The following is a 70,193-nucleotide window of genomic DNA, read 5'->3' as shown; positions in this document are numbered from 1 at the left end:
TGCTGCGGCTCGTACCGCACCATGACGCGCGCAGCGACGATGGCTTCCGCCGGGGTTCGCACAGGGGGCAACCGGTTTCCCGAACGGCTGCTTCCCGCCCTGGCCCCGGACGCCGGATGCGCAGGGTGCGAACCTCCAGGGGTTGCCCGCGATGCGGTGTGCTCCTGGTGCCGCTGCCGCGGAGCATCCTCGGCCCGCGACTCAACTCGCTGGCCGGCGCAGGCGGCACCATGCCCGCTCGCGCGACTGGCCTCGGCACTGGGGGCAGCCGGTCCCCTCGGCCGATTGTCCACAGACGTCCGAGGAGGCGGGGGAGGCAGCTGTGGTTGCTGCACTCTCGAGGGTTCAGGATTCTCCTGAGCCCTCGACTCGGGCCGCACGTCGTGCGACCGCGTGTGTGCCGCTAGGGCTTCACGCGAGTCTATCCGTGGATCCCCAGCCCGCTTGGGGGGCATGGCGACGAGTTCCATTGACGAAGAAAGCAAGGCCGATGTCGATGCTAACGCTGCTGCCGGCGGTTACCGAGGAGCTCTACTCCCTCGCCCCCTACCTGGCGCGCCCGATGTCGTCGCACGGTGCTCCAACACCGGGGGTGTGCGGCCATGGCCCCCTTTAAGGTTCGGTAGGGGCGTCGGGGTAGAGCCCCGGCGGCCGATGGGGCCCTACTGGGCCGGTGCGACAGAGTGCTGGGGGTGCGCGCTAACCAAAGAACCGACACACGCACGTTTTTTACCCAGGTTCGGGCCACCCGGAGATGTAAAACCCTACGTCCTGCTTGTCTGAGCTGGTATTAGCTTAGAATCTGGTGTTTACAAGTTGCCGGGCAAGTTCCCGGGCTTTCTCTCACTGAATAGGTACTCCTCACTACTCTTCGCTAGTGCAAGAAGCTAACTACGAGCTGGTCGAACTTAGCCCCACTGTCTACTGGAGCCAACTGATCCTCTGCCGAACCACCTTCTCCTCCTCCGAACTCAGCTCACGTGGACCCTTTGACCGTTGGCATGGGTCCTCCTTTTATACTCAAGGGGATGCCACAGGCGCCACGGTGCATGAGCTACAAGTGTCGGGCGGGGAGGCATACAACTCCTCCCGGTGAGCTGGTGGCGTGCATGGATGCCACCTCCGCCGCTAGGGGTCTAAAACCCCTAGAGTAGAATCGGATAGCCACTGTTCCTTTGATCGGACGGGTAACAACCTGTTGGTCGGCTCATTTACTGAGCCGTGCGCCTTACTCCTTGCCCTGGTGGGACCGTGCATCCCACGCCCGCCACGCGTCCTCGTGGCGCTGTAGATCTGGCTACTGGGCCCCGCGCCTAAGGTAGGGGCATGTGCCCGGGAACCCCCTGTCCCAACAAGTCGCTCCCCGGAAGCGCCCGGGCCCAGCGCACCCGGGAACCTCCCCCCGAGAAGCGGCTTCCCGGGAGGTGCCCAGGCGGGAATATTCCCCGAAGCCTCGCTAGCCCTTCCGGGCTGGTAGCTTGCCGGGCTGCTCGTAGCCACCGCCCGGGATGGAACGTTCCCAGGAACTCGGGGACAGGGCCCACGCGTCGCGCAGCGGTGGTATCCCGGGTGCCACTGGTGCGACAACATGCAAGCCAGCGCATCGAGGAGGAGCTACCCTAGCTCTCTACTCGCCATTTGTCACCCATGCACCGTGGCACCTGTGGCATCTCCTTCGGTATAAAAGGAGGACCCCCGCCAACGGTCAAAGGGTTCGGTCCATTCAGATTCACGCTAGCACAGGCCGAATACAGCAAGTAGCACTTAGAGAGAGAGCAGCCGGGGACTCCCTCCCCCCCCCCCCCCCCGCCCCCCCGTCAACCTGTAAACCCAAGTTCATTGGCTAATAAACAACTCAGAAGCAGGACGTAGGGTTTTACACCTTAGGGTGGCCCGAACCTGGGTAAACAATCCCGCGTTCATTGCGCTCTTACGCTTTACATTGGCCTCGCCGGCGACCACCGGGGCGATCCCCGTCGCCCACTACCGAACCTCAAAGGGGGTGCCCAAGCATCCCCGGTGTCTGAGCCCCGTGCTACGACAGCCGCGATCTGCGCCTGCAGCCGGGTCACCTCTTCCCGATGCTGCTCGGCCAGCCGAGTCTTCTCATCTGTTTAACAGGCATATGTTACAGACACTGACATCTAATATGAATGGAACCCAGGATAAGAACGACGTGTTACCTTGGACCTCAGCGACGCGCTTCAGTAGCTCCGCTACTTGGGCGTTGTCCCCGGCTGTTAACACTCAGCCACACTCCCCTAGATTTGTTGATGCCTGCCAGACTTTATCTTTCCTTTTCGTTATCAGTATTGCGAGTTAGTCATTGACCATACAATCTATGTGTATGGCAATGTAGGTCGATTGCTTTTTCCTCGTACCCTTTTCTTATGGGCAGTACCCCATCATGAACAAGTGTGTTTTTGCTATAATTTCCAAAACCTTTTATGATTGATTGAGTGTATGATTGAGATATGCTTGAGTTATATCTTGTTTGGGGGTTTAGTTATCCTTAGCTCTATTCTGTTTGTTTCCTCATCTATGCTACCCTAAACAGATGCATCCGAGACGCCAGAACCCCACCAACAACGCCGAGGCTAACAATGCCGACGCAGAAGGGAATGCTGCAACCATGCAGCAACTGTTGGCAGCACAGACCCAGTTCTTCCAGCTGATTACATAGCAAATGGCCAACAACAACAAGAATCAGCAGAACAACAACAACCAGCAGCACCACCCACCTCAAGTGGATATGCTGACCAGATTTCTGTGTTTGCGCCCGCCTACCTTTTCCAGCTCCACTGAGCCCATTATGGCAAACGATTGGTTTCGTTCAGTCAACAAGAATACTGGACTGCGGAAGAGAAAGTGCGGTTTGCAGCTCATTTGCTAGAAGGACCCGCAGCGTCATGGTGGGAGAATTTTCAGATCACTACCCCCATTGAGGATGTCACCTGGGACATGTTCCAGGAAGCCTTCCACACCGCCCACATCTCTGCGGGAGTGCTCAGCCTGAACAAGAAGGAATTTCACAGGCTGCGTCAGGGAAGCCGCTCTGTGTCAGAGTATATAGAAGTTTTCAACCAGCTGTCCCGCTACGCGCCAGACGATGTGAACACCGATGCCAAGCGCAGGGAGAAGTTCTTGGACGGTTTGAACGACGAGCTGTCGGTTCAACTCGCTGCTGCTTACACCCCCACTTACCAGTCCTTGATTGACAAGGCCATCATATTGGAAAGTAAGCTCACTCCAATGGAGAGCCACAAGAAGAGACTTCACCAAGGAGGCTCTATAACTGGCCCGCACCAGAAGCAGCGCACCTCCTATGATGGAAGTGGCAGTTCCTCCTTGAGCAGGAACGGGAACCAGAATAGCCACCGCAGTGGAGGTAATGGTCACAACCACCGCCAGGGAAACCAAGGACACCACCACCAGGGTGGCAATGTGAACCGGCACCAGCATCAGCATCAGTTCGCTCGCCCAAGGCCCATCAATGGCAATGGCAATGGCAAGAATAACGGCAATGGTCAGAATCACAATGCCAACAAGGACATGAGCAAGGTAGAGTGCTACAAGTGTCACAAGATGGGACACTATGCCACCAACTGCCCGGACAACCAGGATGGCACTGGGAACAAGCCCAATCCATTCTAGAAGGGCCACATGAATCACGTGGACGTGGAAGAGATCACCGAGGAACCAGGTATCATACTTGGCACCTTCCACATTAATGCCTTTGAAGTACTAGTTCTATTCGACACTGGTGCATCACATTCATTCATTTCAAGAGTATTGGCAGAAAGAGGCAAATTACCCTCTCAGACCATGGGTAGACCTATGAAAGTAAACTCACCGGGTGGGACAATACTAGCAACCCGACACTGCCTTATAGTTATAGATTCCCGAGGACTGGACCTAATCCTGGGAATGGACTGGTTGATCTTATATGAAGGTTTAGTAGACTGTGCCCAGAGGACTGTCACACTCACCACCCCTGACAAAAGACGCATCGGTACAAGTCAACCCATGAGCTTAAGAGACCTAAGGTTAATGCTCTTAAGGGGGTTAGCATGGATGAAGTACCGATAGTGAAGGAATACCCTGACGTATTTCCAGAGGAATTACCAGGCATGCCACCGGACCGTGACGTTGAGTTTCTCATCGAATTAATGCCAGGAAGTGGACCCATAGCCAAGAGACCATATAAGATGGCTGTGGATGAGTTAAAGGAATTGAAGAAGCAGCAAGCTAAACAGTTAGCGAAAGGTTTCATCCGCCCTAGTTCATCACCCTGGGGAGCACCTGTCCTGTTTGTGGAAAAGAAGGACAAGAGCCAACGGATGTGCATTGACTATCGTTCACTAAATGAGGTGACGAAAAAGAATAAGTATCCTTTGCCCATAATCAATGATCTTTTCGATCAATTGAAGGGAGCTCAAGTGTTCTCAAAGATCGATCTGCGATCAGGGTATTTCCAGCTGAAGATCCAAGAGATGGATATACCCAAGACGACATTCACCACTAGGTATGGACGGTATGAATACACCGTGATGCCTTTTGGATTGACCAATGCACCTGCATACTTCATGAACATGATGAACAAGGTGTTCATGGAATTCTTGGACAAGTTTGTCATAGTATTCATCGATGACATATTGATCTATTCCAAGAGTAAGGAAGAGCACGAGCAGCATCTGCGCATGATTTTGGAGAAGTTGAGAGCGCACCAGCTATACGCCAAATTCAGCAAGTGTGAATTTTGGTTATCAGAAGTCAGCTTTCTAGGACACATAGTGTCAGGAGCCGGAGTAGCTGTTGACCCAGCTAAGGTTGCATCAGTTACAGAATGGGAGGCACCGAAGAACGTCGGAGAAGTCCGCAGTTTCCTTGGACTTGCTGGTTACTATCGGAGGTTCATTGAAAACTTCTCCAAAATAGCAAAACCCATGAACGAGCTTTTAAAGAAAGAGAAGAAGTTTACCTGGAATGAGAACTGTGAAGAAAGTTTCCAGGAATTGAAGAAAAGACTAGTGTCTGCACCCATCCTTGTTTTCCCTGACCTGCAAGAGGATTTTCAAGTATACTGTGACGCCTCACGTCAAGGATTGGGAGGAGTGTTGATGCAAGGAGGAAGAGTTGTAGCTTACGCTTCGCGGCAACTAAAGAGCCACGAAGGCAACTATCCCACTCATGATTTGGAATTAGCATCAGTAGTGCACGCCCTGAAGACTTGGAGACATTACCTGATGGGCAAACACTATGAGTTGTTTACCGATCACAAGAGCCTGAAGTACATTTCACTCAGAAGGAGTTGAACCTGAGGCAGAGAAGATGGTTAGAATTGATAAAGGATTATTACCTCAGTCTGCAATACCATCCAGGCAAGGCTAATGCAGTAGTCAATGCATTGAGTCGCAAGGGCTATATTAATGGACTAACAGCTGGAGAATTACCGCCAGAATTGTGCGAACAGTTCAAAGACCTCAGACTGGAGATAGTACCGGAAAGATATCTAGCTACCATGGAAGTGCATCCCACATTGCTGGATAAGATTAGAGAAGCACAGAAGGGTGACTCGGAAATTAAGGAAATAAAAGAAAATATGGTTATTGGAAAGGCCAAAGATTTTCGAGAAGACGACTAGGGAACCATATGGTTCGGAAAACGCATTTGCGTACCGCAGGATCCAGAACTCAGAAAGTTGATTTTGCAAGAAGCCCATGACTCACCGTACTCAATCCACCCTGGAAACACAAAGATGTACATGGACCTCAAGGAAACATTTTGGTGGTCCGGATTAAAGCGAGACATCTCAGAGTTCATTGCCTTGTGCGATTTGTGCAGCAGAGTAAAAGCCGAACACCAGAAACCAGTAGGATTGCTAATACCGCTGCCAATACCGAACTGGAAATGGGATAAAGTTGGCATGATCTTTATCACCGGGTTACCAAGGACCAGATCTGGATATGATTCCATTTGGGTAGTGGTTGACCGTTTAACCAAGGTTGCCCACTTTATACCGTTAAGACCACTTACACCAGTGCACAGTTAGCAAAACGCTACATTTCCAGAATAGTGTGTTTACACGCAGTACCCAAGGAAATAGTTTCAGATAGAGGTAGCCAATTTACCTCAAGATTTTGGGGACAACTACATGAGTCTCTAGGAACGAGACTAGAGTTCAGCACAGCTTTTCATCCGCAGACGGATGGACAGACCGAGCGAGTAAAGCAGATCCTCGAAGATATGTTGAGAGCATGCGCTCTAGATTATGGATCCAGTTGGGATGACAATCTGCCGTATGCAGAATTCTCACACAACCATTTGAAGCTTTGTATGGAAGGAAGTGCAGAACACCATTGTTATGGGATGGTGTAGGAGACCGTAGCCTATTCGGCCCGGATATGATAAAGGATGCCGAGGAAAAGGTTAGACTCATCCGAGACCGGTTGAAAGTAGCTCGGTCAAGGCAGAAGAGCTATGCAGACTCCAAACGTAGGGAGGTTACCTACGAGATTGAAGGTAGAGCGTATCTCAGAGTTTCACCGATACGCAGGTTTAAGAGATTTGGAATCAAAGGAAAGTTAGCACCTCGTTTCATTGGACCTTTCAAGATCTTGTCACGCCAAGGAGAGGTAGCCTACAAGTTGGATTTACCGGAAGCATTGTCCAATGTCCACAACGTCTTCCACGTATCACAGCTGAAGAAGTGTCACCCCGAGATGGCCGACACACCCCTGAGAGATACAATTCCACTTGAAGAAGTCCAGCTACAAAGTGACCTCACCTATGAGGAGAAACCTATCAGAATCTTGGATACAGCTGATAGACAAACCCGATCCAAGACTATCATGTTCTGCAAAGTTCAGTGGGATCAACACACTGAGGAGGAAGCCACTTGGGAACGCGAAGATGATCTTCGAGAAGACCACCCACACCTCTTTGCTAACCACACCGAATCTCGAGGACGAGATTCATCTTAAGGGGGTTAGGTCTGTAACATCCCAAAAATTTCAAACTTTTACATGTGCATTGCATCCATGAGAATCATGCCACAATTGCATATTTGAATTCAAATTTGAATCTCAAAAGGCTTTAAAAGATTTTATTTCAATTTAAACCTTAGGGTTTACACCCATTTGAGCTTTGGATCTTCAAACCAATAAGGTTTATTTATAAAAGGGGTTTATTGCATAAATAAGCTATCCCATAATTTTTGGATAATTGTTTAGAGTTGAAAAACCATTTTATTTGATTAGTTATATAGCCCTAAAGGCATTTATAGGCGCCCAAATTCCTCACCGGAGACGCCACTGCCGCCGCCATTTTTCCCCCTCGCCGACAACGCCTCGGTGAACCATCCTCGTCGCCGCTTGCCCCTCTCTTCTTCTCTCTCTCTCTCGCGCGCACCGTGACGCGCTCCTTTTTCTTTTTCGTGCACCGCAGCGCCTTGCCCGACGCCGACCGGAGCTCCGCCGCCGTCCGCCGCTCGCCGTCGCGTCTACGCCGTCCTAGGCGTCGTCTCCGACCGCCCCGAGCCGCGCCGACCGCGCACTTCCCCGAGCCGCCCCATCGCCGGAACTGCCCGCACCGCCGTCGCCCGTGCCGCGCCGCCACCGGAGCCGCCCGCCGGAACCCTAAACCCCGCCGGTGAGCTCCATCTTCGATCCCGACCGTCCATCCCTAATCAACGGCTCAGATTAGATCGGATTATTTCACTTAAACGAAACGGTATCAACCAATCAGGAGATGACACGTGGCACGGTAAAATAAAAATAAAAATTTAATTTTAATTCCCCGGTTTAATTAAATGGCACTTTTGCAGAAAAGCCCCTGCAACTTTAAAAGCTCATAACTTTTAAACCCTTTGGCCAAATTTGACAAACTTGACCTTTTTGGAAAGCTCTCAACCTCTAGAATCTTTTGGCACTGTCCAATCTCAAAATTGAATATTTGAATCACAGTCAATTTACAGAATAGTGTCTAATGCCATCAAATTCATAACTAATTTTGTAGAGGTCCTTTTTAAATGAAACCAGTTTTCAAAATATTGGTTTTAATGTCCTCTGTCCATTGGGACAGAGAAATAAATATTTTGAAATAAATTATTCGGCTGATGCCAATAAAACTATAATTTAGGGTTTTATTTAATTGTTTTGCCTTTTGTTTAAAACCCTAATGCATTATTTTTTTAATTATCAATGCTTAGGACCAGTTGATCACCCAAATAAAATAAATCAAATCATGTCACATGTTTTGCATTGCATCATGGCATATATCTTACTTTCGAATTGTATTGTGTGTTTATGTATGCAATATTTGTATTTGATTAGTTTTCTCGGAGAGCGAACCGTGTGATTGCGAAGAGTGCTTGAATACCAACTACTATCAAGGCAAGTTCACTTTGACCATCATCCCATTATTTTATTGTGCACTAGATTTTATTAGTTGCATTGTTAGGATTATTATTGTACCTATCCTAGCTATGATCTCTCGTAGTAGTATAGGATACCCCTGTCATGACCTTACCACCAATTGCCATCGTAGTAGTAAAATGCTATGCTATGATAATATACGAGGGTGGTATTATTACAATGTGATACTATTGAATTACATTATGATTTTTCCTAGTGTATGGCAAAACAAGTAATTCAATGAATCGTCCTGGGTGGGTGGCTTTGAGTTTTCGGATGTCGTGACGTTAGGTCCATTTCTATGGGCCCGCTGAGTCGTCTCTCCGTGTGATTCGGGAGCGTCCATGGTCGTCTCCCCGTGCGATTCAGGGAGCGCCTGCGTCACAATGTGGGATGCCACCCGGGATAACCAGAGACTAGACTAGTTTCCTGTTTAGTAGCTTCCAGTACAACCACATGGTATTATGGGCTCTGCCAGGATGGATGTAAGAAATATGAACCTGGATCCGAGGTGACATCGGTATGTAGTAGTGTAGGTTGGAACGCATCCCTCAGGTGGTTTGGGGGAACGCGTCCCTATGTTCTTACAACAATAGCTTCCAAGCCAGCATTGGAATGTCACCGTTTGAAGCTATGTATGGAAGGAAGTGCAGAACACCATTGTTATGGGATGGTGTAGGAGACCGTAGCCTATTCGGCCCGGACATGATAAAGGATGCCGAACAAAAGGTTAGACTCATCCGAGACCGGCTGAAGGTAGCCCAGTCAAGACAAAAGAGCTACGCCGATACCAAACGTAGGGAGGTGACTTACGAGGCTGAGGATAGAGCGTATCTCAGAGTTTCATTGGGCCTTTCAAGATCTTGTCACGCCAATGAGAAGTGGCTTACAAGTTGGATTTACCGGAAACACTGTCCAATGTCCACAATGTCTTCCATGTATCCCAACTGAAGTAGTGTCACCCTGAGATGGCCGACACACCACTAAGGGATACGATCCCCCTTGAGGAAGTGCAATTGCAGAGTGATCTCACCTATGAGGAGAAACCGATCAGGATCTTGGATACAGCTGAGAGACAAACCCGATCCAAGACCATCAAGTTTTGCAAAGTCTAATGGGACCATCACACAGAAGAAGAAGCCACTTGGGAGCGCGAAGATGATCTTAAAGAAGACCACCCACACCTTTTTGCTAACCACCCCGAATCTCGAGGACAAGATTCATCTTAAGGGGGTTAGGTCTGTAACATCCCAAAAATTTCAAACTTTGACATGTGCATTGCATCCATAAGCATCATGCCACAATTGCATGTTTGAATTCAAATTTGAATCTCAAAAGGCTTTAAAAGACTTTGTTTACACCCATTTGGGCTTTGGAACTTTCAAACCAATAGGGTTTATGCATGAAAGGGGTTTCATGCATATATAAGCTATCCCATAATTTTTGGATAATTATTTGGAGTTGAAAACGTATTTTATTTAAATAGATATATAGCCCTAAAGGCATTTATAGGGCAAATGTATTTTTATGAATTTTATTTTGAGGGGAAACTACTCCCAAAAGTTGTATCATGGTAGAACAGGATTATTCAAATTTTCTGAAATTTATTTGGACCAATTTGGAGTTCAAAATCAAAAGTTATCAAAGAAATGAGAAAAGCAGAAAAAGAAAACGCTATAAGGAAAAAAAAAAGGGGGAAACCGGACCCGCCCGACCGTTTTGGGCCGAACCGGCCCAGTCCCGCCCGAGCCGCCCGAACCGAGCCGGCCCAGGCTGCGCGCGCGCCGCCTGAGCCACCAACAGGTGGGCCCCACCTGTCGGGGTCGTCTTCCCCGCGGGGGAAACCCCTACCGGTCACGCGCGCGATCCGCGCCGCCGCCATCACCGGGATCCGCCGTCCCCGTGCTCCCCGCGACAGCCCGAGCGCGTCACCATAAAAGGCGAGCTCCCCTCTCCTTTTCCCCCCTACTCCCCTGCTTGATTTCGCGACCACGCTGCCGGATTTTGCCCCGAAACCCTAGCTCGCGCCGCCGCCTTTCCGAGGTCACCACCGGCGAACCACGAGGTATGAGGCGACCCCGCACACTTCCTCCTTCTCCCCTCCCTTTGCGCTTCCTTTTGACACGGCTGGTCCTTCGCCTTTTGCACTGTAGCCTCCGGACGCCGCCCGCTCGTCGTCGCCGGAGTCTGGTGACCGCGCCGCCGTCTTCGCGCGTCCTAGGCAAGCCCTCCAACCTCCCGAAGCCGCGCCGACCCCGTCACCGAGCGCGCCGCGTCGACCCAGCCCCTCCCCGAGCCGCCCGCGTCGCCAGAGACCCCGCGCCGCCGCCCCGCGCCGTCGCCGCCACCTTCGTCTCCGACCCCGGCCGAAACCCTAGCGCCGGTGAGCTCCTTGATCAATTCCGTCCGTCCATCCATCTCCAACGGTGTAGATTAGATCGGATTAATCCACTTAAACCGAACCGGTACGCACCAATGAGAACGCGCCACGTGGCACCTATATTATAAAATGAAAATCTAATTTTTAATCCCCCGGAATAATTAAATGGTTTTTTTTTCAAAAAAGCGCATGTCTTTTCAAATGATCATAACTTTAAATCTATTTGGCCAAATTTAGTGATCCACACCTTTTTGGAATCCTTAGGAAGTGTAGAATCTTTTGGCACTGTCCAATTTTAAATTTGAATATTTGAATCACATTCAAATTACAGATTAGGGTTTTATGCCATTTAAATCATAACTAATTATCTAGAAGTACTTTTTGAATGGAACCAGTGCCCAAAATTTTTTTTTATTGTCCTCTGTCCAATGGGACAGATAAATAAATATTTTGAATTAAATTGCTTTGCAGATGCAAATAAAACCTCATTTTAGGGTTTAAACCCTAGCTTTTGTTTTTGCTTGAAAACCCTAATTGCATGTGCTTAATTATCAATGCCTTGGATCAGTAGATCACCCAAATAAAATAAACCAAACTCACGTCACATGTTTTGCATTGCATCATGACATACATATTCTTTTGCTTGTATGGTGTGTTTATGTATGTATATGTTTGCTTGATTGTATTAGTTTTCTCGGAGAGCGAACTGTGTGATTGCGAAGAGTGTTTGAATACCAACTACTATCAAGGCAAGTTCACTTTGACCATCATCCCATTATTTTATTATGCACTAGATTTTATTAGTTGCATTATCAGGATTATTACTGTGTCTATGCTAGCTATGATCTGTCCTAGTAGTATAGGATGCCTTTGCCATGTCCTTACCACCAATTGCCATCGTAGTAGTAAAATGTTATGCTATGATAATATACGAGGGTGGTATTATTCCAATGTGATACTATTGAATTACAATATGATTTTCCTAGTGTATGGCAAAACAAGTAATCCAATGAACCGTCCTGGGTGGGCTGCTTTGAGTTTTCGGATGTCGTGACGTTAGGTCCATTTCTATGGGGCCCGCTGAGTCATCTCTCCGTGTGATTCAGGAGCGTCCATGATCGTCTCCCCGTGCAATTCGGGGAGCGCCTTCGTCACAATGTGGGATGCCACCCGGGATAACCAGAGACTGGACTAGTTTCCTGTTTAGTAGTTTCCAGTACAACCACATGGTATTATGGGCTCTACCAGGATGGATGTAAGAAATATGAACCTGGATCCGAGGTGACATCGGTATGTAGCAGTGTAGGTTGGAACACGTCCCGCAGGTGGTTTGGGGGAATATGTTCTGAAAATTCCTGTAATCGATGCCGTTGCTACTCCACCTGGAGGACAGCAAGGGATTAACACGTCGATTTCTTGTGGGTAAAGTGTACCACCTCTCGAGAGTATCAAACTAAGTACTTAGCCGTGTCCCCGGTTACGGACAATTATGAGCAACTGGATATTGGGGCTGTAAGGAAAGTCTCACTCATTCCAATTTCCTAATAAAACGAATGGATTGAACTGGGTAGGAGCATTGATGTTTCTACTCAATGTGCCTAGGTTAATAGGAGCATGGGTGTTTCTACCCCGTGTCCAGTAGAATTCAAAACTATTTGTCTAAAAATGATAGGATTTGAATAATGATGCTTTTATGCAAAATAGCCAAACCCCACTTAGCCAAACTATGCATGTACTTGGTAGGTCCTTTATAACTCTAGTGAGCTTGCCAATACATTCAAATGTATTGACCACGTAGTGGCTGCAATTAACAATGCAGGTGGATCCGACGATGAGTGAGGTTCATCGTTTTGTTGTGGGTCATGTGCTTACATTCCAACATGCTCTCACCTTGGAGTAGTGTGGCCCTTATGTTCTACCCTTTTCTGCTGCAGTTTTGAAACATTGTTTTATGATGATCAAACAGTATTTGTTTTATGCTAGCCCAAGAGGTCATGCGAGGTTGTAAGTACTATTCAAATTCTGGATGATGCGATGTAATAAAGTACTTTTGACCTTTGTTTCTGTATACTTCATCATGAAACTGTGTCTGCTAGTGAGTCGATCCACGGACTAGCACAGTAAGCACAGAGATCGAACCCTAGTAAGGGGGAGGATCGCTTCACTCAGGTGGTTTTGTAACCTCCCAAAATTTCAAATTCTTACATATGCATTGCATCCATAAGCATCATGCCACAATTACATATTTGAATTCAATTTTGAATCTCAAAAGGCTTCTAAAAGACTTTATTTCAATTTAAACCTTAGGGTTTACACCCATTTGAGCTTTGAATCTTCAAACCAATAGGTTTTATGTATAAAAGGGGTTATTGCATATATAAGCTATCCCATAATTTTTGGAGAATTATTTGGAGTTGAAAAATATTTTATTTAAATAGATATATAGCCCTAAAGGCATTTATAGGGCAAATGTATTTTTATATATTTTATTTTGAGGGTAAACTACTCCCAAAAGTTGTATCATGATAGAACATGATTTTATAAATTTTCTGGAATTTATTTGGGCCAATTTGGAGTTCAAAATCAAAAGATATCAAAGAAATAAGAAAAAGGGTAAAAGAAAAGAAAAAAAAAGAAAACCGGACCGGCCCGGCCAAATGGGCCGAACCGGCCCAGAACCGACCGCACGCGAGCCGGCCCAACCAACCCGGTCCACGCGCACGCCCGCACCGAGCCGCTGACAGGCGGGGCCCGCCTGTCAGGGTCGTCTTCCTCGTTTGGAAGGCGCCAGCGTCCACCGCGCCGCCTGCCGTTTTCGCCGCCGCGCGGTCACCGCCGCAATCTCCTCGTCCCGTCCTTCCTTTTGCAGCGCCGAGCGTGTCCATTTAAACCCCGCGACCTCCTCTCTTCTTTCCCCTTGCTTCCCCAGTCAATCGCGCAACCACGCCGCCGGAATTTCTCGCCGTCGCCCGCCGCCGTTTTTCTCTCGCCGACGAAGTTCCAATGAGCCATCCCCAAAGCCGCCTCCCTCTCTCTTCTTCTCTCTCCCTCGTGGTCAAGGGTACGTGCCCTGTACTTTTTTCCGTGCACCGTAGCGCCGCCCCTGTCGACGCCCGAAGCTCGCCGGAGCCCGTGCTCGCACCGCCGTCGCCATTGCCATCCTAGGCGAGCACGCCGCCGTCCCCGAGCACCGCCGACCCCGTCACCGAGCTCGCCGTGCCGCGCCGCTCCGTCCCCGCACCTCCCCGTGACACCAGCCTCGCCGGAGATGCCGCCCGCCCGTGCCGCGCCGCCGCCGGGGAAGCTCGCCGGAACCCTAGGTTCTCGGAGGTGAGATTCCGACCGTTCGATCTTGATCAAAGGTGTAGATTAGATCAGATTAATTCTTTTTAAACGAACCGGTATCGTCCAATTAGATGCTGACACGTGGAACCTATTTTATAAAATGAAAATCTAATTTTAAATCCCCAGAATAATTAAATGGCACTTTTGCAGAAAAGCCCCTGTAACTTCAAATGATCATATCTTTTAATCTGTTTGGCCAAATTTATTGTTCCACACCTTTTTGAAATCCTTAGGAATTTTAAAATCTTTTGGCACTGTCCAATTTCAAATTTGAATATTTAAATCACATTCAAATTACAGAATAGGGTTTAGTGCCTATTAAATCATAACTAATTATTTAGAAATCCTTTTTAATTAAAACTAGTGCCCAAAAATTTGTTTTATTGTTCTCTGTCCAATGGGATAGAGAAATATATCTTTTTTGAATTAATTTGTTTGGGTTATGCCAATAAAACCTCATTTTAGGATTTAAACCCCAACCTTTGCAATTTGTTTAAAACCCTAATTACATGTGCTTAATTATCAATGTTTGGAATCAGTTGATCATCCAAATAAAATAAACCCAATCATGTCACATGCTTGCATCGCATCATAGCATACTTTCTTTTGCCATGATGTGAATTGTGTGTTTATGTATGCATTGTTTGTATTTGAATAGTTTTCTCGGAGAGCGAAGTTTGTGATTGTGACGAGTGTTTGAACTCCAACTGTTACCAAGGCAAGTTCACTTTGATCATATCCTATTATTGTTTTTTTTAAATAATTATGCATTAGAATTGTTTGTAGAAATGCATTGATAGGACTATTACTCGTACTTATGCTAGCTATGACTTGACCTATTAGTGATAGATTACCTTTGCCATTACCCTTCCACCAATTGCCACCGTAAGTAGTTGATTGCTACGCTATGTTAGTATACGTGGGAGGGAACCTCAATTACCTTGAAACAGTTATTATGAAGTATTTTGGAAACTTGGCAAAACAACTTTAATGAACCGTCCTGGGTGGGCTTCTTTGAGTTTTCGGATATCGTGACATTAGGTCCATTTCTATGGGGCCTGCTGAGTCGTCTCTCCGTGTGATTCGGGAGCGTCCATGGTCGTCTCCCCGTGCGATTCGGGGAGCGCCTACGTCACAATGTGGAATGCCACCCGGGGTAACCAGAGACTAGACTAGTTTCCTGTTTAGTAGCTTCCAGTACAACCACATGGTAATATGGGCTCTGCCAGGATGGATGTAAGACATATGATCCTGGATCCGAGGGATTGTGCAGATGTAACCATGTAGGTGGGAACGTAGGTCCCTCAGGTGGTCTGGGTGATTATGGTCTGAAAATTCCTGTACTCCATGCCGTTGCTACTCTATCCTGAGGACAGCAAGGGATTAACACGTCGATTTCTGTGGGGAGAGTGTACAACCTCTCGAGAGTGTCAAACTAAGTACTTAGCCGTGTCCCCGGTTACGGACAATTATGAGCAACTAGATATGGGGGTTGTAAGGAAGCTCTCACTCATTCCAATTTCTTAAATAAAATGAATGGTTTGAACAGGGTAGGGACACTTGATGTATCCACTCAATGTGCTCTAGGTTAATAGGAGCATGGGTGTTTCTATCCCGTGTCCATTAGTTAACAACAATGTAACATTCAATTGTAGCAGGATAAACTATGTTCTGCTACCACGCCATAAAGCCTGAACCCCACTATACCTCAATTGCTTATACTTGGTAGGATCTGTTATAACTTCCAGGTGAACTTGCCAATACATTCAATGTATTGACCACGTAGTGGCTGCAATCAATGATGCAGGTGAATCTGACGAAGAGTGAGGTTCGTCGATGTTCTTTGGGTCATGTACTTACATTCCAACATGCTCTCTCCTCTGGGAGTAGATGAGGCCCATTTGCTCTACCTTTCCGCTGTAGTTTTATGATACAATGTTATCATGGTTTTGAACAATATTTGTTTTATGCTGGCCTAAGGGGTCATGCAAGTTGTAAGTACAGTTAAATTCTAGATGATACGATGTAATAAAGTACTTTTGACCTTTGTAACTTGGTATTACATCTTGAAACTGTGTGTGCTAGTGAGTCGATCCAGAGACTAGCACAAATAAGCACAGAGATCGAACCCTGTAAGGGGGAGGATCGCTTCAGGTTTGGGGGGAATATGTTCTGAAAATTCCTGTAATCGATGCCGTTGCTACTCTACCCTGAGGACAGCAAGGGATTAACACGTCGATTTCTTGTGGGTAAAGTGTACCACCTCTCGAGAGTGTCAAACTAAGTACTTAGCCGTGTCCCCGGTTACGGACAGTTATTAGCAACTAGATATTGGGGCTGTAAGGAAGGTCTCACTCATTCCAATTTCCTAATAAAATGAATGGATTGAACTGGATAGGAGCATTAATGTTTCTACTCAATGTGCCTAGGTTAATAGGAGCATGGCTATTTCTACCCCGTGTCCAATAGATCTCAAAACTATTTGTTTAAAAATGATAGGATTGAATAATGATACTTTTAAGCAAATAGCCAAACCGCACATAGCCAAATTGTGCATGTACTTGGTAGGTCCTTTATAACTCTGGTGAACTTGTCAATAGATTCAAATGTATTGACCACGTAGTGGCTGCAATTAACAATGCAGGTGGATCCGACGATGAGTAAGGTTCATCGTTATGTTGTGGGTCATGTGCTTACATTCCAACATGGTCTCACCTTGTAGTAGTTGAGGCCCTTATGTTCTACCCTTTTCCGCTGCAATTTTGAAAACAATGTTTTATGATGTTGAAACAGTATTTGTTTTATGCTGGCCCAAGAGGTCATGCGGGGTTGTAAGTACTATTAAATTCTGGATGATGAGATGTAATAAAGTACTTTGACCTTTGTTTCTGCACATTTCATCATGAAACTGTGTGTGCTAGTGAGTCGATCTAGGGACTAGCACAGTAAGTAAAGAGATCGAACCCTGTAAGGGGGAGGATCGCTTCACTAAGAAGTTATTCGTACCTCGGTAGCTCGGCCGGTCTCGAACAAAGCCACCCTGACTTGGTACATCCGGGTCGAAATCGACTCCGGAGTCGCTGCCGGTGGTGGTCCCACCAAGGGGCTCTGCCACGCCGACTGCAAGCTGCTGGAGGTCACCTCGTAGTGATCGGCGTTGTTCCAGTCCATGATGGACTGGCCCAACGAACCTTAGCTGTGCCCGCTAGTCCTCCGAGGGGGAACCTCCTGCAGCAGCGGGGCCTTTGGCCTTCTTGGCCTGTGCGGCAGCAGGTTGGGCGTCCTTCGGCCGTGACGAAGACGGAGGCAGCGTCGGAGTCTGCTGCGGCCCTTGGGGTTCTTGAGGACCCGCCGCCGGCTGTTGCGGCGTCTCTGAGGCTGGCGGCTCTGTCGGCGTCTCCACTGTGGCCGAGGTAGGGGCAGCCTCGGTTGCCGAGATCCCGGCCGCAGGAGTCTCGGTCTGGGGGGTCTCGGTCTAGCCGACGACCGTGGCGTCGGCGCTTGGGCCGACATCCCGGGCGGGGGATGTCAGATCCACGGCGGTCTTAGTTTCACCCGTGGCCGGGTTTGAAACCTCAACACGGGAAGAGGGAGCCGCCGGGATCTCGGACGCGATACACGTCCGAGATTGCATGGCCGTTAAAGCCTCCCTGCAGAAATAAAAAACTTAGTCGTTTGCATAATTATAAAGAAGGAAACCGACACCAGAGGTTGAGGTGATAAGGGTCTTACCCGACGATCAGGGGATTGGGCTTAGGACCACGCACCGCAGTCTTCTTCCGCTTCACGTTCTGCGCAAGATCCTTGTCGGTAGCGTGTTTCTTCATGACCGCGCGTCTCTCCCGGGTCAGCACGGCAGCGGCGGCTGCGTCCGATGCCTCAGCGGCAGGCTCGCCCGAATAGGTTGCTTCTCGGATAAAGCAAATATGAATACTTTGCTAACAGATATTGAAAGGATTACAAAAGAATATCAGAGACCCTTACATTCGGTATGGCGAGGGTCGGCATGGGGGATCGGCATAAAATCCTCCGAGTCAGGGTCCTCGGTATCAGCGGACCTGCGCGGGGCCGCGAAGCGCTTGTCCGGAGAACCCACATCTTCCCTTCGCTGAAGAGAGAACCTCTACACAAAGAAGTCGGTTTGAGTCGAGATAAGCGTACATCAGACAAATGCCGGCATAACTGTATGTCAGATATGAACAGGAGATAGTAAGAACTAAAACTGACCGGAGGAGCGCGACGATCCCGGGCGTATGCCGGCATACCCCTGGTCCATCACTCTGACATGTTCGTCTTGGCGATCGCCTTGACCCAGCGCCGAACCTCGGCGTGAGAAAGCTTGATGGTCGACACCCTATCCGGGTCAAACTGGCCGCCATCGAAACACATCTTGTGAATCCGGCGCTGGAGCGGGCACAGGCGCCGGTATATGAAGGTGGCCCGCAGGTCATCGGCCGTCATCCCATGGTCCTTGAGCTCCATGATGGCGGCGTGGATCTCGGCGACCTCCGGGAGGGGATCCTTTGGGTCGTAAGACCAGTTTCTCTTTTCCTTCGGGGGGCCGAGTTCGAATCCCGGCAGGTTGATCTTGTCAGCCTCCGAGGTGTTTTTGATATAGAAAAAGGTCTTGAGCCATTTTTTACATGACTCAAGACCCTGAATCCTGGGGAAAGCCGAGTTGCGGCGAGGAACGATGGTGGCGGCGCCGCATTGAGTCACCGGCTTTGCGGCGCCGGGATTGTCCTTGTCCAGGAGAACCTGTGGCCGGAACATGAAGTACCAGGACCACAGGTCGATGGAGGGCCAAAGGCCGAGGTAGCCTTCGCAACAGGTGACGAATGCCGAAAGAGTGAGGATGGCATTCGCCGGAAGGTGGTGCGGCTGGAGGCCAAAGAAATCTAAGAAAGTCCTAAAGAAATCACTAGCAGGAAGAGCAAAGCCGCGTTCAAAATGCGAGAGGAAGACAACACGCTCACCAGCTTCTGGAGTTGGCACGATTTCTCCGTCGAGAACCCGGCACTCGACCTCCTCCGGGATCCGCTGGGAGCGGCGGAGCCACCGGATGTCCACCGGAGTCACGTCAGAGCCCTCCAGGCGGCGCGCTCGGAGCTGGTCCTCTCCTCCGCCTGAGCAGTAGGGTCGATGGCGGGGTTGCGGGAAGAAGACGCCATTGTTGGAGAACAGATCTAGGGTTTGAGATTTGGTGAAGATGGTGCTTGCGCGAGGCCCGAGCAAGCAGGTGAGTGCGGCGGAAGCTCAGAGGGGTGCAAGCGAACCGGCGGCGGCGAGCTTGGAGGCGAGAAACCGCGGCGGCAGGCGAGCTTGATGCTAGCAGTGGCGGCGGAGTGCGCGAGGAGCAGGAAGACACAAGAGAACGAAGGGAGCGAGGAGTGCGAGGAGTGCGAAGGGTTTTCTGTCCACGCCCTTCTCCTCTTCTTATACCCGCGGCGCAGTAATGGGGTGCGGGTTTCCCGTGCCCACCACCTTAGTGGCTAGAGAAAATTGACACAGTACCACTAAGAGAAACCTGAGACTCCAAAATACCACTCAAAAAACCAAGCTTTCCAAAATACCACTAGAAGTCAGTTTTTCACTCAAAAATACCACTATGACTAACAGCTCCTAACAGACCCTAACAGCTCAAACATGAACATATATACCCTTACATACCTCCTCAAATAGACAGCATTTCAGCTATATTTCAGCAGCAAATTTGATAGCATTTCAACAGCAAATTGGACAGCATTACAACATCAGCAAATACAGCATCAAACGGCAGGCATTTCAGCAGCAAATACATCATCAAACAGCAGCAAACAGCAGCTGCACACAGCAGCAAACAGCACCAATTAACAGCAGCAAAACAGCACAACATTTCAGCAACAAACAGCACCATTTCAGCACCACATAACAGCAACAAAACAGCACCATTTCAGTAGCAATAAGGGTTTAAATATCAGCTAAACACATTGTCACATCACATGGTACTTTAACCAAAAGGATAACACTAATTTAACTCAACAACCAAACATCATTCACTGCTTAAGACGGATGGCAGCTGAAGTTTTGCTCCTTGTAGATGCACTAGGAGGTGAAGAAGCCATTGCTATGGCAGCTGCTCTTTGTCTTGTTATTGGGCTTAAACTTGGTGTGGAAGGAATAGTAGTGGTGGTCGCTGCATTGTTCTTCGATTTTAGCCTGCATGTCAATGCGCAAGGTAAAGAGAATGCAATAACGCACCAAGACAAGTATTCAAGTGGCCAACTAAAATGTGTACAAATTACATTAACATTTCGGTGGAGGAGTTGCATCTCGATCAGCATCGCTGGATATCTCCTTCTCTTTGCATGTCTTTTGCAAATGGCCAAGACCGCCACATCTTTTGCATTTATGTCTCCTACCTCCACCCTCACTGCTATTGAATATCCTCCTAGTTCTTGGACGTCCAGCACTCCCTGTCAGCTTGGGAGGAATCAATTGAAACCCAGGATTCATCTTAGGCCATTGAGATTTGCCCCTAATTGGCATTAGGATTGACCCATATGCAGCTTTGAGGTTCGCCACTGAGAAGCAATCATTAACATATTGATCTACTGCACTTCTCTAGAGAATATGAAATAAAGTGCATGTGTGCAAGGCTTCCCACCAGTCTACCAGCGCCTACAAGAGCATTTTTTTCTCTAGGTCCATAGTGTGCCTCCATCCATTTCCTGAAATCTCAGCTATGTTGGGTGATGCCCTTGCTTCACCATAGTGTAGTCCTTTGCTTTTTCGATTTAATTCCTTTATGACACTAGGTAGTATGGTACCTTGCAGCCCATCTGCAACCATTTTGCTTCTTTCTCTCATTTGCATCACCATTTCTCTAAGTTTGTATTTATCATCATACCATGAAAGTATAACAATCCTTTAACTTGGAGGCATGTATTTTCCATGGACAGTCAATATCAGAACAAGAAGCACGAAATCTCTTCGTGTCACTCCATTCTGTGTTAAAAGACCGCTCTCCTCTAATTGCTATTTTTCTCAAGGCTAGCTTAAAATCTTTGGAGTTAGGAAAAGTGGCGCCCACAACAATTTGGGGACACTCTTTATCATGGATATGAGTGGGAACCAGAGTGTTAGCAATTAAACCATCAGCATCACCGGGTACATATTGTTCATCATAAGAATTATCAACATCAAGTGTTCCCAATGGAACCCTTGCAGCAGCTACCTTCGGCTCATTTTCATGATGATTTGTAGCCTCCTCTTCATCATCATTGCCCACAGGCTCATCATCCTCAAACTCCCCATCATATGCTTGCTTTGGCCAAGCAAAGAATGGAGCGTGAGGCAGCTCTTCATCCATCTCATCAACCTTGGTAGGAACACCATGATTGCTCTCATTGCTTTGTTGCTTGCTTTCAATTGTGACATGAAACCGAATTGTTTTATCGGGGGACATTTCAAACAATTGTACTATTTCTGATTCACAAATCAAAGGAACAGTACCATCGTTAGCTCTATACCAAATGGTCATTCTCTGATCGGCAGACCACTGGAACTTCTTCTCCACAGCCGTCCAGATCTGTGCCACGGACAAGTCCCGACCAGCCACAAACTCCCATATTTGGCCCTTTAGGTATGTTTTCCTGCCGTCTAAAATTGTCACGTACGACCGAACGTCTATTTCTATTGTGAAATCATCCATCAGATCATCACTGAAACATAGAAAAACAGCAAATTCTAAATTTGCTGCACGTAGCCGTAACAAAAAGAGATCTCTAACAAAAGAGAAAATCGAAGCTACATAGTCACTTGGGGAGACGGGCGACCATTACCTTGTATCTGGGGGTGAAGCTACTGGGAAGCAGTGAGGAACCGCCTGCTGCTGGTCACTGGAGCAAAACGGGGGGGCGGCCTCGTGGTGGAGCCCGTCGGCGTCAAGCGCAGTGGCAGGGGCGGCAAGGGCGGCGTCGGCGTTGAGTGCAGCAACAGGGGCGGCGACGGCGCCCAGTGCAGCGGCAAGGGCGGCGTTGTGTCGCACCAGTGGCACCCGGGGTACCACCGCTGCGCGACGCGTGGGCCCCTCCCCCGGGTTCCCGGGAAGGTCTCATCCCGGGGAGCGCCGACGAGCTCCCCGGCAAGCTACCAGCCCGAAAGGGGCTAGCGGGGCTTCTGGGAATATTCCCGCTTAGGCACCTCCCGGGAAGCTGCTTCCCGGGAGGAGGTTCCTGGGTGCGCTGGTCCCGGGTGCTTCCTGGGCCGACTTGCGGGGACTGGGGGTTCCCAGACGCGTGCCCCCTCCTCGGGTCATGGGGCCCACTGGACAGCGCCACACCGGCGCGTGACGGGTGCGGAACGCGCGGTCCCACCAAGGCAAGGGGTAAGGCGCGCGGCTCAGTAAACGAGCCGACCGACGGGTAGTTACCCGTCCGATCCAAGGAACAGTGGTTGTCCAATCCTACCATAGGGCCCTAGGCCCCTAGCAGCGGAGGTGGCACCCATGCATGCCACCAGCTCACCAGGGAGAGTTGCGTGCCTCCCCATTGGACACTTGTAGCCCATGCACCGTGGCACGTGTGGTATCCCCTTGTGTATAAAAGGAGGACCCATGCCAACGGTCAAGGGGGGTTTTAGAGGGTGGACGGGTCAGACAGTGGGAGAGGTTAGTCAGTTGGTCAGTTAGTTGGTTCGGACGAAGCTCGCTCGATAGATGCTTACTGGCTCCAGTGGGCAGCCAGCAGAGAGTGGTGAGGAGCGCCTAGCCACTGAGAGAAAGCCCTGGAGCTTGCCCGGCAACCTGTAAACATTTGATCCGTAATCAATATCAGCTCAGACAGGCAGGACGTAGGGTTTTACACCTCCGGGTGGCCCGAACGTGGGTAAAAAATGTGCGTGCGTCTGTTCTTGGACCATCGCGTACTCCTAGCACTTTGCCTCGCCGGCCCCGTGGGGCCTCATCGGCCGTGCCGGCGATCATCTGGTCTCCACCCCAGACGCCCCTACCGAACCTAAAAGGGGGACGTGGCTGCACGCCCCCGGTGTCGGAGCACCGAGCGACGACATCTGGCACGCCAGGTAGGGGGCTCGGGAGTGGACAGCACCGGAGATCGCCAGCAGCGGAAGTTCCCATCGGCATCGGCTTCACTCTTCTTCGTCGACGAGCCTTGTCACCATGCCCCCCAAGCGGGCTGGTGATTCACGCATAGACCCGCGTGAGGCCCCAGCGGCGCACACGCAGTCGCACGACGTGCGACCCGAGTCGGGAGCTCAAGAGAATCCCGAGCCCTCGAGGGTGCAGCAAACGCAGCTGCCTCCACCGCCTCCCCGACCGTTGACCGACAATCGACCCAGGGGACCGGCTGCCCCCAGCGCCGGGGGCAGTCGGGCGAGCATGCATGGCGTCGCCCGGGCCAGCCAACGGGTGGAGTCGCGACCCGAGGATGCCCTGCGGCAGCGGCACCCGGAGCACGCCGCGTCACGGGCGACCCCTGGAGGTTCGCACCCTGCGTACCCGGAGGCGTCCGGGGCCAGGGCGGGAAGCGGCCGTTCAAGAAATCGGTTGCCCCCCGGGCGAACCCCGGCTGAAGCCATCGTCGCCGCACGAGTCATGGTGCGGTACAAGCCGTAGCAGGGCCCGCCGGCGCACGAGACGTGGGGCGAGGAGTTGGAAGCACTTCTCGCCCTGGCCGCCCAACAGCCGCAAGGCGAGGGCGTCCCGGTAGGCTCCGGCCACGGGCCGAACTCGAAGCGCGAAGGCGCCCCGCCCGCCTCACGACAGGAGGAGAACCCTCCCCCTCCTCAACGGGGCCTGGTAGACGGGGGCCCGGAGGGGTCCTCGAATTCTTCGCCCACCGTCCCGAGGGGCGATGCGCGTGGCATCTTGAATGCCCGACAACAGGAGGATTTGCGCCCGCGCAGGCGCGAGGTGGAGCGCCGGCACCCACTGGAACAAGAAGACGCTCCCCTGGGCCCAGAAGACGGCTGCACCGCATTCACGCGCGAGTTGCAGCGGGTGGTGTGGCCCCGTAAGTTCCGAGCGCCTGCGCTCGGTACGTACGACGGGACCGCTAACCCCAAAGATTTTCTCCTGACCTATACGCTGGGCATGCATGCCATCGGCACCGACGACAAGGTCAGGGCGATCTGGTTCCCGATGGTCCTGAAGGGATCAGCGCGAACCTGGTTGCTCAACCTGCCCGCCGGATCCGTCGCCACCTGGGCAGACCTGCGCGAGCAGTTCGTGAGCGCGTTCCAGGGCGGCGATAAGCGCCCGGGAACCATGGCGGAGCTGCACACCATCGTGCAAAAACCGGGAGAGACGTTGCGGGCCTTCGTCAACCGCTTCTCCAATCTCTCCTATTCTATCCCGGAGGCGGAGGCGGCTACCATCATCAACACCTTCTCCTGCTGCGAGGCCCACGAAGAAGGCCTCGCCGGGGGCAGAGTCTGGCGGGAAACAGGGCGACGCGGCCCGCTGCCCTATCCACAACAACTCCACCCACGACGCGCAGAGTTGCCGCATCCTGCAAGGGATCAAGCAGCGGAGGGAGCAGCGCCACGAGGAGCGCCGCGCCGCCGGCGCCTGCTTCAATTGTGGCGACATCGGACATCTCTCCCGAGATTGCCCGAATGACCCCAGAGCGGGTCCGAGGCCAGCCGGCGGTGGTGCCGGCAGGGTTGAACCCCAAGGAGGGCGCAGCCAACCCCTCGCTGTGCGGGAACGCCCTCCTCGGGGGCGTGACAGGGCGCGCCCCGAGGAGCGGCGCGAGTCCGACTATTCCGGCGGCAACGAGCCGGGCTTCCAGGAGCCTCGTGGCGTCACCTGCATCCATGGGGGAGCTTATGCTCTCCCATCCCACGCCACGGTGAAGCGCCTCACCCGCGACGTGTGCACGCTATTACCGGATGCGGAGCCGAAACAGCCGTTGAGGTGGTCGCACGTGCCGATCACCTTCAGCGCCGACGACCACCCGGTGCGACAATTGGGTTCCGGGGTAATACCCTTCGTCGTCTCGCCGATCATTAGCAATATGACGGTGACCAAGGTGCTGGTGGACAACGGAGCGAGGCTTAACCTCCTGTCCGCCAGGGTGGTGGAAAAGCTCCAGCTGCCGATGGAGCAGCTGAAGCCCACCGAACCGTTCCGGGGGGTGAACCCCGGGATCGTGCGCCCGCTGGGACGCATCACAATGCCGGTCACCTTCGGGTCCCGGGAAGCATTCAGGACCGAGCACATAGTGTTCGACGTGGCGCATACCCCGTTGCCCTACAACGGGATCCTTGGTCGGCCGGCGCTGATCAAGTTTATGGCGGCTACGCATTGCGCCTATGGCGTGATGAAGATGCCGTCCGTCTACGGAGTCCTCTCCATCGGGTGCGATCTCAAAGACACTGCTTGGTGCGTTGGCGAGGTCGTCCGGGCCGCTGCTGCAGCTGACGCCGGCGACGAAGGTGTTCTCGAGGACGACGCCTTGCCAGGTGATGCCCCGGCAACAAAGAAGGCCCGCGCCACCCTGCAAGGCGCAGGCTCGGGCTCGCATCCCGGCAAGGGGCGAGGGCTCCGGGAGGAGGCCGCCAAAGTGAAGAAGCTGCCCCTCCAACCGGCGACAAGGAGCGCACCGTTACCGTCTGTGCGAACCTGACCGCCGAATAGGAAAGCACCCTCGTAACCTTCCTCCGGGAAAACGCCGACGTGTTCGCCTGGGAACCGTCGGACCTTCCCGGAGTCCCCAGGGAGCTGATTGACCATCGGCTCGCGGTGCGCCCGGACGCGCACCCCGTCAAGCAGAAGATCCGGCGGCAGGCACAAGAGCGGAAAGATTTTATCAAGCAAGAGGTGGGCAAGCTCAGGGCTGCCGGGGCTATCAGGGAAGTTTTGTACCCCACTTGGCTGTCTAACCCTGTAGTAGTGCCCAAAGCGGGGAATAAGCTTCGCATGTGCGTAGATTTTACCGATCTTAATCGTGCATGCCCCAAGGATCCCTTCCCTGTACCCCGTATCGACCAGATAGTTTATTCTACCGCTGGTTGTGACCTGCTGAGTTTTCTGGATGCTTTCTCCGGCTACCATCAAATCAAGATGGCGGTCAAGGATGAGGAAAAGACAGCGTTTATCACCCCGGTTGGCTGCTACTGCTATACATGCATGCCTTTCGGGTTGAAGAGCGCGGGCTCCACATTCCAGCGCGCCCTGCGAGAATGTTTGGGGCCCCAACTAGGCCGCAACGCGGAGGCCTACATGGATGACATCGTCATCAAATCGAAGCGTAGGGACTCGCTGATTGATGACCTGCGGGAGACATTTGACAACCTCCGCAAGATCAAGCTCAGGCTGAACCCTGATAAGTGCACCTTCGGTGTCAACTCCGGGCAGCTTCTGGGTTTCTTGGTTTCACACCGGGGGATACAGGCCAACCCGACCAAAATAGAAGCCATCGAGAAGATGGAGGCCCCCTGCAAGGTGAAAGATGTCCAGCGACTCAACGGCTGTGTTGCCGCGCTTGGACGCTTCATCTCCAGGCTGGGCGATCGTGCCCTGCCTTTCTTTCGGGTAATGAAGAAGAAGGGTCCAGTCGACTGGACTGCCGAGACCGAGGCGGCGCTCCAGGAACTCAAGCGATACCTGAGGTCACCGCCCATCCTTGTCGCCCCCAAGTTGGGCGAGCCGTTGCTACTCTACTTAGCGGCGACTAACCAGGTGGTCAGCTCGGTGCTGGTTGCCGAGAGGGAGGAAGATCTCCCGGGGATTGGGGCTGCGGGGCAGGGGGCTGAGCAGCCTCCGGCAACCACCTCAAACCCAGGGACCACCCCAGAGCCGGCAACCCCGGCGCCTCGGAAGCGGTTGGTGCAGCGACCGGTGTACTTCGTCAGTATGGTGTTGCGCGACACGCGGACAAGATACCCGCAAATACAGAAGCTCCTTCTGGGGATTCTCCTTGCGTCCCGCAAGTTGCGCCACTACTTCCAGGCACACCGCGTCACGGTGGTGTCCGGGTTCTACCTCAAGAGGACCCTCACCAACCGTGAAGCCACCGGGAGGGTGGCTGAATGGAGGATGGAGCTGTCGGAGTTTGACCTCCACTTCGCCAACTCCAAAAGCATCAAGAGCACGGCCCTGGCGAACTTCATCGCGGAGTGGACGTCCACGGGCATAGAAGAAAGTGAGTCGGAGACCGGCCTTCCCGGCAAGCTGGACGAGGACCACTGGGTCCTCTACTTCGACGGTGCGTTCAGTCCCCGGGGAGCGGGGGCTGGGGTCGTCATCGAATCGCCCACAGGGGACCAGCTGCGGTTCGCCGTCCAACTCGACTTCGCTAACTCCACCAACAACACGGCGGAGTATGAAGGCCGGCTTGCCGGGCTGCGGGCAGCGATCGCCCTTTTCGCGGTGATTCCCAGCTTGTGATCAACCAGGTGAACAAGGACTACGATTGCCCTCAAATGGCGCTGTATGTAGAAGAGGTCCGCAAGCTGGAATGGAAGTTCAAGGGTTTGCGCATCGAACACGTCAAGCGAAAGGACAACTTCGCCGCTGACGAGCTGGCCAAGATGGCAGCAGAGCGCCGGAAGCCTCCGGTGGGGGTGTTCTGTCAGAAGCAACTGGCTCCTTCAGTCACCCCCCAGCCGGCTGCCGGGGACGCCCCTCCGGCAACCGAGGGAACCCCTGTAGCAGCAGGGGTCCATGCCGCTGATATGGCGGCATGCGTTAGCAGAGAAATTCCACCCTGGGCGGAAGAGATCGCCCGCTATTTGAAAGGAGAGGCTCTCCCGGAGGATGACGTCGCCGCGGAGCGCATAGCGCGGCAACCCAAGATGTACACTGTGATAGACGGCAGCGTCTACCGCAGGCGTGCGAATAGTGTCAAACTCCTCTGCGTGTCGCAGGAAGAAGGGTGTGCGCTGTTGGAAGACATACATCGAGGCACATGTTCACACCATGTGGCCTCCCGGGCTTTGGCCGGCAAAGTTTTCCGGCATGGCTTCTACTGGCCCACGGCCCTAGCCGACGCAGAGCGGCTGGTGAGGACGTGCGAAGCGTGTCAGTTCCACTCAAAGAAGAGCAACCAACCAGCCCAGGCCCTGCATGTCATCCCGTCCTCATGGCCGTTCGCGGTCTGGGGACTGGACATCGTCGGCAAGCTACCAAGGGCGGTTGGCGGTTACGAATACTTGTTTGTGGCCGTTGACAAGTTCTCCAAATGAGTGGAGGTGGAACCAGTGCGCAAGGTGGCCGCCCAGGCGGCCATCAAGTTCTTTAAGGGCATTGTGTGCCGGTTTGGTGTTCCTAACAGCATCATCACCGACAACGGCACGCGATTCACGAGCGCGGCGTTTCACGCCTACTGCGAAGACATGGGCACTAAGCTGCGCTTCGCGTTTGTCGCTCACCCGAGGAGCAACGGGCAGGCAGAGCGAGCCAACGCAGAGGTTCTGCGGGGGCTCAAGATGAGAACCTTTGACAAGCTCAAAGGCCACGGAAAGCACTGGGTCGAACAACTCCAGCCCGTGCTGTGGTCCATCCGGACCACACCTAGTCGGGCAACGGGCGAAACTCCTTTCGCCCTTGTCTACGGGGCAAAAGCGGTGCTGCCCCTCGAGCTCAAGTACGGATCTCCTCGAGTATGCACGTACGGCGACACCAGCCAACACGAGCAAAGGGTCGACGATCTAAACTTCATCGAAGAGCTTCGATGTCGGGCTGCTGTGCGAGCCGCGCGCTACCAGCAGGGACTCCGTCGTTATCATGACAGACGAGTCCGTCCCCGGGGGCTCGAGAACGGAGACCTTGTCCTGCGTCGGATACAAGGAACGAAGGCCGGGAACAAGTTGACTCCGAAATGGGAGGGCCCCTTCCGGGTAGTGCAGGTGACCAGGCCGGGGGCTGTCCGCCTGAAACCGAACACGGCTTGCCGGTGCACAATAGCTGGAATATTGAACACTTGCGCAAGTTCTATCCGTGAAGCGGCGGAGCCCGACCCTCAGGTAATGCCTCCGGTGCATACCTCTCGAACTAGTGTAACCGGGCAGCCCCCGTGTGTAAACCGCTAGTTAATTGTGAATAAACATAAGTGTTTCACCCTTGAGCTTTGTTTTTGCCTAGTTCATTCGCGTGTTTTCCCCCTCTTGCCTCCTGCTTTAAGTGCACAAACGTGTCTTTCCCTACTTGGTTGTGAGCAAGGGGCTGTCGTGGCCCCGAAACGAAAACCCGTTGCCGGATCGTTCCGGCACGGGACATGCCGTTGGCGGGCGTCCCGCAACGTGCATCACTAGGCGTGCAGCTGCTCGGCCTCCCGCAGCCCGCACCGCGGAGTCGCTCCGCCTGGGGAAGGAAATGCTCACATCCAAGTTTGGCATTGACCCCTTTGTGCCGGGCGCTGGGAAGCAGGAGAGATTTATCTGATTTACCTGTGATTTATCTGATTTACCTGTGTTACTTGTTTTCGTAAGTTTCGAAAAAAATTCAGCACCTCGGATCTGGTAAGAGTCTAACCTGCGGGAAAGGAAGGAATCTTGTACACTGTGGTGCCCGTGAGCTGCCCACGGGTCGGACCATGCACCGGTGCCTTGTGGTGAGGGAGGTCCGCAACACAAGGGTTTCCCCGCACTCCGAGGCTTCTGAGTTGACAGCTTGCCGCCGCGTGTGCCGTGGTTACCTGGTAAGCCTAGCGGCGGAAACTGTGCCGCGTTCGAGGAAAAGGCGCCACGGTGTCGCGCGCTGTGGCAAGCCTCCCTCCCGCGTCTATAAAAGGCGCGCCCCAACCACGGAATGGCTCAGAGCGAAGCCGGGTTCAGGGCCGTGAAGGCAGGTGGTGCAACGGAGGCGCGCGGGTGGTGCTTCCCGCCGGCACCTGGCGCCGGCGGGTATGCTGCCATCGCGCCCCTGCTGCGTCACTCCATCGAGCCCACCCCGAGGGGCGCCACAGAGGCACGATGATAGTGCATGCCATAGGCGTCCCGCGCCGACAGGTGCACTGCCGTTGTGCCCTTGCTGCGTTTCCCCAAAGGGGCGGTTCCGGGGCGAGGGTCGCCGCGGAAGCACTGTGGTGGTGCATCCCATCAGCGTCCGGCACCGACGGGGTGCATTGCCACAGTGCCCTTGTCGCCCCCCTCCGTAGGACACCTCCGCAAGGAGCAGGGTCGGCCGCGGAGACTCTATGGTAGTGCGTGCCATCCGTGCCTTGTGCCGGCGGGTGCACTATCACAGAGACCTAGCCGCATTCCCTTTGAGAGAGCCTTTTTCGGGCGCCGGTCGTTGCGAGGACGCTGTGATGGCGCCGGTGCCGGCGCTCGTCGCTCGTTCGGCCCATCACCGCGTCCTTGCCGCGGCCCTCGAGCAGTTTAGCTCCCGGGTAACACGGGTCATCGCATCCCTCGGGACGAGTCCCCTAGAGAAAACCCAGGTCTCCTCAGTTGCGGGGGTTGTCGCTGGAAGGCTATAACTTCCTCCTCACCCGTACCCGCCGTTCGAGGTGTGGCAAAGCCGGCGCCGAGGACGTTATAGCCGTCTCGCGGCTGCTCCCGGAGCGGAGTCCTCCTAAGCCAGGGTTCGTCCCTGAAGGCCAGGGTCCGCCCCTGAGGGCGAGGATTGCCGCGTGAGCGTGGTGGTAGCATCGTCGGCGGCGGTTGCCGCCGCTGGCGATCCTGCCCCCGCGTTCCGGCCGCATCCCTCCGAGATCGTTTCCCCTGAACAAGTACCCCGGATGGTTTCCTGCCGAGGTAGCGCCCCGTCTGCACTCTACCGCAGAGCATCGCGGAACATTGGACCAAACGGAAAAGCTAAGTATCTGAACATGAACGTTGAATTCGCTAAGAGCTGAACGAAACTAAGCACTTCCCCGCTGGGTGCGGCCCCGGATCCCGCGCGTAGCCGGAGTGTTAGAAGGGACGCTTGCGGGGGGAGTGCGCTCCCCGTGTGGCTCCCGGGTCCGCCCCGGGAGGACACGGCTTGGAGTGGTTACCCCGCAAGCGGAGTGACTCCCCGCTACCGCTTGGCCCCAGGTCGGCACTGCGGGTCCGTCCCGGGTCCCTGGTCTGGTCAAGGTGAGGCGTGCGCGAGTCCCCCCGAAACACAAGGCAAGACACACACAGGCTAAGGGAACCACCCCGCGATGCCGCCGCGACGCTGGGCACCAAGCTCGCGGAGGCCCCCGCTACCGAAGCGAAGGCCGTTGCCGGGGCGCCGATGGCCCCCGCAGGTGCTGACATTGCCGGGGTACCGGCGAGCACCCCGGGGCCGGTTCCCGCCGCGGAGCTGGCGGCCGCCGGCAAGACAGGGGCCGCCGCCGAGGCACTCGCGGCCCCTGTTGCCACGGATGCCGTCGTGGTACCAACGGGCGCCCCAGGAGCGGCGGCCGCCGCCAGGTTGGGGGCCGCTGCCGGGGCGGATGTCGCTGTTGAGGAAGTGGCTGCGGCCGCCGCGAATGCCCTCGACCTTCTCAGGATCACGGGCGCGCTGTCGCTGCTTTCCTCGTCGTTGTCCTCCACGGCGACGACTTCCGGGGACGTAGCCACCTAGCCCGCCTCGTTGTCCAGCGACCGGAGGGAGGGCCAGCTGGGCTCGGACCCACCCTCGCTCTCCTCGAGCACCTGCTTCCCGCGGGGTGCTTGCGGGGGAGCGTGCGGGACGCGTGTGGGGGTGTCGTCCATCAGCCCCCACTCGTTGCAGGGCGGGAAGACGCCGACGATGTCGCTGAGCGCCTTGACGCCGGCATGGAGAGCGGAGACCCCCGGCAGGAACTCTGTCGACTGGAAGACCTCGCCGGAGATCCCCTTCACCCACGTCTTGAGGGACTCCAAGTCCATGCTGTCCGCCTGGAGGTGTGTTCTGTCCCCGGAGGCCGTGTACATCAACGCGGGCCGGTAACGCAGCTGCAGCGGGGCTATGCGTCGATGGACGAAGGTGCGCGCCACGTCGACATCTGTGAGCCCCGCTAGCCGCAACGCCTTGATCTTCTCCACGATGGGGAGGAGGTCGGCGTCGCGGTGGTACCTGTCCTGCCAGCCGATCTGGGGCACCGGCAGCCCCGTCGGTGGTTGGATGAACTCCTGGGGGTCCTCCACTCGGACCCAGCACCAGTCGCCCCGCCACTCTTTTTCGATCTTCTTCCCCGACCGAACGATGAACTCCGACTTCATCTGGTCGCGGGCGCGGAAAACCACCCCCGACGACATCGCCTTCGCGTTGTCGATGCGCGGGTAAAAGTAATGGCGGAAGAGCCCCCCCGATGGCATCACCCCCACGAACGCCTCGCAGAGGAACTCGAAGGTGGCGAGAAGGAAGAGCGAGGTGGGGTGGATCTGCGCCACCCGCAACTGATAGGACTCCATCAGCGCGTGGAGGAACAGAGAGAAGGGCGGCACCATGCCGCAGAGGAGGAAGCGCCCGAACACCCGGAAGTCGTTATCCTAGTGTTCGACGCCCGCCGGGAAGATCCGCGTCTCCCCGTGCTCGTTGAAGTTGGAGGTGACGGCGTGCCGGAGCTTCCCCAGCGCCTCGCCGTTGTAGCCGGGGCGGAAGAAGGCTACTTTTGCGCGCATCTCCCGCCTCTTCTGGTCCTTGGCGGCGGCCGCTTTGAGTGCCGCCTCGGTCTTGCTGGTCGCGGGCTTCTTCGAAGACTGGACCTCCTTCCCTTTCCTAGTGGTGGGGGGCGCCATGGGGAGCGAGGGCGGAAGCTGGCAAGAGCACGGGGATGCGAGATGCGGAAGAGGATGGAAGCGAAAGGGCAAAGTGTTGCTCCCCGTTGCCAACAGTGGAAGCTTTATGACGCCCGGTCGTTTGGTAACGGCCGGTTCCGTACCCTACGGGTGCGCGGGGATAACTCCTAATCACTAGGAGTAATGCGTGGAATGGCCTTAACTACCCAATTTAGGGGGGGGAGTTAGGGCGGAAATCTCGCGCCCACTACTCCGCTTTTGGCGGCGCCGTACACGGGGCAGCGAAGAGACGCGGGCCCGCAACTGATCGGGGGCCCACGAGTCGGTTAAGGGCGTAGCCCGGCAACCGACTAGGAAGAGACCCTTCCGAGAACAGGTGATGCCGGCCCACGCCCGGGGGCTACTGTCGCACCAGTGGCACCTGGGGTACCACCGCTGCGCGACGCGTGGGCCCCTCCCCCGGGTTCCCGGAAAGGTCTCATCCCGGGGAGCGCCGACGAGCTCCCCGGCAAGCTACCAGCCCGAAAGGGGCTAGCGGGGCTTCTGGGAATATTCCCGCTTAGGCACCTCCCGGGAAGCTGCTTCCCGGGAGGAGGTTCCTGGGTGCGCTGGTCCCGGGTGCTTCTCGGGCCGATTTGCGGGGACTGGGGGTTCCCAGACGCGTGCCCCCGCCCCGGGTCGTGGGGCCCACTAGACAGCGCCACACGGGCGCGTGATGGGCGCAGAACGCGCGGTCCCACCAAGGCAAGGGGTAAGGCGCGCGGCTCAGTAAATGAGCCGACCGACGGGTAGTTACCTGTCCGATCCAAGGAACAGTGGTTGTCCAATCCTACCATAGGGCCCTAGGCCCCTAGCAGCGGAGGTGGCACCCATGCATGCCACCAGCTCACCAGGGAGAGTTGCGTGCCTCCCCGTTGGACACTTGTAGCCCATGCACCGTGGCACGTGTGGTATCCCCTTGTGTATAAAAGGAGGACCCATGCCAACGGTCAAGGGGGTTTTTAGAGGGTGAACGGGTCAGACAGTGGGAGAGGTTAGTCAGTTGGTCAGTTAGTTGGTTCGGACGAAGCTCGCTCGATAGATGCTTACTGGCTCTAGTGGGCAGCCAGCAGAGAGTGGTGAGGAGCGCCTAGCCACTGAGAGAAAGCCCGGGAGCTTGCCCGGCAACCTGTAAACATTTGATCCGTAATCAATATCAGCTCAGACAGGCAGGACGTAGGGTTTTACACCTCTGGGTGGCCCGAACCTGGGTAAAAAACGTGCGTGCGTCTGTTCTTGGACCAACGCGTACTCCTAGCACTTTGCCTCGCCGGCCCCATGGGGCCTCATCGGCCGTGCCGGCGATCATCTGGTCTCCACCCCAGACGCCCCTGCCGAACCTAAAAGGGGGACGTGGCTGCACGCCCCCGGTGTCGGAGCACCGAGCGACGACACGTTGGGAGCGACCTGCGTGAGATTGGGGAAGCCGCGAGCGCGGCCGGCGGCGGTGTGGCGCGAGAGGGGGCGTGTCATTTTGGCGGAGCAGGCGCGGGAGCGATGGCGGGGGGCGCTGCCGCCATGGATCGGAGGTAGGGTTAGGGGGATAAGACGCTGGAGGGGATTTCGTGCGAGAGAGGAGAAGAGAACGCTTGGCCATTTCTTTTTTCTTTTTTTTTACAGACAACGCTTGGCTTCTTGACGGATTGACTAACGTGGACTCACGGTGGTGGTACTCTAGAACCAAAAAAGTGAATAGTGATGGTATTTTGGAAAGCTTGATTTTTTGAGTGGTATTTTGGAGTCTCAAGTTTCCCTTAGTGGTACTGTGTCAATTTTCTCTAGTGGCTAACGGGAAGATTGCGCACGATTTGGGACAGTTATTCCCATCAAAGCGCACGCTCGGTTACTGCGCGGCGTGCCACCGAGAATCCCGCGAGATCCGGGAGGATAAGTGTCTGCGTGGGAACCGAAATTCCTCCCTTAATGGCTCTGTCGGCCTTACTGTCCGACGGGAAGGCACGTTCGCCTCAAAAAGTGCAATGGCAGTAGCTCAAGCCTTATCCTCCCGTTAGACGTGAGGAGTCCAAGTCACAGGTGGCGTATATATCGGCAGAAGTGAGTTTTCAACTGTCGGTCATGGAGAAGAAAGAATCCCGGCTGAGGGCTGGATGAGCGCGCCCACCCGGAATGTCAGAGTAAATTGATCTCGGCTAGGAGAACCTGGGGTTGTCTCGGCATCCTTTTCGGCTGAACCCAAGTAGACATTGGTGGTCTGTCTATGGGAAACTATCGCGGCCCAACATTCTTCTCTGCCGGACCACAACAGCTTCGGGGACTAGTGTCGGGGGGGATGACCCCGGGTAGGGTCATAGCGACACAACTCTAGCCGAGACGACGAAGGCAAAGCCGGCATAGTTACGTATGCCGGCATCGTAAAGTTAAACTAACGCTAAGCCGGCATCTCGGGCGTATGGCAGCATGGCTATCTTGTCTTATGAGTTTGCAAGATAAGGACGAGCACTTCGATCTCAGCGATAGCCGAGATCTCTCAACGGTCTTATCCTGACCACGCAGTGCAAAGTAAAGCAGCGCCATCATCATCTCAGAAAAGCAGTCAGCGCCTGCGTACCGGTGTCAGGTGACCATGCTAGAGAAGCACGGAAAGAGAATCTATGACGGAAGCCGGCAGAGAATAGCTGTACCCTTTGCATACTGGCAGGGAAAAGTAAAGTTGTCTTGTCCCCTACGGTGCTGCTTGGAAGGAACCAAGCCACGTGCCCGATGGGGCCCAAGGAAAATGACGTTAGACTCGGCCCACATGTTAGTGTGACATGGGCTGCCTATAAATAGAATCTTACCCCTCTGTAGACAAGGAGGAGAGCACTTAGGCATCTAGGGTTTTTCCTTCTTCTTCTTCCTCAAGAATACAGCTCAAAGAGCGCCATTGTAGAGCTTGCCTATCTCGGATAATACAACAAAGCAGCAGTAGGAGTCTTACCTCGACAAGAGGGCTCCGAACTTGGGTAAATCTGTGTGTGCTTGTGTGTTTTGTGCATGTTTCCCTTCACGTCCTCCCTCATCCGGATCCTCTTAGGTCCATTAGCCTCAAGTTAAACCATCATATGGCATCTGTCGTGACATCACCATGACACTTCCCATCCACGAGCGAGGCCAAGTGGCGAATATTCATAGGGTTCCCGTTCTCATCGTCGCGCTGGACGGAGGCCGCCATGACCAAAAGATTGGGCGGCAGCGCGCTGCGGGACCAAGGGCTGGAGTCATCGAACTTGAACCTGCGCTTGTTCCTTCGTGTGTACTACTTTTGATTGCTTGCTGTTCCTTCGTGTGTGCTCTGTTCCTGAATCTGACAGCAACCACAGCACCGGTGGAATTGAATTAGTTTGCATGCATTAGTGCTCAATTATCCAGGGTGAGTCAACAATCCCAGCGCAGACTTTGCCACATCGGAATTTTCAGGAGCAATCCTACTTAAACGCACTAATGATCGGGATTGAAGAGTTGAGGGTGCCAACTTTAGAGATTTGCAGGTCAGGATTTGTCTACCTCTACGAGAACGAGGTTTAAAATGGACTTTACTCCAGAGCAAAAGCTAGTCTCTCCCATGCGGCTTTTGGCCTGCCACGCGAAATTGCCGATGGCCTCGAGCCACGGCCAACGGGCCATGGAAAGGTCGCATGGGCCGAACTTACTGGTGAGCGAGGTACATACTTGCAGGCCATGTCCATGGGCTCTACTACACACGGTCCACACGGACAATTTGCGGCAGTTCATGGGCTCTTATCGATCTGTGACCATGGTACTCCGCTGTTTTAGTCTTGTGCAGCCCAGCCCATCTACATGAGCTCAGTCAGCATGGTGGGCTCCAAACCGAGTGTTGGGCCCATACAGCCTTGCGTTGACTACTAGCAGTGCGGCCCGCCAGACCAGACGTATCTCATTCTTTGACCCGACAGACACGCCAACTGCATCGTTTAGGGCTTATAGGCTGTTGAGTCTTCAGAGATGAGATCTGAAAGACTCTCATAATGCAACGACAGTTCGAGTTAGCGACCACATGAATCATGATGATGCACAGCAGGACACGAGATCATTAGCAGTATACTGCTGATTGCTGAAAATGAAATCCTCGTCCTGCACAGGCTAGCTAACCGAGAATCAACTTTGATTTTGCAGCAGCTTCAACTCTCAATCTTGCTCCCGCCTAATGTCAATACTACTTCAGCTCCTTTGTACTCTTCAGATATTTTGCAGCTACTAGTAATATAACACTCATGCCAGTACGCACAAATCCATGGATCCTCTTGCGCTTTAGTAACAGCCACTGAAACAACGCGTCTTAGCACAATCTTACCGCATGCCTCCGATCGGTCCTGCGCGATTCGATCTACACAGCCATTCCATCAGAGGATACTAGCTCTCCGCTTCAGACACCGTCCATCTAGCCCAGGGGACCAGACTCGAATGCGACAAACAAGCAAAACCCAAGATCGCCAAGCCTCAATTAACTCACAACAGTTGTTGGCGTACACCGCATGCACCTAATAACCCGCTCGATCGATCTCACCCTTTTGCTTCTTCTCTCTCGGTCGCCATTCCCGACAGCCCCCGGCAGGACGCGACCCATATTCCCTCGCGCACTTCTCAAACATATCGACATGCATCAATCTGCCTCCCTTAATACTGTTTGCCTGCCCTGGCCTGCCTCTGTAGTCTGTACAACGCGGCACGTACAACGATTCTGAACTCTGAAAGTAATTCGCGCTCTCTCTCTCACTCTCAGGCCCGATCATTTCAGTCCCCCGTGGCGCTTTGTCTCGCAGCGGGCTTTGATTCTACGTAAAGGTACCAGCTTGGTATCTTTGTCCATGGATGACAGGTCCCGGTGCCACGGCAGATTGATGATGGGAGCTAGCCGGGCCTGTTTGTTTTGCACTGCTTGTCGCTACATCAGGTAATAGAGGTACTAGTAAAGACAGGTGATGGCACGCTATAGCTAGGCTTGCAGAGCTGCAGGGAATAGAGTTGGGGTGCTCAGCTCTCTGTCTGTCCCTTGGTTCAGAATTGGATCGTATCTGTCTCTACCTAATAATAAAAGTAGCATGGGCTTCGTCCGTCGGTGTTTTTTGCGTTTTAGTCCTTCGTTTCTTCAAGAATCAACGCACGGTACGAAACTGGACTTTTCTGCAAAAACGGATTTACCCCTGCCTCCACTCCTCCTCCCATGGCCGCAGTCCCGCACTCCTCTCTCGTCCGCTCGCCCGGCCGCCGGCCTCCTCCCTCCTCGGCGCGCCCCGGCCCCAGTCTCCTCCCTCCTCCGCCCACGGCCTGGAGACTGCCGGATCCGGCCAGGCCGCCGGCCTCCTCCCTCCTCCGCCCGCAGCCTGGAGGCCGCCGGATCCGGCCCCGCCATGCACCGGCCTCCTCCATCCTCCGCCCACGGCATGGAGGCTGCAGGATCCGTCCGCGGCGGATCCGGACGCCCCGACGCCGCCGGCCTCGATCTGGCCGACCCGAGGTATGGGCTTCTTTTCTCCTCTCCGGTTCTCTCTCTTCTTTTCTCTCTCTGGTTCTCTCTCTCTCTTCTTCCCGTGCTGCAGATCCGGCCATCCTTGGCCGCCTCTCTTCCCCGCCACAGGTGCTTCCTCCCTCTCTCGATCTGTTTTCTCTATCTCTATCTCTCTCTCTATCCCGGTTTCTCTAACTACTCTCCTGTAGATGGCCATGGAGGTGAGGAGTTCGGCACCTCGGCTCCTCCACCGAAGAGACCGACCTGGAGCCACTGCAGATAGCCCACTTTTTTGAATTTGGTTCTTCCTAATTTTTTTGAGAGGTGGTTCGCTGTAATTAGCGTTGATCATCATATGAAATTTCAGACCCGTGACCTTCCTTTTGTTTTAAATCTTCAAATCGGTATCATTGCTTGTGTGCTTGGATTCACGATTTAATCGAGATCTCAAAAATGTGAAAAAGCAGTTTGCGGCTGATGGAAGTAAACAATGCAAGCGCTCTTGCTGCTTGTGCTTCGTTAGGGCGATTAGATGTTGGCATCAAGTTGCATGAGCTTGCGAGAAGTAAGGAATTCATCAGATACGTGGTTGCAAACGCGCTCCTCCTGCTCTGCTTCAGTCCGTGCGGTGATACGTGGTTGTGTATATGTATCTTGCTATGCAGTGGTTGGGTTCAGTCTTATGTGGATGCATCCACTATGACAACAAGTTTAATCATAAACTCTGTGTGTTGATTTATTAATACTCATTGTTCGGTTCAATCATTTGGACTGAACGTAACGTCTAATTATATTTTTGTCTTTTGCATAAACATGAATTTTGTGTGCATGTGTTTAAGAGGCCGTGGCAACGCAGGGCTCTGTACTAGTTATTATATACTAAAAGCAATATGAGGGGTACGAGAAGAACCACCGCGTTGATCCACATCAACCGAATTAATTTGACCCTTAGATCTTACACTTCACGGTCAAGATTAAATGGGAGGCTATACGTCTGTTTGGGCTGGCACATATTAAATTGGTTAAGGAGGCACTAGTACAGTGCCTGTGCGTTGCCACGACCTCTTAAACATGTGCACACGAAAATTCATGTTTATACAAAACATAACAATATAATTGGACATTCATCAAAATGATCTCAGGGTTGATGCTAGCAGCCGCGGGCACTGACATGGCACCCAGTCCACACCGCCCGCCGGCCGTGGCTGGCGTCAGAGCACGCGGTGGTGCAGTGCATGAGGAACGGTGGATAGCGCCGATCAGTCTTGGACCCCTTTGTTCGTCTCTTGCACGATAATCTAATTCGACGCCGACGCGTATCGAGAGCGGTCACCACAGGAAGGTGCTGCCCAGGCAGTTGAGTCGGCGGCGGTGGCCGGGAAGGCAGCGCTGTGGGAATAGGAAAAAGAAGGTTCGATTGGAGTGTAAAGAGACACGGAAATTCAGAACATGCACGAAAATTGATACACGACGGACGACGCGAAGGAAACCTTCCTGCTTTTATTATTATTAGGGATTAGGGATAGATTAGAAAAAAATTACCCACCTATACCATTATGTAAAAACGCACGTACTGTTTTCTCCCTTAGAAAAAGAAAATTGCCCCAGGCGTTGGGCAGCCGCCGCAGACTGCAGGCCAGGGCTCAAATCTCATCTCACATTCTCACGTGTTGGTTGCCTGGGCTGAAATCTTTTAAGCTATGCCCACCGCGGCATGCAACATCAGGCCAAGCATCACAAACAGAGCTAGGCATGGGTGTAAGTATACATGCGTCTTTCGATTGCTCCGTATGTTCCCACGATTGCTTGTAGTTTTCAGATTTTAGATTCGTTAGCTTCGCTTTCTCAGGCCGGTCTAATCAACGTCATCAAACAAAAATAACAGCTGTGTGAATGCTCCGTTTGTAGTACACCGTATAATCTCTAGATTTTACATGCTTAATTGCTTGTCCACGTTGTATTGTGCAGAGGAGACCAATCAACACCGTGGAACAAGAGTTGTGATCGATGTTTAAATTGGTTTAAGGCCCATATAACCGTTGATTTTTCAGTCCTCTTTTTAGTTAATCAATAAAAAAAACTCGCCTACTAACAGTAGGTCCATTGTGCTCGCCCTCGCATCAGAGATCGTAGGTGTACTCAATCTGTTATTGCAGCGACACAATTTATAGGCTACAGTTTGTTGTCTCAATTTCAAGTTTGGAATTTCTTCTTCCCTTCAGCTGCGACGGAGTAGATTACAGATGTGATCCGTAGAGCTAGCGTTACACAGATGTATATTTGCAAGGAATTGTTTCTTGACATAAACTCATAAGTTATGTTATCCTCTATATCTAAGTAGAGACAACCCACTAGCTGATTTTCCTAGCCTCTCGTGCGTCCACGTCAACACTTTTTGGCTCCACTGTTTGCGCAACTGACCTCGCATGTGCGCCTCTTACGATTGTCCCAACGAGTCCGACAATATCGTACGCACGTCTAGTCCTTTGTTCTCCCCTCACGGAAGCCCATCTCCCACCCCAATCCCTTCCTGGCCCATTCCCACCTGCGGTGCCCAGCCCAGCCTGAGTCCCCCGAGCAACCGACATGTCGTCTTCCTCCTCGGTTCATTCCAGAAACCTCCTCTGTTCGTTTCCCGTAGTCTTCTCAAATCCCTTCAAATCAATGTTTCTTTCAAGATTGACACCGGAAAATTAATTCTCATCGTTATACGAACCTATATAGGCCATCGGTCATTTGCTTCCTCTCTTCAATCCGCATTTACAACTCCTCGGTTCATTCCAGAAACCTCCTCTGTTCGTTTCCCCTAGTCTTCTCAAATCCCTTCAAATCAATGTTTCTTGCAAGATTGACACCGGCAAATTAATTCCCGTCGTTATACGAACCGATTCAGGCCATCAGTCATTTGTTTCCTCTCTTCAATCCGCATTTACAACTATCGCGTCCCTAATGCCGGCCGTCGACACCCAACTCTCGATCTCCCTCTGCGGTCTATAATACCAACTTTCGATCGCGTCATCTCGTGCCTTTTACCATCCTCTCTCAAAGCCCTCTCCTAATTTCAATTGATAGCAAGACCCGAACTCGTGTAAAGTAGTAAAGGAGACGGAACGGGAATCACACCGGGGCACAGGCGAGGTCGAGGAGAGCGGAGGAGGGCCGCTGACGAGGAGATGCAGCGGCCGGCAGTTGGAGGATGGGTCTCAAAGCGAAATCGAGAGGTCCAGTGCCTCCGTCCGGCTGCTGCGATCCCTCCACTAGACGTGCTGTCACCCACGCCGACGCCATGCTGACCTGCTGGTGCAATGAGTGGATGCAGTTGATTGGGTGTGCGTGTAGGTAGTGCTGGTGTTGCTTCCCCGACCGCCGCCTCCGGTGAGAAACGGTGGGTGCAAGTAAGTATTTCCTTTCTAAAGTCTTTAATTATAGTATAAAGTTGATTTTAATTTGCTTCATTCAAACAATTTTTGGAGGATTTTGGAGTATGATTTTTGCCCAGAAGATGGATAAAGTCATAAAAAAATTATTAAGCTTGATTAATAACATCCTCATTTTCATACATTAGTCTCTTAATCATATACAGTTTTTTTGTCCAGACATGCAAACGAGGAACGCAGGTGTATACTCCCACCTTCTATTCATCCACAAAGAGAGGCTTGCAACATGTATAATGAGGCAATCCAAAAACCAAGTGATAGTATTAAACAACCGAAGGTCATCAAAATATATGTTTTTAATAAATAAACATATATTTTGATGAATTATATTTAGCATTTTACCATGTGTTTCTTTATTTATACGTCGCTACAATATCCCGCAGCAACGCGCGGGGTATTACCTAGTTATTAAATTAGTAAGCCATTGCCGCCATATACTCTCAGGTTGAGAAACGATGTGCATGATGGAGTCATAGATTTAGAATCTACGTTGAGTTTTTGGTATACTTTTCAATATATGAGCTTTCCGTTTTCTTTCTCTTTTATACTCTCTCCGTCTCATATTAAGTGACTCAAATTTGCCCAAATATGAATGTATCTATGTCTGAAGAGCGTCTAGATGCATGTAATAAAAAGTCACTTAATATGGGACGGAGAGAGTATCCAGAGTTAAAATACGCGTCTAGATACATGTAATAGAAAAGTCACTTAATATGGGATGGAGGGAACATGAGATAGGTGCACTAAAAACAAAAGAGGCCCGTTTTGTACACCCCCTTCCCAAAGATTTTTTACATTGGTGCATAAACTAAACAAAAAGAAAAACAGTTATTTCTCATCTCCCACCAGCGTCGCCCAGTTGCCCTCTGGCCTCACCCATTCCTGCTCCGGTGTGAAGCAGCATGGGGAATGGCCCCCTCCGTGAATCACCGGCCGATTGGGAGTAGCACAACTCGATTGGCGTCGACAACTTCAAATCCCGCTTGACCAAGCTCGGAACCAATGAGATTAGAGAGATTTAATTGATGGGGAAAATTAGACAAATATTATGATAGAAGGGGAGCTAAGGGGGAGGTGAGGAGCGGCGCCATGGCCGCCGAGAGCAATCTTAGAAGAGTGAAGAGAGAGGGAGACAGAGAGCAGGCGCTGGAGAGGGAGAAAGAACCCGAGAGAGAGAAGCTTATAAATTCTAAATTGATTATCTTACCTTCTCACCGAATGGGTATTATGCAATCTGAACCGTCATTGTGTTTGAATTTTGGGAGGGGGTGTACAGGAGCAGGAGTGAAAACACAATTGTCCAGATCGGCTAAAAATGATGATTAAAGATGTTTCCCGCGCAAACCGTGCTAATGGTATGTAAAGGTAGGTGCAGTGGCGGGAGCCGTATGAGGCTATTGATACCTGAAACGTGGTTCCCTGGCCGGCCCTCGTGAATGCATACGTAGGAACGGGTTGTTTCTGAAAAGAAACGACTGTAATGTTAAACCTGATGAATACACTTCGTTCCCAGTTTAGAATGGAAGCGCCTAGGTACATCATGCATGTATCTGCCTATGGATTATGTCCGGCTTGGGAATCCGGATAGTTCCTGAATCCTACAGAAATTGAATTGACTCGTGTGAAATTTTGGACTCCAAACAGGTGGTCCTTGCTCCTTACAGTGCAGTAGTAACCTTTTTTTTCCTATTTCATGGGAACGCTTGAATCCCTTGACGGTTTTTTTTTTTTTGTAAGAAAGAGGGTTTGTATGCATCTGAGGATGCATGAACCGAGAGACCAATCTCCTCCATTATATTTTAAAAATATACACAAAAAATACAAGAAAAAAAACTTAAATTTCAGGCAGGATGTGAGACATCTGATGGGTCAGCTTTGTCCACTGTCTTCTTTAGTCTATGAAGCTCAGCATTTTTCTCTCCGACTGCTTAAGCTCAATTATTAAGGCATACACTACTATTTCATGACTTCCTCAGAAAGATGCGTATATGCCACTGTCATTCTGAACCCTATTGTTTGATAAATCTGATTATGCCGAAGATCTTTCTGATGGTAAGGTCATTGGCTTCTTTCTCCACTTGAAACGTTGTGGACCACTTAAGAACTCGTGATTCCTTTCAGACATCACATTTTTTATTTACTGTAGACCTGACCTGATGCTTACCCATCACATTTTTCTATCATGTAGACCTAAACCTGATGTTTACACAGTTTTTGTTTGTTTCAGTTAGTCCTAGATTTTGTGCAGCCACATGTGCTCGCTCCTTGAGGTCCTATATTCTCTAAGAACCTAACGCCAAATTGCCTGCCCTCTAGCTAGCTAATGAGTGCGTATAATGCCGTGGCCTGCTCATGACAAGACCAAAAAGTACAGATAGCTGTGTCTGTATCTACAACTTTCTTCAGGCTGGTCCATTTTAGTACGTAGCGCCGTCGCCTAGAAAATTATGCAAGTGAATGATTCCTGTCCCATTGAGAATATCAGGGGTTTAAGCTGCAGCAGCATGGAGTATAACTTTTCATGGTTGGGCTACTCTGAAGAATCCCTTTCTGCACGAATATTAAGAGATTTTTCTCTGAAAGCGATGTGCCATTGTACCTTGATGTTTGATTTGGAAGGGTTGCCGATTGAAAATGCCTTGGTTGGGTGGTCTTCTCGGAAAACATAATAGATGCGTTGTCCAAAGTTGTGGGATCAAACCTAATATCTTGACTATCTGCCACTCTGCCAGCCTATATGTTGGGATTGTCTGTCCTAGTACAGTTGCATGCATATACTTGCCTATGGTAGAATTGGTTCTTAAGCACGTAGCTCTGACCATAATACGCGTAATTAATCGGTTAAATTGGTTCTTGAATCTACATCTTCGTGGAAGTTCATACGTTAACACATAGTTTTGTGAAATTTACTTAGTGATACTGTTTGTTGTAAGGTCTACAAGGCATGATTCCAGCTCGGGCTAGGGGATTTCATCTGATCCTATGATGACAGCCAACTCGATCTCTTTGTCTCGCCAGGTTTAGGCCTCTCGAGGATTTAACGCGGTTAAAAAGTGTACAATGTCGTTGTCTAGCTAGGGACGCAACCCAATCCCAAATCGGACAGCCTCGACGGCGGGAACCCTAGCTCAGTAGTAACTCCCAATCGTCCTCTTGGGCTCTTTTGTTAGACATAACAGATACGCCGGCGACAGTTTTGGACGAGCGCTTGACATTGAAGGGGGAATCGATGACGTGTGTGGGATGGAAGAGCCATGCTTGGGAATTTGGGATCCACGAAGGCACGAACAGAGTAATGCCTTGTATAAGCAAATGTTGTTCTTATAGCATTTCTGCACATCAAGAATCTAGTGTCAGGAAACAGATTGAAGCTAAGGAGCAGAGCAGGACGTGAATAAACAGAGCTATTAGCTGTAGCACAGCAAGGTTGCAAAATACCAACTGCCTGGGAATATGCATGCATGAAAGACCAACTGCCTGGGAATATGCATGCATGAAAGACCAGGTTGTCAGATTTACCAGCAGCATGCACAGCACGGTACGGTACGACTGTCCATTTGTTTGTTCTGTTTCAGTTCCGATCCCCGCGCATTGACCGTCCATAAAAAAAGAAGGCACGCGCGTTCATTATTCCTTGAGAAATCCAGACCCTCACAATAACCAGGTTATTTATTCATCGCAAAATGAGCTGATTCATGCTGGTACTCCCCCAGTGGGTGCCCCTGGCCATCAATCGAAAGCTCGTACGTGATCGTTGAGGCGACAGCATCGTCACAAGATGACTGAAAGCGGGCCGAATCGATCATCAGATAAGAAAAGGGATCAGATCGATCGCCGGGCAATCCACAGCTGTTGATCATATCTGGTGAAATAATGGCGAGGGTGGCCCGTGGAAGAACACCTGGCCGGTCAGTACGTGTACCACCAGTTCATCGCACGCACGCATCCTGGCTCAAATCATTGGTGCCCGGCCGATCGAGATGTGGTCGAGTTTGATATATCCCCGGGGTGCTTTCGTGTGCATCGATCCACCGGAAAGATTGGCACTACATGTTTAATTACTTGCACGCAAACGACGAGCAGAGTGTAGTGCCCTGATCACAATGGCGCTTCTCGCTGGAGAAATGTCCTACCTAGGACCGATCGAGCTAATGTTACAGAGACGCGTGCACTTCCATTTCCAGCTAAACTAGCTAGCTAGGCAGTACGGCCATCGTCCTCGGCGACGATCTGGTGCACCGCCGCCGCGACCTCGTCCGCCGACGACAGCCGGCACTCGTCCTCCATCTGCGCCAGAAATCGAAATCAAACGGTCGTCATGACTCATGCATGTATGTACGTGTCTGAAATTCAGAAACAGAAATCGAGAGGCGTGGATTTGCTGAGTTGCTGACCTTGAGGCTGAAGGAGTAGAAGACCAAGTGGTCGGCCGCGGCGGCGGTGGCGTTGAGGTGGAGCACGGTGAGGCCGAGGCAGCGCATGGCGAGCACCATCCGGAGCAGCTGCTTGGAGTTTGGCCGCCGCCGCGGGGCGAGCAGCTTCACGCTGGCGTGGCTCTCCGCCACGGCCACCTCCACGTCGGCCACGCCCCGCCGAGCCACGCCGTTCTCGCTGCCGTTGCCGTTGCCGCCGCTGGCGGAGTACTGTGGGAACGTGAAGAATCTGGCGAATGGCGGCGGCGCCGGTGCCGGGAGGCCGGAACGCCGCCGCTTCTGGGACTCCAGCGACTGCAGCAGCTGCTCTAGTTCCTTGACGAAGTTTATCGCGCCGGCCACTATCGACGCCTGGTCACCCTGCAGCCAAAACGGTCACGTGGTGCAGGACATTAATTTGCTAGGCGATGGCATTCGGCAGAGGAGAATGTGCGTGCGGCGTCCGATGCGAGTACACGGTTGGCCACGGAAGTAGCACAGATTATTCCGTGACACATGGAACCAAAGCGGCATGGTCCGAAAGACAGCGGCGTACGCATATGCATGGACATGCACGGTGTGGCAAGCAACAGGATTGGACATTAATGTGTCACAGTGAAACAAAAGGCTAGCAGCTAGGGCCGGGGACAGGACAGCCATCGATGTGAGAACCCCAGGCCGGTCGTGACATGGCCGGCAAAAGCTTAATTTGCACACGGTTGCACTTACCCTCTGGGCGTAGGAGGGCGGCATGACGGAGCGGAGCACGGCGAGGTAGTCGTTCATCTGCCGCCGCCGGTTGCGCTCCACCGCGATGTGGTTGCGCCGCTGGCTCTCCGCCTCCTCCTTGTTCTTCGCCGGCTTCGGCCTCCGCCGCCGCCTCCTCACGGCCGACGGAGACGCCCTCCCTCGGCCAGCAGCAGGCGTCGCCGGGACCGACAGTGCTTCTCCGGCATGATCTTCTTGCTGTTGCAGCAGCACACCGCTCTTCTTCTCCTCCAGCAAATACTCTTCTTGATCAATGCGGTCGACGGTGCCTAATGAAGATGCCGTAGCGGCCACCTTGCCCGTGACCGTGCCGCAGTACGAGAACTGCCCCTGAGGGAACACCACAGCCTCCAGCGCCATGGACGGATAGAGCTCGCTCGCTCGATCGATCGATCAAATCCCCGGACGGCCTCCTAGCTAGAGCTAATTAACAACCTACCTAGAAACTAGTACTCCTATTCCTGTCAGACAGACTCATAAATTAACCTTCGACCATGCGTTACTAACGTGTGTAGCCGCTTGGAAGCCAGGAAGATAGACCAAATTCTACGAATAGGAGATTAGGAGAAGGGTCGCACTCAGCACTCTCCACACGATGGGCATGGAAATGGAAGAAAGTTAAGGAGATGATCGTCGAAGGCTCGACGCAGCGAGAGAGATCGGCGAGAGGGTCTCTCTTTTAAAAGAGCGCGCGATGCGCAGAATAATGTGGACGTGAGATGGAGACAAAGACCGTCTGCCACTGGCATGTGGCGGATGGCCGATGCGGTAGAAGACGTACAAGTGTACAAGCAGAATGATGGAAGGAGGAGGATATACGTTGTGGAGGAAGACGACACGTGTCCGGCCAGTCTTATTGGAGTTGGGAGGGAGACATGCATGTACAGTACTACTTCTTAGATTAAACAAACCATTCTTTTACGAGTAAATTATTATTTTGTGTATACTTTACGTACTTATATTCCTTGCCTTCTTTTCTTTATCTTGTCATGATGCTACAGGTGACGTGTAGAATAGCATATACAGTACAAACACACTCACTGACTGCTGCCGGGAAATGCTACCAATATTAACAACTTCCTGGACAACGACTAGTCTAGCGACTCTAACTTGAAGAACAAAAAGAGCTATGATTGGGTATTTGGGTTGCCACAGAAAATGCCAGTTAGTCGTCCGACCCGCCGCTACAACCCAAAATTAAACATGCATGAGCGCCCAGCTAGCACCGTAGAAAGCTGCGTTTCGTGGTACAGTCCCGGCCCTGGCGTCGCGGCTGGGAACCATGCCAGAATTCCCCGATGCAGAAAGCAAGTAACGCGCACCTGCCATGCGTCGCGAACCTGCCGGTCTCATGAAATCCCGATTAGCTACATACTGCTAATGCTAGCTCGCACATACTGACCCATCGCCTTCAGCCTTCAATCAATGGCGAACCACCTATCCATTCTGCTGACACTAATTAAGCATCGTTCCTTTTGTTTCCATGATTGATAGGAACAAATCGATCGCCATTAGTCTCCCTCCTCTCCGCTGTCCCGTTCACCTCGAGAGCTCAATCCGGCCAGCCACAGGCCACGTTCCGGATCCAAAAAAGGAACAATCGCTTCATGGACAGTTGGGGGCATGCACTCATTCGATCGCATCCAAAGCACCGCAAGAGCCGCAACTGTGCAAGTGCTTTCGCTTCACGCAAACAGGAGCTTGGGGGGTGATCGGTCGACACAGGCGCCTCTGCCTGCCCTTCCCGGATGCTAAAAAGGACCGGCTATAGGGAACTGAGCTCCTGTGCTGTGTTGCCCCCATCCATCGTCCGAGATTGCGGGCAAAAGGGATCGACACCGGTTAAAAAATTCCTGATGAAAACGCCCATCTGTCGAGATCGCCGCTGTTGGATGGCACTGTTTTCTGGCTGCTGGTGCATGCATGGCCTGCCGCCTGCTGGTTGCAATATGTGCCTCGGCCGGCGCTGTCGAAACTCTTTCCTAGGCGGTGTTGGTGTGGTATATGGTATGGCCGTGTGAGAACTGTAGTGTAGGGATGGTGCCGTTGGCCCGGTGCGGTGAAACTCTTTCACTGTGCGTGTATAGCGCCGGGGCCGGTGAACGAACCGGTCTGGGAAAGTGGTGGCGCATATGTATGACACGATGCGATGGTGGTTCTGAAACTTCTGAATCTCTGGAGGGTAGCGCCAGATGATTGCATGACACTGTTTTAGTTTGCATACACACGGCACCTCCTCTTTTTTTTTTATTGTGGATTGCTACTCGACTACTCGTGCATTATTTTCTTGGGAGAGGGAATGATGCAAATGAGCATCTGTTGCGTGTTCAAAAAAGATGTTGTTCTCTTTGCGTAATGCACCTCTTGTGTCCCGTCTGTTTATCTTTCGGAGTTCCTTGGCCGTGAGATTAGCGGCCGCTTCCGCATGGTCACGTATATTCAGATGCAGGGGGGCTGGACTATCACGGCAAATACAATCAGTCCCAGTGCTTCATTAGCACCTGACCAGTGAACTGGAGCTTCAAGTGTCGCAGGATCAGTAGCATTCCAAAATCCAGACCTTTGCTGCTTTGCACTGGCCAGAATTAACTGAACACGCAGGGCAGATATAAATTTTCCCACTGCTCCATTAGCTCCTGACTATTGAACTGTACGGTTTTGACGGATTGAAATCGATTTAGCCCATCAGGAGGCCCCGGGCGCCATGGCTTTACCACTCTTACATACGGCGCAAATGCGACTATACGCCAGCCAAAAGGCCGTTGTAGATACTACAGATCACGGCCCACAAGGCAACAGCGAAATTGGAACACGCAGGCCGCAGCCCGCCTGCCTGCCTTCTCGTTTTGCTCAGCAACGATGGAAGCCTAATTGTGGCGCGGTGGTCGTGACAGGTACCGGAAGAGAATCAGTCAGAACTGACAACGTGTGATTACAGTTCGTACGCTACTAACAGAGCTCAATCAGTTAACGAATTTCCTTATCCAGACTGTGATTGATCTTCGCTTCCGTATCCATCCATATTGGTGCATGCCGCGAGAAACAAAAACAAATCAGCTTGACGAACGATCCCAGACTTCCAGGTTAATTCCCCCGGCCCCTTTGAAAACGTTCCTCGATCACACTCTGCTGGCGTGTGTGGTTTTTCTTGCTTCCAAGTTGTTCCCCGTGCGCGTACGTCATGTTACCATCAGTTTAAGTTTACGCTTCTAGTTAACGCTCAACGGAGACAAGGAAAGATGAATTCCTCACTGGCTCACTCCGGTCCATTAATTAACTAAAGATTCCGATTTCCGGATATATATTCTGTCATGCACGTACGTGAACGTGAGGCCGGACATAACCGGAAAGGACCAACGAGATTAAACGGTGGAGCCTTCCAGAAACTCTCCCCGATCGAGACATACCGTACGCGCGTCGACCTGGCAGCTCTCTCTGGTCGCTCTTGCCCAAACTGTTGCCCGGTTTTGGCATCAACGCTCGCGCCGGCCGGCTCGCTGTGCCTTGCACCCTTCAAACAGCACACTGGCACCGCCGTGGCATCCTCAGGGCGACACGTCCGCCTGCACCGGCCGGACCCCACGAGGAATGGACCGTATTGCACCCCAATCTCCCCGGGCCGTGCACCGTGGCACGAGTTGCCCTTATTTCTTCTTCCCGTGGCCCGGACGGCTACGACGTTCGTACGGGGGACTACTACGGGGGCCGTGGAAAATTGTGGCTGCCGTTTCGTGCGGTCTCTCTCGGCTCGAGCCATCGACCCGTCCGGCCCACGCGGACGCGGCTGTTGCCACTAGTGGCGCCTAGCTAGTGGCATCCGGAGACCGGATGGGTAGCGCGTGGACCGGAGCTAGCCGGACACGGCCAAGCCGACCTCGGTGTACGTGTGTGTCGTACGATCTCGTCGCCTCTCGGAGGCTCGGAGTACGTACGTACGTACGTAGCGCATGGCATGGCAAGAGTCACATCGTCTGAACGTACCCCGCGGCGTCTAGTTGCGTTGAGAAACACGGTCTTTTTTAAAAGGATTTTGACCAGGTTTTACCATGCTGGTCGGTGTAAACGTCCTTCTTACCGGAGGAACAGTGCCAGAGCACCGAGATCGGTTTCCTATAAGCACGAGTTCATACGAGCAATTGATAGTCCATGGCTCGCTCGCGTGGGTCATGAACATTTTTTTTTCTTTTTAGCTGTATCGGTGCGATTGTACACGTGTATTTGTCGTCTCCACACCTCCGTGTTGATGAAGGATCGAAGTATAGCACTTCCTCAAATTCGGTTTAAAGGGTCTCTAAGTCATTGATTTAACTAATGTAGCATAAGTTTTATATTACAACCGTTACAAAATAAAATATTTGAAGTTTCTAATGTCATTTTCAAATTTGTGGCTAAGGCCTTTGCTACCAGGCTTTCCCCGGTGGCCCATAAGATCATCCATCCCAACCAGACCGCCTTTATCCGTGGCCGTAACATCGGCCCTGTCGCTCCACGAAATCGTGCACGAGCTCAAAGTTTCGAAAGCGCAAGGGGTGCTTCTCAAACTGGACTTCGAAAAGGCCTATGATCGGGTGAACTGGGAGTTCCTCCAGGAGGTTCTCTTGCGTAAAGGGTTCGATCCGGGCTGGATCCACAAAATCATGCAGTTGGTCTCAGGCGGCCAGACTGCCATTTAGATTAATGGGGAGGTTGGCCCCTTTTTCCGTAACGCCAGGGGGGTGCGCCAAGGGGACCCTATCTCGCCTCTCCTCTTCAACTTCGTGGCAGACGCCTTGGCGGCCATCCTGGATGCGGCCTGCTCTGCGGGGCACATTGACGGTGTGATTTCAAATCTAATTTCAGGGGGTATTACCCATCTGCAGTACGCGGATGACACCATGATTCTTATCATACCTGATCCTACGCAGCTGGCCAACCTCAAGGTCTTACTGTTGTGTTTTGAAGCTATGTCTGGTATGAAGATCAATTTCGACAAATGTGAGGTGTTGGTTATGGGAACCTCGCCCGCGGAGGCGGTGGAGATCGCGCATGCCTTGAATTGCAAGCTTGGTAGCTTCTCGTTCTCCTACCTGGGTCTGCTCATCAGCGACAAGACAATCTCGATTGCGGACTGGAAACCCCTGTCCTCGAAGGTGGCTAATAGAGTGGAACCGTGGAAAGGAAAATTTCTTTCCTCTGGGGGCAAGCTGGTCCTGACCAACGCCTGCCTCTCAAGTCTTCCTGTTTACGCGATGGGTTTGTTCTTATTGCCCGATGGGGTCCATGCGGCCATGGACTCTGCTCGTAGCCACTTTTTCTGGGATGGTGCTGACGGCAAAAGAAAATACCATATGGTCAGATGGGAAGAAGTGTGCAAACCAAAAGATCAGGGTGGGCTTGGTGTTTCCAATTCCCGTCTATTAAATCTTGCTCTTATGACCAAATGGGTTTGGAAGATCTTCCGGGGGGACGACCCAGGTCTCTGGCTCAAGATTGTGCATGCCAAGTACCTCCATTCGGGCTCCTTGTGGCCCCCGTCCAGGGGGGGCTCTCAATTTTGGCGGGCCATTAAAAAAACTAAGCACCTCATGGAGCTTGGGGCCGCCTTCGTGGTCGGCGATGGCTCCCGGGTCCGTTTCTGGCTTGACCAGTGGTTGGGCGCCGATGCGTTGAGGGTGCGGTTTCCCCGTCTGTTTGCTATTGCTGCTGACCCAGATATTGCGGTTGATGAAGGCTTGCACAATCCTACCCTGCTGTTCCGCAGGTCCCTGGGCCTGCTGGATACCCCGGAGTGGGTTGCTCTCGAGCAGGAGCTTGCGGGCGTCTCCCTGACTGACCGGCCAGATAGCATCTGTTGGACGCTCGTGACCTCGGGGGAGTTCTCCACGTCGTCCTTATACGATAAGCTGATGTCCGGCCCCTCGGTTTGCTTTCTCAAAGAGATTTGGAAGATTCACATGCCGCTCAAGATTAAGGTTTTCCTTTGCCAGCTTTGCCACGGCCAGCTCCCGTCTAACGCTAACATCCACCGGAGGCATGGGCCGTCGAATGGTTTGTGTGTGATCTGCGGGGTCCCTGAAACTGCGGACCATATTTTCTTTGAGTGCTCTCTTGCTAGAATGATGTGGGCTTGTGTTCGGGAGATTCTGTCTTGTGATTGGGATCCCACTAATTTTGCCGGTTTTCTTGCTAGAATTCAGGGCTTTTCGGGTATTTCTCGAAAAATGGTGTGGATGTCTTTTGCTGCACAGTGTTGGGCTATTTGGATGATACGTAACAAATACACTATTGAAAAGAAGTTCCCGTCTCATCCTACTAACTGTATTTTCAAAACGGCCTTCTTTCTGCATCTCTGGTCCCCGATGGCGCCCCACAAGATCTCCGAGGAGCTCCTCTCTGCTGCGGCGGAGTTTAGGCGTCTCTACGCCAACTTGAAGCCCCCCAGTGCTCATTAGTTCTACCTTTTGCCGGGTTGTGGCTGTTTTTATTGTGCTTTCATTTGCTGCTCCTCCAATGTAAACTGGTATCCCCAGTAAGACTCTTATTTGGCCAGTTGGCTTTATCTATAAAGCCGGGCACCGGTGTGCCTTCGTTCTAAAAAAAAGTTGACTAAGAAATATACACTTCGTCAGGAAATAGGCTATTGCCTTTTTTTCGCCAAATAGGCAAAGCTTCATCATGCTATTTTTTTTTGGAGATGCTTGTCCAAAATTACTGAAAAATCCCGGTCACCTAGAATCACACACTATTTCAGTCAGTGCTAAGCCTAAAATCACATCATATGAACGTGTGGTGGAACGAAAAATATACGAGGGTACGACTAAGGTGATGCTGACCAACGAAGACAACTCATGAACAGATGCTCTAGAAAAATACTCTTGCACAACTGAGCAACTAATGTCAAGAACCGGTTCTATGTATCCAGAAAGTTCTATCGCTCTTCCTCTGCTCCTGCTAGTAGCAGTTCCTTGAGTTAGTTGGTTGGCTTAGTGCCGTCGGAGACGCCTGCTCCCCCTCTCCTCTCCTCCGCCAGCGTTGCCGGCCGGAGGGGGAGGGGAGGGGGAGTATGTGCGATGTATATTTTCCCCAGTAAGTTTTTCCCCATCTCGCTTGAGATGCTTCTTCTTGGATTGATGCTGCTCAAGATCCCATTTCCCCTCTGCCTTTCTTCTCTGTCTCCGGCGAAAGATCCATGCGAGTGGCAAGGTGTTCTGCTCCGGCCAAATCCTCTTTTTCTCTTCCCTTCCCCCAATAATCCCATCAGTTCTTTCCCTGATGTTCCTTTTTTCCAACTTTTTCCCCAATCTTGCTGGTGGCCCATCAATCTCACCAATAGATCTGGCGATTTCTTCGCTGGATTTTGCCCTTGGCCGGGTGTGGAGGTGCTCGTGGTGGTGGATTGGCAGACTCCTGGTTCTTGGGGCGGTGGCTTCACTGCACCAGATTGGGGACTTGTCCACTGTAGGGAGACCAAGGTGGATGAGTGGGGGGGATTGAAGGCATGGGGCTCCGTTGATTTCCCATTTTCTGAGAAGACCAGCTTCTCTCCCTACTCCTGCATGGTTGGTTGCCGCACTCCTCCTCTGCCGATGGTCAGCAGCAGAGATCAGGTTGCTCTGGAGCTCAAGTTTCTGTTGGAAAATTGGAGGTCAGCTGGCAAGGAGTTTGATGGTTGTTGTCTGGTTTCTGAGCTTCTTGTTCGCTGCTTACTTGTTGATATCAGTTACTCAAGAAAGATTGATGATCTAAATCATGTCATGCTAGAAGCCAATTTTATCATGGTTCTTAGATCGGTCTTCCCTGAAATTCTGGATGAGCAGCGCTGTGTTATGAAGCTCGAATTAAGGGGTGTCTTGGGCGTTAGTGCCGGGTGTTTCTTTTGCATGATGGAGACAAGATTGGTTGATGATTTTGCTGAAGACGGTGTTTCTCACTTATTCGGGTTGATTCACCGATGGCAGGTGAGAGCGCCATCGTTGTTGATCCCCAGATTTGATGAGCGAGAAAGCTTCAGATTGGTCTCGGTGTTGCATCCTCAAGATCTACAGCTCAATCGTCCACTACCTCTTGTGCACTTGCCCGCTCGATTGCCGGGAGAGTCGCCGGCTCTATGGCTGGCCAGCACTACGGAGGCCTTTGAAAACTACGACTGTGGTAGCGAGTCAGATACCTCTCAGCTGACCCACCATCAGACTCCGGTTATAATCTTCTTTGTCTTCGGTTTGCTAGTCAATGTTCTTGTTTACATTATGTGCGAGGATGCACCTATGTTCCCTCTCTTTTTGAGAGCTTTGTACCCACTTTATGTTAATATTTTTCCTACTTTCCAAAAAAAAAAGGTATCCAGAAAGTTGCTGATACGAGCACTCGATCTAGTCCCGTCCGGCCCGTCGGTTGACAAGACCTGCAGGCAACCCGTAGTTGAATCCCGAGTAGTACAGTCCAAGGTCGATCGAACACCAACTTGGCAGCCAGATGTTAGAACACACCTGGATGGTCGCACAGTCAAAACAGCGCCAGGTAACATACATCTGGCCCGCGGCTCTTCCTCCCGCCAGACCCGGCGCGAGCCACGGGACCGCGACGTTCTCGCGCGGCTCCAGCCATCTCGCACGAAGCAGGGATTAACCTGGCTGAGGCTTCTAGCTCCACACGGCAAGCCAGCTCCACACGGTACGATTTTCAACGCTCCCCACTCTATATAGCCCGCCTCCACGGCAGTCCACACTGCATGCACAGCCCCTCCGAGAAACTACGCTACTGCAGGCGCAGGCGCAGGTAACTTCAGCTAGGCAAGGAGAAAATACGCACTAAACATGGACATGCTGCTCGCCGCGCTCCTTGTGGCGTGCGCTCTGGCCTCGTCCGGCACCGCGCAGCCGACGCCGCCAGGGAAGAGCTACGACTACACGGCCGGCGCCGGCTCGCAGCAGCCGCCCCAGCAGGACATGGCCGTCAGCACGACGATGATCGCGCTGCTTGCCGGTGCCGTGGCGGTGTTCGTCTTCATCGCGCTCTCCATCATCTACCTCCGCCACTGCACCGGCTACTACGACAACGCCTACACAGCCGACCGCTCCACGCTCCCCGGCGCCATGGACGGGTCCACGTTCATTTCCAGGCGGCATCGGCAGCATCGTGGGACGGCGTCGACGCGCGGGCTTGACAAGGAGGTGGTCGAGGCGTTCCCGACCATGAAGTACGCGGAGGCCAAGGCGCTGCGCGTGGGGAAGACGCAGGCGCTGGAGTGCGCGGTGTGCCTGAGCGAGTTCGAGGACGAGGAGAAGCTCAGGCTGCTGCCCAGGTGCAGCCACGCGTTCCACCCGGACTGCATCGGCGCGTGGCTCGCCAGCCACGTCACCTGCCCCGTCTGCCGCCGCAACCTCGACCCTTCCAAGGACCCCGGCAGCGACGACGAGCCGGGCTCAATCCTTCCTTCTGCCCCGGCAGCAGCCGCAGAATCGAATCACAGTGATCACAGCCACAGCATCTCCAGCGAGATAGCCGCCGTTGTTGTCGTAGGGCTACGGAACGATGGTGACGTGGCGATCGACGTGGCGGCCGAGCTGGAGGATGAGGAGCGGAGGAAGGAGGCGCTGGAGCTGCAGCGGATAGGGACCCAGCAGCGGCGCGCGATGCGGTCCCGGTCGTCCAATAAGAAGGCGCGGCTCGTCCGGTCCCACTCCACAGGCCACGACTCACTCGCTGCTGCTTCTGCTGCTGCTGGACGAGACGACATGGAGCGGTTCACGCTGCGGCTGCCGGAGCACGTGCGCAGGGAGATGATGGCTACTGCCTCGTCGTGGGATCAGCCGAGCAGCACACGCCGGGGACAAAAATCCGGGGGAGGAGTTAGCGCTAGCAGCCGCCGCGGGGCCACGAAATGGCCGTCCTTCTTCGCGTGCACTACCAGGACGTGGTCGGGAAGGCTGCCGGTCTTCTTGCCGATTTCGAGGAGAGCGCCGGAGCAGAGCTATGACGGGGGAGAGGTTTCGTCGACTTCGTCTTCGAGGATCAGAGGGAAGCGCGTGGCCGCCGTCGATGTCGTCGATGGCGGCGGCTTTGCTGTGGGGGCTGCTGACCGCTTTGGCGGCGGCGAAGTCGGCTCTGTGGCGGTTGATGTGGACTACAAGGCAACTAGCCGGCAGGTTCGAACGTAGAAAAAGGAACACGACTTTTTGAAGTTTTTAGAAAATGGAAAGCGGTGTGTTGTTTCAGTTTCACACACATGCATGAAGGAATTGGGTTTCTTTCTGTACTAGTACTATTAAGTCCAAGAAAATGACTGTAACCAGATGCAGTACTGATGGTCAGGAAGTCCCGCTCGGAAAGACGTCAAATTTTCGTGCAGTTTCTTTGCACGATTGCACGTGAATAGATCCGTAAGATTGTTCGGTTACCTCCCCTTTCTGTCAGTCGATCAGCCGAAGACCGAACTTGTGTTTTACTTTCTCGATGTCTGAAGACCGGGATGCCCCGTTCTTGCTGTTGCTCTTCCTGCGGCTGTTCCAGATTGCCAGCAGCCTCCGTCATTACGTGGGTTTCCTTCGGAAATAGGACATCTTGGGATGAGAAATACATCTCAGATTCTCAGATGGTTAGCAGAGTGATGCACCATCGGTCACACGTCTTTGTCAACAATTAATTGAGGACAGCCAATTCAGTTTTCAGTAAACGTTTATAGTTAGGATCTGACTTCTGATCAGCTGCATATATGATATTGTGAGTGCGCGTGTGTGTGCAGGTTGCAGTTACACTGCGTTCCTGGACGGAGAACTGAGTTTTGTCCTTAAACGTCGTGATCACGTCGCGATAATCAGTACTCTTCCATATTTTTGATTTTTGTAGAGTCATCCCAAGGAATACATCCTTAAATTCGGGCAGCCGGCCCGCTTAGCCGATGGTCTGGGCCGAATGTTAAGGCGTAGTCTACGTCGACGCAGGCCACAAGCCCACAAGCAGCTTCGGTCTTCGCAGAACCCTGCCAAATCGAAACAGGCGAAGTCGTTCATCCTCCACGCTCGCCGCCGGCCGCCGGCTGCCGCGCCGCGGTCCAGACCCTGCTCCCACGCAGACGTCCCCTACCATTTCGCCTCGTACGCTCCACTCCCCAGACCTCCCATCCGCCGCCGCCAGTCTGCCTGCCTCACGTTCCCAAGCTACATGATATCTCCCCACCTCCCCCTCCGGCTCCGGCACCTCCGCCGCCTTCTCGCGGCCGCGCCCTCGTTCTCTCCCTCCGAGCCCTGCTCCCTGCCGCTAAACCTCACCCAAACCCCGCCCCCGCGGCGCCATCTCCCGAACCTTCTTCCGGTGCGGCGGTTCTCCTCGGGGCACGTCCTCCTCCCCACCAACCTCCAGGAGGAGCGCGTCGCGTCTCTCTCGGACAGGATCTACGACGCCGTGACGGGGACAGAGGAGGGCTCCAACGATGGCACGGAGGCCGCCCTCGACGCGTTGGGCGCCGAGCTGACCACCCCGCTCGTGTCCGACGTCATGCACCGCCTCCGCTACGAGGAGAAGCTGGCCTTCCGCTTCTTCGCCTGGGCCTCCCAGCAGGACAACTACGAGCATGACCAGGCGGCGTACAACGAGGTCATCGACACACTCTCCGGCACGCGGTACAAGGCCCGCCAGTTCGGCGTCCTCTGCGACGTGCTGGACCACATGAAGCGCCACCGCACGAGGTCGGTGCCGGTTGAGGACCTGCTGGCCATCCTGCGCGCGTACACGGAGAAGCACCTCACCAACCTCAGGAAGCTGGCGAAGAAGCGGCGGGTGCGGATGCGCACGCCGCCCGAGACTGATGCGCTGAACATCCTTCTTGACGCCTTCTGCAAGTGCGGCATGGTCAGGGAGGCGGAGACGGTGTTTGGCCGTGTGAAGAGGAAGCTGCAGGGAAATGCCGAGACGTACAACATCCTGTTTTTCGGATGGTGCCGAGCAAGGGACCCCAAGAAGGCGATGAAGGTGCTTGAGGAAATGATTCTGATGAAGCACGCCCCAGAGAGCTTCACGTACATTGCTGCTATTGACTCATTTTGCAGCGCTGGGTTGGTCTCAGAGGCAAAGGAGTTGTTTGAGTTCATGAGGACCGAGGGATCGTCGATATCGTCTCCTACTGCTAAGGCATACTCCGTGATGATCGTGGCACTTGTAAAGGCTGATCGGATGGATGATTGTTTTGAACTGATTTCCGATATGATAAAACTCGGCTGCATGCCTGATGTATCAACCTTTAAAGACTTGATTGAAGGCATGTGCTTGGTGGATAAAATCGATACTGCCTACTTTGTGCTGGAGGAGATGGGGAAGGCTGGGTTTCCTCCAGACATTGTCACTTACAATTGCTTTCTTGAGGTGCTCTGTAATCTTCAAAAGGCCGATGATGCGCTCAAACTCTGCGAGAGGATGATAGAGGCGCATTGTGAGCCCAGTGTTCATACTTACAATATGCTGATGGTGATGTTCTTTCAGATGAGAGAGCCACACAGGGCACTTGATATTTGGCTTGAGATGGACAAGAGAGGATGCAGGCGTGCTGTTGATACCTATGAAATAATGATTGATGGGCTGTTTGATTGTGGAAGAACAGAAGATGCAACCAATCTTCTAGATGAAGTAATAAATCATGACATGAAACTATCGTACAAGAAGTTCGATGCCATCATGCTGCAATTATCAGCTGTAGGCAACCTTGGCGCCATACATCGGCTTTCGGAGCATATGAGAAAGTTTTACAATGTTGCAATGTCAAGACGTTTTTCAATCACACAGAAAAAGAAGAGCATTGGTATGAGAAGGAGATGACTTCTATGAGATCTCTTGTTAGCACAGACAATCAAGAGCTTATATGAGGTAAACTCTTCCCTTGTTTACTTTCAAGTATTAAATGCCAAACATATTGAAATTATGCTGCATTGTATATAGTTTTGGTCCTTACTTTTTAAAACATATAGTTTTTGTGCTTACTACTACGTCTTTTGTTCTTAAGTGAGGAGCATCAATTTATATATGGACGCTGATCACATGGACCCTTGCAATATTTTTTTTCAAATTAAAAAAAGAAGCTAATAGCAACATAATTGTACATATTCAAAACTTGAACTGTAGAATCCAAATAATACTCTTTTGAATGTTCTATGCAATTGAATGGCTAGTTGGGACATCAAATAAGCATATTTCAAGGATTATTTTTCTCTTTAGTTACATCTTAGAAATTGTTTGCTGCACACCTGTTTTTTCTTCTGAAAATCAGTTTATTGCGGACAAAAATCATTAAACATATGCAACACTCTTTTGTCAACGGACTACTGCAAATAGAAAACTAGCAAATTTGAATCAACTTCCGTTTTTTCCTTACCTCCGACCTGCATTTTCTTGTATAACTTGTTTGGCACTTGCACCCTACCTTACCCACCCTGACAATCAGTTCACTGCCTGACAGAAATGCAGGGAAACATATGCAACAGTATAGATAGACCAATAGGTAGACCAACACGAATGGCCCTTTTTCTCTCACTATTTTTAATATGGGTATTCCGTGATGTAAATATTCTGGAACCTGAACCCATTTTTTTAATCTTAACCAATGAAAGACTCCCTCCGTCCAACAAAAGACGTCTCAAGTTTGTCAAAATTTGGATGTATCTAGACATGACTTAGTGTATAGATGCATTCAAATTTAGTTAAAGTTGAGACATCCTTTGTTGGACGGAGGGAGTAGGAAAAATCCATTGCCTTTTATATTATATCAAACACTGTTTCCAAAGCCTGGAGTGAATTTGGTTTAACAGAAGCTTTGTTTTGGATGTAATTTTTGCTGAATGATAAGTAGGCAATTTAAGTATCTAACCGCTGTATGGTATTCCTGTTGCCTGCGTATTGTTGGTCTGTTCAGGCAAAAAAAAAAGGTGATATCCTTTGGTCGGCAGCACAAGAAGTATTTTGTGTGGTGGGAAATTACATGAAGTTTATACTAACTCTCACCAACTAAGTTTGGAATATTTATTCTTGAAAAACTGAATTCTTGAGGCAAAAGAAAACTAAATATCTCGCAGTAATGGGCACATATAGCTTATAGTTTCTTTGCCTATTTAACCAAGCTGATATAGAACAGGATAGCTACTTTACACCAGGTTCGAGCAGATACAGCTCACTTTTGCCTATCATCCCTATCTTGGCTGTAAGCAGGAGGGAGACGGGAACTTGAATCCTAACTATGATGATCTTAAATACGAGTAGCTTTAAACAGAAGAGTTGCTATGACAGTAGCTAGTTTCAATAATGAGGTCTGAATGTTTGCTAGTTAAAGTTAGCTTATTCATTCTGAGATTCAATTATTGGTGGGCTTTTGTTGGAGCAGTAGTCAATGTTCATTGCAATGTCCCATAATATTGCCTGAACATCATTACTTTTCTTTGGCAACTTCATTAATTAGAGTGGCCAAGGAACTTGCAATCCTTTGTCCCATGGTTTCTGATTTGATTTATGGTAAGCAGAGCTATCATATTGTAAAATACATATTTCCTTTTCAGGGTAGTTGATGCATGTCTACACATTTCGTTGGAGCAATTGGCAGCGGAAGAAGCACTACCATGTACTGAAATGGTCTGCACAGATGTCAGTACCGTACCATTTGATTTGTAGATCCGTTTCGAAAAGAAAAAAACATTTGATTTGTAGATACTACTCCATACCATTCCGAAAAGAAAAGAATCACCAGCACGCTGCATCCACCCACCAATTGGCAAGCACAAGCAACATTGGTTGCACAGGTTTCTTTTGTTGTATCCTATGTAGCCTTTTCTATAGTCTCTTGTTCCGCCGGAATCCCTTTCCTTCTACCGTTCAAATGGAACAGAAAGGCCCCAAGACCGAAATTTCCTGTCATTGAGTATGCAATTCCATACCATTTTTTCTCGAACCCATGTCACATGTCTTCCCAAAATCAATTTCAGATTCTCTTGTAGCTTAGCTTTTCTGGCCAGCATGTTACTGGCAGGTTATTGCAAGTAGAATCATACTCATCCAGTTATTAGAACTGAAATTGGAGGGGGATGCCGGATGCACTTATTTCCTCAGAACATCTGCATTTCTGTTCATGTTATCTGTACACTAAAAATGTACCAATGAGCTACACAATGGTTGTACTGACTAAATGTGGTCGTCTGGTATTGAAGCTGTCCACCACTGATAGAATTGTACTGCTAACTGTAGCTAGTCTTTAAACAGAATTTATCTAGGAACACCCATACATGGCTCTTGCTATCTAAAATGAGCAGAAACTGTGGCACAGACTTCGCAGACTTTAGTGTTGCTGGAATTATTGCTAACTAAATGTGTCCCTTTACTCGAGGTTTTACACCAACATTTGACGGCTGGAGCGAGCAGAAGGATTGAGCAGTTTTCTTGCCTGACCTGCTTGCTGCAATACTTTTGTCATATTACCCGTCAACTTATTGTGTTGATTAGCTGTAGTTCGGTATAAAGCGGCTGATACCTTCTGTTAAGTTGTCCTGCTGACGAACTGATCCACGTCTTCCGTCACTTAAGCACACATTATCTATAGCAATCAAGGCTTCCATCATGCTCTAACAGCTATTTCACTGTTTGATACTTGTAGGTGACAGCTATTGCTGAGAAAGTGACAATACGTCAGGGGACAAAATTTCATGGCGGGACTTGCTTCCTTCCTAGTCTCGGACTCTCGGCATCAGCGGTTCGGTGCTGCTGTGTGACCTGTGAGCTAGTCAGCCAAAGCTAGGACGGCATGGCTGCATACTGAGAACCTGGGGGCAGAGTCACGCCGAAGAAGTTCCGGGACCAAGAGCTCAGGATACCACCGTGCAGACGTGCAGTCCAGGCGAATGCGCTGAAGCTGAAGCCTCATGGCAGGGCCCGGCCGGCGACTGCGGCGAGTATCCCAAGTTTTTCATGAGTCCCGAGGCAAAGTATGGCTGCTTCTGACGGAAAAGATACCTCTGCCAAGTGATCTTCAGTTTTCATCGCATGCGTTGCATGATTCTTTAGGTCATGTCACTTTTTTTCATAAGATATTCTGGTTTTGTTCTTTAGAGAAAAAAATTCTATCAATATCTATGACTCTATATTGGTTTTATTAAATCCCTTATGATGTATACTCTGTATATTGTTTCTATAAATAAATTTTAAGAAATTTGATTTAAAACAAAACTAAAACATCTACGGAAACGCTCGAATATACATTCATATGGTTTTTCTATACACCCTACAGTGCAAGATAAAAGGAGGCAGGTGGAGATCCATTGCGTAGAAATTGCTCTTTTCTATTATTAATTTTCCATTCTTGAGAAACCATTTATTTTGGATTTACATATTGCAACGGATGTACCGCTCAAAAAAGACAAAATCAGCAGAAGAAAAGATCGTTACTACTCTATCACATAGCTGCTTCATCAACAGAAACTCCAATTCCCTCGAGTAAAAAGGAAGTAGGACAAGAACAGCAAACGATCGTGAATAAACAAGACCCGAACTGAAGAGAAGACCGGAACTTTCAGCAGAAAGGGGGAATACGCATACAGGGGACGCACAAAAGTGAAGCGAGAGCCAAGGAGGAGCGAGTGGATCGAGTCCGTCGCGGCATCGCGTTGGGCCCTCGGATTGAACTCAACAGTAGGCGCAGGCGCAGTGGCCACCCATGCCGTGCAACAGTGTCGGGGTTTGGCCACATGACTCGCACGGCTGAGCTATCACCGGTGCAGCGCGGGTGCTCAAAAGAGTTTGGCAATTTCTTCTCAGCGTGTCGAGGTATTTTACCAAGCCGATCTGGTCAAATCAAACTTTGGATGAGTGATACGTGGCAGAGAGTGACATGACAGTATATTAGGCTTTGCACCACTAACCAGGTATCCTCTGATAATTTGGAGCCCTAGAGAACAGTTCGTTGTTGCAAGGGAGTAAATTGTAGGCTAAACATGTGGAAATACCACTATTACGAATTTAGCCATTTCAGTGTAACGATCATCCAAGTGGGGACGTGGTGCATGTGCACCCGGTTCAGAACCGCAAGCTTTAGGAAATGTACTATTCCGTTCCACATTTCCACCCTTTTGGAGAAAATTCTACTCGTAACGTTGCTACTTCTTGGGACCATCTTCTTGTTCTCCTCCCGGCCAAAGGAACTCAAATACATATTCTCAAGCTCAAAAGTCAGAAACGACGATGGGTCGAAACACTTCCCAGAAACAACGTACCACAACAGGAAAATAACAAAAAAGGGATGCACTTTTATATTCTTGTGAACAAAAAAAACATCCTGATGCATATAACAATCGTCCGCACTCGAAGCAGCCGCCCATAGCTGCCAATTATTTGTCCGCGTAAATAAATTCATGCCCATCGTTCCGTTCCGTTCTCTGGGGATCGCTCTCCGTCCATTTGTTTCCTCCAAAATCCAAACGAGAGAGAGAGGGGAATAAAAGGGACGGGGCTTTGCTTGGCTCAGCCCACAGCCTGTCCACCTCGCCTCGCGCTTCTTCAGATCTAATCATTATTTAATCCATTTCATTCACCGGCTCCAGTCTCACATGAGCACTCCCCGCTCCTCCTCCTCCTCCCCCGATCCGATCCCCAACCCATCCGTAACCCTAGCCGGCTCCCCTGGCATGCGCGATGCGGAGGAGGGCCCGGACTCGCCGCCGTCGCGGATGTCGGAGGACGGCAACGGCGGCGCGTGGACGCCGGATCTGAGGTGCGGGAGGTGGGCGCCGCCGGACCAGGTGCTGGAGATCGTGCTTGAGAGCGTGCTCGAGTTCCTCACGGCCGCGCGCGACCGGAACGCCGCCTCGCTCGTCTGCCGCTCCTGGTACCGCGCCGAGGCCCAGACGCGCAGGGAGCTCTTCATCGGCAACTGCTACGCCGTCTCGCCGCGCCGCGCCGTCGAGCGGTTCGGTGGGGTGCGGGCCGTCGTGCTCAAGGGGAAGCCGCGCTTCGCGGACTTCAGCCTCGTGCCACAGGGCTGGGGCGCATACTTCTCCACCTGGGTCGCCGCGCTCGGCCCCGCCTACCCGTGCCTCGAGCGCATCTTCCTCAAGCGGATGACCGTCTCCGACGACGAGCTCGCGCTCATCCCCAAGTCGTTCCCGCTCTTCAAGGAGCTGTCCCTGGTGTGCTGCGATGGGTTTAGCACGCGCGGGCTCGCCACCATCGCCGAAGGCTGCCGGTACGCCCATGCACCTGAGCTGAATCTAAACCGGCTTATGGTATCAACATAGCAGCTTTCCGGATTGGGAGGGTATCGTTGGTGCATTTGTTCTATTCCTAGCTGCATCGTGCAGTTTCCCCTTTATTTAATGTCCAAGCCTAGTCCTTTACGCTTTTCGGTTTCATTGGTCCGACTCTGCCATGGATCAGAATCTGATCTTAGGCTAGCTTTTGTGCTCGTGCTGGGTTCTCATCCCTACACGTTCTGTCGAAATTAGATCTTTATTGTTGTAGAGCTCTACTGAGTTCGTGACACTTGGTAGTGTCACAGTCGAATCATACCGTTGGAACTCTCCTGCTTCCAGTTTCTTGTCGCAACGTTTGATATCTTAAAGGTTGTTAAGGCAAAGTAGTTCTAGTAAGCAAACATCCCAAAGTGGTAGCTCATGGATCTGCTCATTTATTTTTCAGGCATCTCCGAGTGCTGGATCTGACTGAAGATTATTTTCATGAGGATGAGAACCAGGTAGTGGATTGGATCTCTAAGTTTCCAGAGTGCAACACGATGCTGGAGTCGCTTGTATTTGATTGTGTTGGTGTGCCATTCAACTTCGAGGCCCTGGAAGCACTTGTTGCACGATCACCAGCTCTGCGTCAGCTGCGCGTGAATGACCATGTCTCTATAGAGCAGCTACGTCGTCTCATGGCAAGGGCACCCCATATCACCCACCTTGGTACTGGTTCATTCCATTCTGAGCCAGGCTCTGGTGGGGCATCGTCTGTGTCTGAGCTCGCCACCTCTTTCGCAGCAACCAGATCACTTGTTTGTTTGTCAGGTTTCTTGGATTTTAATGCAGAATACCTCCCAGCAATCTACCCAGTTTGTGTCAATCTCACATCCCTCAACTTTAGCTTTGCAAGCCTAACTGCTGAGGAGCTCATACCAGTTATTTGCCACTGCATCAGTCTTCGCATTTTCTGGGTAAGTATTTTGTGAGTTTCTTGCTGTCACGTTGATAGATATAGTACTCCCTCCGTCCCATATTAAGTGACTCAAAATTTCCCAAATATGGATGTATCTATGCCTAAAAAGCGTCTAGATACATGTAAAAGAAAGTCACTTAATATGGGAAGGAGGGAGTAGTTTATCTAGTTTGACATTAACCATTGGTGTTCAAATTTCTTATCCAGGTTCTCGATACGGTGGGTGATGAAGGCCTTCAGGCTGTGGCTGAAACATGCTCAGATCTCCGTGAGCTGCGAGTTTTTCCTCTGGATGCCACTGAGGATTCTGAGGGCTCTGTCTCAGATATTGGTCTCCAGGCAATCTCAGAAGGCTGCCGGAAGCTTGAATCGATTCTCTACTTTTGCCAGCGCATGACAAATGCTGCAGTAATTGCTATGTCTGAGAACTGCCCTGACCTTGTGGTTTTCCGCCTCTGTATTATGGGCCGACATCGCCCTGATCGGATTACCGGTGAGCCCATGGATGAGGGTTTTGGGGCAATTGTGATGAATTGCAAGAAGCTCACTAGGCTTTCGGTCTCTGGCCTTCTCACTGATAAGGCCTTTGCTTACATTGGGAAATATGGAAAACTAATAAAGACCTTGTCTGTTGCCTTTGCTGGGAATAGTGACATGTCTCTTCAGCATGTGTTTGAGGGTTGTATTAGGTTGCAGAAGCTTGAGGTCAGAGATAGCCCTTTTGGTGACAAGGGATTGCTCTCTGGCATGAACTATTTTTACAACATGAGGTTCTTTTGGATGAACTCCTGCAGGCTAACCGTGAAGGGCTGTAGGGATTTAGCTCAGCAAATGCCAAATTTGGTGGTTGAAGTAATGAAGGACCATCCTGATGAGGAAGGGGAGATCGATACCGTTGATAAGTTGTACTTGTATCGATCACTTGCAGGACCAAGGAATGATGCTCCTTCATTTGTCAACATCTTGTAGTGCTGCTATTGAAGAAGTTTTCTTACGGACATGTTGTGTTATTCCTGATTGTTGTCGTCCCTGATCAAGCATGTTAGAGGCTCTGAGCCATAGTGGGAAGCTTCCCATGGATGATTTTGAAAATTCATGGGAAACATGCACGTGTCATTCAGTTAAGCGGACCATCGATTGTTCTTTTCTGGGCTGATTACATTGAGATTTAAATCGTATGAGGTTCTTTTCTGAGCAGGTCACCTTGTGATTAACCCGATGCCGAATGGGAAATCTGTTTATTTTCCTTGCCAGCACCAGACTGATGCATTGTACTATAGCTGAGTTGTTGGAACTGATTGCACAGGGACTGGCTGCTAGCAGACACCAATACAGCAGATTTTAGATGGTTCATGTGCCCTCAAGTCTCCAGCCACTGATGGTTTGCCATCTATTGTTCAGTGTATCTGCTCACACGAAGAAATACCGATGCTTATGTTGGAAGCTTGAGTGTTTCATGAATGTCTCTGCTGCGAAATTTTCCGTTCCCATTTTCTTAGCTTCCCTAAAAAAGTTGTTTTTGTAGATCAATGTAGACATTTATCCCTTTTCTTGGTCTCACCTTCTGCTGTTATTAATCCAGAGGATATTGGAGGAACTGAAATTCAATCAGCATGATTTCGTTTTGCTCTCCTTCCTTGGTTGCATGTCTTGCCTTCATCACTGCTGCATTGCCATGATCATATATTTACTTTGACTATGACTGCTCGGTTGATACTGCTATAACAATAAATGGCCTGGTCTGTGTGTTGTGATGATAAGGCTATGCCCTTCTAATGATTTGATCTCAGAGTGGGTCCTTATTTCATGTAGAGCTGCATGACATCGACTGGGTCCTTTATCCTTCTCGTCTTTCAGGATCCCTGGATAGGTCACAGAGCTCCCAAGAAGCAGAGTTGAATAGTCACAAGGAAAGAGAAAGCTCAACAGGTTTACTTCCTGACGTTGTAACATGTAGTATGTACTACTGTTTTCCAAATAATAAACGGGTAGGTCTTGACCTCAGTTCTCACCATTTTCCCTGTCAAGTTATTTCAAAGAAAAGAGCTAGTGTCAGTGCCAATCTATGCATGTTTGCCTTAGTCCAAAAAATAAATATTACGCATGTTGTCTAACAATTTTCCTTTGCTCGGTTGATGCTAACTCAACGGTCACTTCGTCGGCGGTGCGAGCAATTAGTGCATCATTAAATATCCTACAAAGTCAGCCTTGGATGTAACCTCCAGGCTTGATAAACACAGACCACCTTTTCTTGTCAACGTGCAATGCGACGATTATCCAAATCTCTCTCTGCTTTTTTCCTGATCTCAACTCCAAGCCAATCAATCAACTGGGGAGTAGGAAAACTGTGTAGCCATAATCATTCTGTTCCTAAACCTTTTTAGATTTATTTAATAGTAGTACTGCTAATACCAACTATTTATCTGTCTTCTGTATCTTACAAGTCAGCCTTGGATGTAACCACACTACGTAAACACAAGCTACCATTTCTTGTCAATGTGAAATGAAACCCTTATCCATTATTCTCCACTTTTTACCTCGACTCAAATCCAGCCGATCAATTGCCAAGTAGGAAAACGGTGTAGCCATACCACTCCTAAATCTACATGGATTTACTTAAGGTGTGGCTATATCTCACTTGTCTGATTTTTAAGAAAAAATCTTAAATCAAGTTGACGTATGAGAGCCATTGGATTATTATTGGTATGTCATCTCACTCTTTTCTTTCTATCGTTTGTTTTAAATCTGAAAGCAAAAATTTATATCAAATGGTTAAGGAATCAATTTATGTCTAACTAAAAATCAGGTAACTTAGATATAGTAAAACCGCCATCATATTCGTTATATTTTCCTCAAATGTGCGTCGTCACGGATCTTACAGAGTAAGTGTGGTATTTTCCGTTGACTGCAGCTGCCGAGGAAAACCAACTGCCCTTTTTCTTCCATGATATTTCTGCCATGGATTCCAACCTTATTCGGACGGACATGCCATCAGAAGATCAAACCAACCTATCTAATTATCGCATGGCACTCACATCTAGCTTGCCTTTTCTCAATCTCAAAAGAAAAGAAAAAATCTTGCAAGTCGCAATCCAAACTAAAAAAGCACAATTTTTTGACCTGGCTAACAAAGAGCTTACCCATGATAAAAGGCCATGCGTGCCAAGCCACATGCCATCGACACATCACACATATATAACTGCGTACGTGCAGCACATGAGGCAACAAATTTATGGCCAAAGTCTATGCAAGATCTTAGCTTTTTCCGATGACTTCATGTGGATCAGAAAGCACTTGAAGGCGTGACAGCTGAGCAGGCGACGTTGATTTGGGTTTTTGGAAGTTTGTGCACGTTGCGGACGTTGAACAGCCTTCATCTTTTGCTGTACTAGGGGCGGAGCTAGAGTAATGCCTGGGTATTGCATACCCATGTTTTTTTCCAAACAGTATATATGTCCATATACTGTATCACATAAGAAAAAAAAAACTGATCCATTCCTAGCCTCTCACGTCCTCAGTTTCAAAGCTATGCCTCATGATCACTTCGGCACTAGGTCACTTGGGCCTTTGTGAATTCTCCTTGGCTGCTCGTTTTAAGCATTGATGCATCGGATTGTCACCTGCTCGCCTGAAGAACACACAAACAAAACTGCAGCGCGTCCAGCATGTTCTCTACTCTGATCTCTGCAGTACTGATACCATCGTCGGCGCACGTAAGATCTTGTGTTTTCCTCAATTGTGATTAAGAATAGGGATGATTCATAAGTTATTAATTGATCCTTTGTAGGATTATATCATGTTTATGTAGTGTGTAACAAGAAAAAACTCAACCTTGCATACCCATTTTGGAAATCCTAACTCCCCCACTGGCTGTACTCCATCGGTCTTTGCACAAGCTCTCTTGATTTCTATTGGGGCCAAGCTCCTCTTAACATACGGACTAGTACTATGCTAAGAGTTGAACCGCTCAAAAATTCTAAAAGTTTATGAACAAACTGTGGATCATCATGATAATATTACAGAGAGGATAGATCTCCAGTTAAAAAAAGGGTATGATGGAGGCCAAATCAGTCACCATCCACTGTTATCCTACGCAAATCCTGTCCACTCTTTTTCCATAGCCAGCCAGGGATTAAAGTAGCA

The 70,193-nt window shown here is 51.3% G+C and overlaps 4 protein-coding genes and 1 long non-coding RNA gene across 8 annotated transcripts; 4 read left to right on the top strand and 1 right to left on the bottom strand.

Moving 5' to 3' along the window:
• Positions 1 to 37,784: 37,784 nt before the first annotated feature.
• LOC104583876 lies at positions 37,785 to 39,009 on the top strand. Its single transcript, XR_731942.3, has 2 exons — positions 37,785 to 38,416; positions 38,497 to 39,009. It is a non-coding gene; the product is annotated as an uncharacterized LOC104583876 (long non-coding RNA).
• A 6,690-nt stretch (positions 39,010 to 45,699) lies between these two features.
• On the bottom strand, positions 45,700 to 47,556 carry LOC100836879 (transcription factor bHLH96). Its single transcript, XM_003573020.4, has 3 exons — positions 46,866 to 47,556; positions 46,119 to 46,517; positions 45,700 to 46,011 (listed from the first exon to the last, which is right to left on the bottom strand). Exons 1-3 carry the CDS (start codon positions 47,262 to 47,264, stop codon positions 45,922 to 45,924), a joined length of 888 nt encoding a protein of 295 aa, XP_003573068.1. The 5' UTR covers positions 47,265 to 47,556; the 3' UTR covers positions 45,700 to 45,921.
• Positions 47,557 to 55,584: 8,028 nt separating this feature from the next.
• Positions 55,585 to 57,180, top strand: LOC100841846 (RING-H2 finger protein ATL32). Its single transcript, XM_003570546.4, has one exon. The coding sequence runs from the start codon at positions 55,697 to 55,699 to the stop codon at positions 57,038 to 57,040; it is 1,344 nt and encodes a 447-aa protein (XP_003570594.1). The 5' UTR covers positions 55,585 to 55,696; the 3' UTR covers positions 57,041 to 57,180.
• Positions 57,181 to 57,467: 287 nt separating this feature from the next.
• On the top strand, positions 57,468 to 63,028 carry LOC100842140 (pentatricopeptide repeat-containing protein At1g73400, mitochondrial). 4 transcript variants are annotated; one of them, XR_001407134.2, is made up of 3 exons: positions 57,468 to 59,738; positions 61,418 to 61,490; positions 62,506 to 63,028. XR_001407134.2 is itself a non-coding variant. In XM_010237790.3 (2 exons), exon 1 carries the CDS (start codon positions 57,795 to 57,797, stop codon positions 59,688 to 59,690), a length of 1,896 nt encoding a protein of 631 aa, XP_010236092.1. In that variant the 5' UTR covers positions 57,468 to 57,794; the 3' UTR covers positions 59,691 to 59,738; positions 62,506 to 63,028. The 4 variants fall into 4 exon arrangements, 2 of the variants coding, with proteins under 2 accessions (XP_010236092.1, XP_003570595.2); XR_731941.3 differs by having other exon boundaries at positions 61,418 to 61,502; XM_010237790.3 differs by lacking the exon at positions 61,418 to 61,490.
• A 1,331-nt stretch (positions 63,029 to 64,359) lies between these two features.
• On the top strand, positions 64,360 to 68,054 carry LOC100841232 (transport inhibitor response 1-like protein). Its single transcript, XM_003570544.4, has 3 exons — positions 64,360 to 65,085; positions 65,538 to 66,048; positions 66,258 to 68,054. Exons 1-3 carry the CDS (start codon positions 64,451 to 64,453, stop codon positions 67,017 to 67,019), a joined length of 1,908 nt encoding a protein of 635 aa, XP_003570592.1. The 5' UTR covers positions 64,360 to 64,450; the 3' UTR covers positions 67,020 to 68,054.
• The last annotated feature ends 2,139 nt before the right edge of the window (positions 68,055 to 70,193 follow it).

Source organism: Brachypodium distachyon, chromosome 3 (genome assembly GCF_000005505.3).
Source record: "Brachypodium distachyon strain Bd21 chromosome 3, Brachypodium_distachyon_v3.0, whole genome shotgun sequence".
In the NCBI taxonomy this organism is placed as follows: Eukaryota; Viridiplantae; Streptophyta; class Magnoliopsida; order Poales; family Poaceae; genus Brachypodium; species Brachypodium distachyon.
This window is presented reverse-complemented; position numbering and strand designations above follow the sequence as displayed.

Bases quoted from the DNA above. Each gene is read 5' to 3' on its own strand.
- LOC100836879 (XM_003573020.4), bottom strand. From the start codon at position 47,264: ATGGCGCTGGAGGCTGTGGTGTTCCCTCAGGGGCAGTTCTCGTACTGC. The intron at 46,518-46,865 runs GTAAGTGCAACC...TTTTGGCTGCAG, and splicing joins CGCCCTCCTACGCCCAGAGG to GGTGACCAGGCGTCGATAGT. The intron at 46,012-46,118 runs GTCAGCAACTCA...TTTCTGGCGCAG, and splicing joins TCTACTCCTTCAGCCTCAAG to ATGGAGGACGAGTGCCGGCT.
- LOC100841846 (XM_003570546.4), top strand. From the start codon at position 55,697: ATGGACATGCTGCTCGCCGCGCTCCTTGTGGCGTGCGCTCTGGCCTCG.
- LOC100842140 (XM_010237790.3), top strand. From the start codon at position 57,795: ATGTTAAGGCGTAGTCTACGTCGACGCAGGCCACAAGCCCACAAGCAG.
- LOC100841232 (XM_003570544.4), top strand. From the start codon at position 64,451: ATGAGCACTCCCCGCTCCTCCTCCTCCTCCCCCGATCCGATCCCCAAC. The intron at 65,086-65,537 runs GTACGCCCATGC...TTTATTTTTCAG, and splicing joins ACCATCGCCGAAGGCTGCCG to GCATCTCCGAGTGCTGGATC. The intron at 66,049-66,257 runs GTAAGTATTTTG...TTTCTTATCCAG, and splicing joins TCAGTCTTCGCATTTTCTGG to GTTCTCGATACGGTGGGTGA.